The 60,948-nt window shown below is 45.3% G+C and overlaps 2 protein-coding genes across 5 annotated transcripts in view; one reads left to right on the plus strand and one right to left on the minus strand.

Moving 5' to 3' along the window:
- The window catches only part of Cd40 (CD40 molecule), a 10,908-nt gene extending 1,377 nt beyond the window's left edge, over positions 1-9,531 (minus strand). Inside the window, exons 1-8 of one of the 2 annotated variants that reach the window (XM_076849195.1) lie at positions 9,427-9,531; positions 6,134-6,212; positions 5,712-5,837; positions 5,341-5,487; positions 4,950-5,043; positions 2,192-2,253; positions 568-654; positions 440-468 (exon numbers count right to left, since the gene is read on the minus strand). In XM_076849195.1, the coding sequence (XP_076705310.1) occupies positions 440-468; positions 568-654; positions 2,192-2,253; positions 4,950-5,043; positions 5,341-5,487; positions 5,712-5,837; positions 6,134-6,212; positions 9,427-9,477 (675 nt within the window). In that variant the 5' untranslated portion in view covers positions 9,478-9,531. Of the gene's footprint in view, positions 1-439; positions 469-555; positions 655-2,191; positions 2,254-4,949; positions 5,044-5,340; positions 5,488-5,711; positions 5,838-6,133; positions 6,213-9,426 lie in introns of both variants that reach the window. The other variant, XM_076849194.1, reaches the window with a different exon arrangement.
- Positions 9,532-27,661: 18,130 nt separating this feature from the next.
- On the plus strand, positions 27,662-60,626 carry Ncoa5 (nuclear receptor coactivator 5). 3 transcript variants are annotated; one of them, XM_076849196.2, is made up of 8 exons: positions 27,662-27,805; positions 41,621-41,687; positions 51,527-51,853; positions 53,162-53,298; positions 54,532-54,658; positions 56,425-56,624; positions 57,971-58,291; positions 58,765-60,626. In XM_076849196.2, exons 2-8 carry the CDS (start codon positions 41,650-41,652, stop codon positions 59,352-59,354), a joined length of 1,740 nt encoding a protein of 579 aa, XP_076705311.1. In that variant the 5' UTR covers positions 27,662-27,805; positions 41,621-41,649; the 3' UTR covers positions 59,355-60,626. The 3 variants fall into 3 exon arrangements, with proteins under 3 accessions (XP_076705311.1, XP_076705313.1, XP_076705312.1); XM_076849198.1 differs by having other exon boundaries at positions 57,971-58,314; positions 58,765-58,905; XM_076849197.2 differs by lacking the exon at positions 27,662-27,805 and adding an exon at positions 39,013-39,077.
- The last annotated feature ends 322 nt before the right edge of the window (positions 60,627-60,948 follow it).

Below are 60,948 nucleotides of genomic sequence, written 5' to 3' on the forward strand. Positions count from 1 at the left end.
CAGCCTGTCCCCGGGAAGCAGAGGCTCTCCCCAAGCCCTTTCCCCTTTCCCAGGGGTCAGGGCTGATTCCTTGGGTGTCTCCTGCCCCCTGGTGGCCACACTGAGGGTACCAAGAAGCTTCCAGAGCAAGAGCCAGTGGATTCAAGGAGCTACCACATCAGGCCCAGCTCCAAGATCCCAAGGCGTGGTTCCCCTGGGGTGAGCGCCCGGCAAGGGGTGCAGGATTTGGCCAGTGGTGCCAGGTTCCATGAGGAGGTCAGCTCTGGAGGTGACAGGCTGGGACTGAGTAAGTGGACTGAGGAAGCAAGGCTGGAACATGGCGGGGGTCGGGGAGCCTGTTCTGCCCCCCACTGACCGCAATGACAGACCCTGAGCAGGTTTTCCTGCCCCACAGGCAACAAAATCTTTCTTGCCCAAATTCTGTCCCGGGGTGACCTACCTTGTCCTTGGGCTTCTTGAGCACTTTCCCTAGAGGAGAGAGAGAAGGGTGTGAGCCGGGAGGCCAGACCAAGCCACCAGGGACGCGACACCTCCTCCCTCGGCCCCTCCACCCACCTGGGGACTCACGGATGTAGAGTGACACCAGGAAGATGGCCAGCAGGAGGACCCCTACGATGGGGATCACCACCAGGGCTCTCGTCCGACTCTGGAAACCTAGAGCAACCAGACTTCAGCAGGCTCCCCGCACAGCTCCCCCGCCCCCAGGCCCAGGGCCGCACCCAAACCCTCCACTGTCTGAACTCGTGACATCAGAGGTCTCAAACACGGGTCCCTTGAGGAAACGTGGCTGGCAGGTGTCTTTAGGGTGATGAGCACATTGTTTTTATCTCATCACCCTAAATATGCTTTAAGATATTGGCCAACATTCTTTACTGAGGACATTCCATATTAAAAGCCTGGATATCTGGCCTCCTACAAAATGGGGAGATCAGGGCCCCGTGAGCCAGTGTCCCCATCTGACAGCATCAGTTGGAACTGTATAGCAGCGGGCTCTCCGGCTTCCTGGCACCCTACCCCCTGCCCATCGCGGAGATCCAGCGTCATTCATGTCTAGACCGTTGTTCTTCTTATAGAAAAGGCAAGAGGGAAATCAAGTGTTTCTTGTTCCTCAGCCTCTATTTTAAGTGGCAAATGAAAGACCAAGAGGCAGGAGCTCTGATACAGAGAAGGAATCAGACAAAATTTACAGGTACACCGGCCGACTCAGGGATCAAGATAAGTACTGGTTTGATGCCACAATTTTCAAGTCATCGGTGGACACCAAGAGAGCAAACAACGGCCCACAGTACAGCCACCTGTTTTTTAAATAAAGTTTTATTGGAACCAGGGCCAAGCGTAGGGTAATGTGAGGAAGGCGGGGTCTTGCAAATGCAGGGTCAGATCCTGCCTTTATTTAAAATTTTGTTATTTTATTTATCACAAATTTTTTGGATTCATTTTGGTTTTTATAATATTGTGACAAGGAGTTGGAGCTATAGCTCAGCAGAAGAGCACTTGCCTCACACATTAAGGCCCTGGGTTCGATTCTCAGCACCACATATAAATAAAAAAAATTAAATAAAGGTCCATCAACAACTAAAAAAAACTAATAAAAAAATTATTGCATCAAAACGCTTTATCTTGGTTACGGCATTGATGGCACTCTCTTGAACACTTGGCTCAGGCCAAGTGCCGCATCACCCCATTCTACTCCCAGCCCTGCCAAGAGGAAGTCGAGAAAAAGCAAAGACGGTGTGCTTTTCTCACCCCTGACCTCCGACCCTCACTAACATGACCTGCCCAGTCCCTGTAGTTATCTGAATTGGTGATCTGTGCTGTAAGCCAACCTTCTCATTCTTAAATCAAAACCGAGGCCAACAGGGGACAATGTCACTGTGTGCCAGGAGATGAAGTAAGGGGTGGCAGAATCACATTCACGGAGCACCTCCATAGTGCAAGAACCCAGGCCAGGCACCTACACCGACCTACTGAGAGAGGTGCACTTGTTGTCCCATTTTACAGATGAAGAAACTGAGGCTCAGAGAGGGGAAGCAACTTGCCCAGGCTCCCACAATAAAGGGCAGAGCTGGGATACCACACCCCCAAAGTGCCTCCTCCTCTCCCTTTGTCCCCCCCTTCCTCCCTGCTGGTGTCTCGGGCCTCAGCCGCCCCTTCAGTCCCCACAGCTGCCAGGGCCCACTCCAGGACTCACCACAGATAGCATCAGTCACGTTGGTCCCTGGCTGGCGCTCCACCAGGTCTTTGGTCTCACAGCTGTGCAGACACATGTGCACACACATATGGGCACGCAGACACACACAGAGAGAGAGAGAGAGAGAGAGAGAGAGAGAGAGAGAGAGATGGTAAGTCTCCCAGCCATCAGCATCCAACCCCAGCGGAGGGCAGTCAAGTGCAGGCTCACAGAGCTCACACTCCCCCAACAGCCCATCCGGCTTATCCTGGGAAGGACACAGACTGTTCTTATGCACCTCACAGGGGCAAAGGAAAGACGCCCGCATGTCTTGAAGGAGTGGTGAACAGTGGAGTCAATAATGAGCGCCAGCCCTGGAATACTGATAAAGTGGGCACCCAGAGGCGGCATCCACAATGGCTGCAGGGGAGAGATGCTGAGCTGAGTTTAAGGAAGGGTTTCTCAGCCTTGGCACCAGTGACCTCCTGGCTGGATAATCCCGGGTGCGTATGGGGGGGCGGTCCTGAGCATGGTAAGACGTTTAGCAGCATCCTTGGGCTCTACCCACTGGATACGAGTAGCTCCCCCTCCCCAGTGGTGACAGAAAGGTGTCCAGACACGGCCCAGGTCCCACAGGGAGCAAATCTGCGCCTGGCTGAGATGCTGTGGCTTAAGAAAGGTTTGCAGAAAGGCTTCCCTGTAGGAGGAGATCTGAGAGGACCTGAGGATGGGAAGTCTGGAGCCGCAGTGCATTCCAGCCAAGCAGACAGGGCCGAGGGGGGAGACCAGGCAGCTGGCACGTGGGGTGGCGCTGGGGAGCCACAGGAAGACAGAGCTGACAGCCAGGCATGAGGGTGTGACTGGATGCAGCATCCAACACATAACCCACTGAGTGAGCCGCAGCTGACCAGCAGCTCAGAGGAGGGATGGCAAAAGAGTGGCCAGCCAGGAGGCATGGCGAGAGCCTCGATATGAGATGAGACCTGGTCCCAGGGAGTCCCAGCAGGAGAGGGGACCGATGGACAGGAAAGGACATTGCAAAGGAAAATCCGCTGAAGGCAGGAGAAAGAGAGCAGCTCAGGACAGAGCGCGTCCTCTGGTCGTGCGGGAGGAGCGCTGCAGCGCCTACACACTCTCAGGCTTTGTCAGAGGAAGGTCATTCCATTTCTCAGGGGAGGACAAGGCTCGGAGGGGTGAGCTGCAGGTGCATCACTCGACCTGCGCAGGAGCTCCAGGACAGCAGCAGGACTTACCAGGAAAGACCAAGGGAGCCTGCCCCACAGCAGGCACACTCCAGGCACAGGGGCTGGGGGCTGGGGCTGGGAAAGGCCCCGTCTCTCCATTTAAGGAGTTGCAGTCCACCGGGAACGGCAGGCAGGAAGCAGGGCATACGTGGTGGGCCACAAAAAATAAAAGGGGGGCTGGGGTGTGGCTCAGCGGTAGGGCACCTGCCTAGCCTGTGTGAGGCCCTGGGTTCCATCCCCAGCCCCACAAACAAAAATAAAGAAAAGGAGAGACAGGGAGTGTGTGCTTATTTACTTGTTCATGCACAGGATCTCTGGAAGGACCCTCAAGACACAGAGGCTGCCTCCGGGGAGAACTGGGAGGCTGGGGGGAGGATTATCACCGTGGGCCCCTTGGTACTGTCTGTCCCATGAGCCCGTGTTACCCATTTTTTAAAATTAGTTGTAAAAAATTAATGCTGCGTGTGTTTAAGTGTATTCCAGGCAGAAGAGTCTAAGCCAACAGAATAAATCGTGTCCTCGGGGGGACTACAGACGGCACGATGCAGCCTGGCAGGGACAGGAGGTCAGGAAAGGCCACGTAAATGTGGTGCGGAAGAGTCTGTGTTTCCTGTCGCAGGCAGGAGAGCCACCAAGAACCCTGAAGTGGGGAACAGCATGACCCAGAGGAACTGGGAGTCCACTTTAGCAAGTGGGGGGAGCCAGGGGGGGACAGGGCTCAGTGGTGGAGCACTGCCCGGCCTGTGGGAGGCAAGTTCAGTCCCCAGCCCTGAAAAATAAGTAAATAAATAAAAAATGAATAAAAGAGAAAGAGAAGCAGCGGAAGAGGAGACACGAGCGGGGGACCAGTGGACGCGAAGGTATCAGCAGATGACAGTGACGAGGCTCAAACTAAAGTGATGGCTCGGGAGAGAGCAGGGAGAACCGGGCCAGAGGGACAGGACCTGGGGGCCAAATTTGGAGCTGGAGGTAAGGAGGGAGTCGCCAGGGGCAACTATCCAGAGCCACACGCAGCGGACCCTCTCCCCCAGGGGAGGGGAGCGGGCGGCGGGGCCATCTGGACAGAGTTGGAGAAGCCGGTGAGTCACTGCCGAGAAGCGAACACCCAGCCGTTGGACAGGACGGTCTGGGACCCAGGGGATAGATCCAAACAGGGGACGTTGCTTGGCGACCATCCGAGGGAGATGGGAGTTGAGGATCCCAAGAGATGGCCCAGGAAAGGTGGCCGAGTGGTCAGAGAGCCCAGAACACGGCAGGGAGAGCACTGAAGGAGCAGGAAAAGGAGGGGGCAGAAGGGGGCACCGAAGGAGGTGTCCCCACTCCCCAAGAAGGGCACTTCAAGGAGATGAAGAGGCCAAGAGCGCCTGTCACTCGAAGAGAGCAAGACAAGAAAACCCTGGAAGCCCCCGGGGCTGGCCGTGGGGCCGCACGGGGCGGTTTCATAACACCGAGGAGGTGGGGAGCCGGGACAGAAGGACGGCGGCTGGAGAGACGGAGGCAGGGCCTGGGCTCCCCTCGGGGTGAGTCCTTAATACCTTGTCCAGGGGTGACACTTTTCAAAAGCAGATGACACATTGGAGAAGAAGCCGACTGGGCAGGGTTCACAGATGGTATCAGAAGTCCCTGTACCTGAGAGCGGGTGGGGAGGGGACATGAAACATCACCGCGGACTACCTGTCTGGCTCTCAGGGGAGCCAGTAGAGAGCTGCCCCTGACAGTGCAGCCCAGATTGGCCCTGCTGCCTCCCGGGCACATACCCACGGCAGGAGGCAGCTGGCAGAAGTCCCTGCTCACTGCAGCGGAAACCCATCTAGTTGAAGTCTCCCTTTCCCCCGCCTCTGGAGCTGGGTCCACTGCCCACCTCCTGCCATCTGGCCCCCAGCTCCTCTCCCCTACCTCCAGAGCCGTCCCACACAGACCACTTACCAAGCTGCTTGACTCCAAACCCAGGGCCACACAAGGTGTGTAGGGCACAGCTCTCGCAGGCGCCACTGGTGCAGTGCCGGCCTTCCTCGCAGGCGCAGAGGGTGTCTGTTTCTGTGCTGCCCTCTCTCTCGACTCGGAGCCCGAGATCTGAGCACAGTGGGCAGGGAGGTGGGAACCTGCCCCGCCAGGTGGGAGTCCCACTCCTCACCTCAGTGTTCTTAACCCTCTTCCCAGCGCAGTCAGCAATGACCACCCGGGACCACCCTGACTCCAACCAATCAGAACAGGCCCTGGCTACTAGAACCAAAGTGGCTGCCTTGTCAGAAACACCCGCCGGGTTCCCACGTGTCCCCTCCCCCGAGCCCACGCACTGGGGTCGCAGTATCTGTGCTCGTGACAGCGTCTGTCTCTGTTCCAGGTGTCCGAAAACTCGCCCTTACTGCAAGGCAGGCACTGGGTGTCGGTGAGCTGGGCGCAGTCGTTCACCAGCTTCTCTCCTGGAAGACAGCAGGCAATGGGGCAGTGATGGCCCGCGGGACCCTGATCTCAACAGGATCGGGCCGGGCTTGCAGGTGGGGGCTTAAAGGTGACCCTTCTGGTGGAGAGATGGAAGAGAGAGGACCCCAGGTTGGAGTCGGCCGAGGTTTACCAGGCAACCAGGACATTCCGACGGCAGGGCCGGGGAGGGACACGGTTGCTTCAGAGGCCAGTTTAGCGTTAGTACATGGGCTCTGCATCTGCCACGAAACCAAGAGGCATCCCACAGTCGGACGGACTGAGGGTGGCGTCTCACCTGGTCGGCACTTATTACAGCACTGATTGTTTAGGAGATACTGGTTTTCTCTGCATTCAGTGGGTGGCTCTGGGTAGACCTAAAAACAAAATCATCTTCAAGTTTCTGCTGTCACCTCCTTGGCAGGAGGGTTAAAAATCAGCCCAGACAGAAGCTAACCCTGATATGTGAAAGGCCAAGGTTCGTCGTCGCAGATTAAAATGCACACAGAGATAGCAGTGACAAAGATGAAGCACTTTACTGCAAGCTGGCTCTAGCTTATATAGAAAGTGAGAGTCAGTTATCTTAAACCAGGAAGCTCCTGGGGCCAATCATAGTAAAGGTCAGGTCATCACCTAGGGTGCACGCACGTGCATAAAATTCATGGGGGGCACGAGCTGTCCACGATCACGGAAGATGGGAATTGGAAGACCAATTAGAAAATTTTCAAAATAACTTGTTATCTGCCCGCTGGCAACTTGCCTGCCGCCATGTTGCATTAGGGGCTCCTTATCTGAAAGGCCCGGGGAGTTCTAGCCACCCACTGGCAATTTGCCTGCCGCCATGTTTGAAAGGCCCAGGGAGTTCTCAGGGAGACTCCTGACAATATGGAAATCCAAAACAGAAAAGGAAGCCTGCATAGTACTGGGTGTTTGTCTTTAACTAAACGGTCAACTGATCTGAGTTTCAAAGTACCCAGAGAATCATTCTGGCCTTTTACAAAGCAACAGCTCTGGAAACAACTGAACAGACCTGCTTGACTCCTGAGTCTTTCCTCCTCCCAAAGACTCAACAGGTGGGAGGACTCCCATACCTCCCAGGGAGTCCTGAGGTTGGCGGGCTTCAGAGGACCCCAGTCCTGGGTGGGCTACAGAGTCCCTAGCCTCCTCGCATCCTTCCCACCTCCAAGACCTGCAGGGTTTCTCCCCCCAACTCTGCATTTCGCTCACCTCACCCCTCCCTCACAAGACGCTAGGATTGCAAAGCTGGAAGAACAGACTCCGATTCTTTCATTTTACAGATGGCGAAGTGGATCACCAGAGAGACCTGGGTCACTTGCGCCCAGGATCCCACAGGGGCAGAACCCACAGGTTGCAATATACCTTCTCTCCACCGGCTGTGTTTTACCTGCACCGTTTCTACCATGCACCACCCATGATACTCATTGCTTCTTACTAATTTAAATATAGTTCTTTTGAATGCAAACCTCATGTCATTGCCGTCAGAGAACCAGTATCACTTCTCATAAATAAAAGGAAACCCTAAAAATAAATTTGACAGAAATAAAACAATGCTATTAAACCCCAGGTGGTTGCTTTACTAGCTAAAGGCCCTCTGTCCTAGGATTGCTCTTGGTTTTAGTTAAGAAGGAGGATTAGCAAGCCTCCGAGAGGCATTACTATATTTCAGCTTCAGAGACTTCTTCCTGGTGGTGGTGGGGGGGGGATTTTTAAAAGAACTATAAAGAGTCTATATTTAGTTCTATATCCATGTGCTCCCTAAAACCATCCCACACTTTGGGAACAGGCAGGGAAAAGAGGATAGGTTTGAGAATCAGACAGCTTTAGGCTGTGGATTTTATAATACATACTAGTTATTTTGGTTCTCTTAGCCTCCCTTTCCTGGCTTTCAAGATGGGAGTAATGACACCTGCTGTGCAGGTTGGGCTGTGAAGATGAGAAAGAACACGTGTACATAGCGTCGTGCCTAGCCCATAGTAGGTGCTCCTTAAACGGCACTTTTACCCACCATCTGCTTGGATGCCCAGTACCCTGGCTCACTGTCTGTCCAGGATCTATCTGATCAGCAGCTGCACTCAACTTGGGTTGCTGAGAAAACTACTTTCAAAAATATGTGTCTTATCCAAAATTGGGAAGGAAATGGAAAAGGCTACCACTCCCAACCAGAAGCCCCCACCAGTGAACACAGACCTTCCTACCACGCTCCCTGAGCAATGAAACTCCTTGATGCCACCTTCAAACAAAAATTCATATGCAGGTTCTACCGGTATGTGCCTATGAGACTTTTGGCAAGACAATTCCCCTTTCCGAACTTCAATTTGCACAATTTGTATAATGGGGAGTTGAGAAAAGTCAGGTGGAGAATACACTTAGCATCTTTCTGGGAGCTCCATACACAGGAAGACCTTGATGAATAGCCCCTGCTATTGTCCAGCCCCTACCTGGAGGCCAAATGAAGGGTCAGGGAGCGTACTGCTCTTGAGAAGCCTTGACCACCCCTGCTCTTCCTGCGCCCTGCCCACCCTCTCCAGTTCCACCCTCCTGACCTCCCTGCTCCCTAAGAGCCATTGTTTAGATTGAAAATGAAACCTTGGGACCAAAGCAGCTTCCCCCTCACAACGTCTTCCCCTGCTGCTGGGTCATTCCTGTCCAGACCTCACTGCAGAATCTAAGAGTCCCTGAAAGTAGGGGGCAGCCAGAGGGGCTGGGATGAGAGGGCCAGGTACTCGGGGAATTCCCAGGCTCCAGAATGAGGAACTACAAAAATACATTTTAAACCAAAAGTGAACCAAGTGTGAGCTTCTGAAAACCCCGGAGATGGGCTTGGTTGGGTCTAGCCCTTCTGGTGCCTGGAGAATCCCCTGCTGGTCCTCTCACCCTCTTGGGTCCCAGGAACTGTTTATCTCCCCAGGGGTCCCCTAGGTCATCTCAGATTCAAGAGGTAGAGGCATACATAGACCCTTCTAGGTTGTCTCTCCGGGATAAGGGGGCGGCGTAAAAACACCTTGCCTCCTCCAAAGGTACCTGGTCCTCTGCACCAACCCTTGTTTCCGCCAGATGCCCTGGAAGAAAGCAGCCCCAACTGGCAAGGAAGTGATAACCACTAGGGCTGGCCTCTGTCCACAGTGGGAAAAGGCAGGGAAGGGACAGGAAACCCGCCCCTTCCCTTGGCCGGCCTCCTCTCCCGCCCTCTGGAACCCCTCCAGTTCCCGCGGCCGGCCCCGGAGGCAAGCCGGACCCAGCCCTTGGATCGGATGAAAGCCGGGGCTCCCTCCGCCCCAACCCTTCCACGCAGTCTAGGCGCGTTTGTGCGGGCAGTGCCCCCCTCGGCGCCTTCGGCGGGCCACCCCGGAGCCCCACCCCGGAGGCGAGGGGCTGCCCACCTCTCCTTCAGCCCCGATCGGGGTACCTGGCCCGCTCCCCCACTCCCTCCTGCTCCCTGGGGTCACACTCCCTCGGGTCGCACTCCCCGCCCCTAGATCAGGGGCCTCTTCCCCGAGGTCTTGCTTCTCCTTCCCTCCCATTCTGCACCCTAAAACCTGAAGCCCGTCGGGTGGGGCGCGGACTACTTACGGAGGTCCAGATGCAGCCCCACAGCACGCACTGCAGAGGTAGCCGGACCATGGCGAGGCCAGACGCCGACCGCGGGCACGGGTCCTCGTGCGCCGCGTCCAGTAACTCCCCGGCCCAGCCTGTGCCCCGCCCAGGAAAGGGGCGGGATCTTCGAGGACCAATCGCGGCCAGCCGGGGACGGTGCCCCTGGCTACTCACCATTCGGGGTTTCCCCCAGGGCATTCCCAGGAGTCTAATTCCCTCCGGGAGTTTAGGGGCGCTCCTCCCCCGGTAGAGGAGGTGTCCCCAAGGAGAGCCCTTCCTCTCGTCCCCAGGACCCCAAAAGCCACGGACAGGCGGGCTGGGAGCCAGCTGCGTCCAAGGGAAGAAGGGAGAGGAGGGGTCCCAGTGGGTGATGGGGGTCGCCACCAAGACCTCCCGGGTTCTCCCCGCGCTACCTGTGGGAATCCCGGCAGAACCGAAAGCATCCCCGCCCCCCGGGATAGAGAGACTTGCGGAAGTTCCCCCACCATCATCACCCCAGAAAACGGGAAGGCCACAGCTGGAGGACGGGAAACAGTTTCAGGGAAACGGGTTTCCCAATCCAGTTTCTCTCTCTTTCAAAGGAAATCCCCTTGCGTGGGCGCAGGCCCCAGCGTCCCCATCCACCCATCCATGCACCCCTGCCTCCAGCTCCTGGAGACAGGCACTTGTGAAACGTGGATCAGCCTTGAAAATGTTAAAAGACCCGAGGCCTCCGTGCGCCTTCACTTCCCGAGTCCCCGTCCCCTTTCCCCAAGCCATTCTGGAACCTATGGCACCAAGGATCACGGGGTTCTGGTCCAGGGAGCGTCACGGACGCACTGAGTTCCGAGAGCCTCTGTTTTCTCCCCAGGAAACCTGAGTAGCTTGAACCCGGAATGACGCCCTCTGAGCTCTGAAGTTCTTGGCTACACAGATTGCGAGACCGGGAGCGAGGGAGCCGCTGTCTCCACTCCCCTGGCTTTTGCCGTGAAGGGCACCTTTGCAGCCTTGTGAAACCTCTGTCGTCTATCACCTCCGCCACTGTCCTAATTCAGAAGCTCGTCACCTTTCATCTGGACTGTGCTAACAATCTCACTCATTTGGGGACTACTTGTTGAGCACCGACGACATCCCAGGAGACAATTCCCCCTTTCCTTCCCCACCCCACCCCGCCCCCACACTGTGGCCAATCCCTTGGTAAACTCCACATCTGATCGGTTGGGGCCCTTTCCTGTTTAAGTACCTCTTTGGGTTCCCCTGTTCCTTTCGGGGTGATCCGAATTGCTTAGCCTGTTGGATCAAACCCTTCCCTGCTCAGTCCCAACCTCTCCAACCATGATCAATTTCTGCTCTGTCCTTCCCGGAACACTGGCTTCAAGCCATGTCCCTCCTGTCCCCAGTTCCCAAATACACAGTTACTTTTCCTTACCGTTTTCTCACCCTGTCTTGCACCTTCCTTCTGTCCCTTCCCCTTTGTAGGAAACCCATTTATTGTGGTCTCCTCTTAGGTCTTCCCCCAAGTTCCTGAAACAGAGGTGTTACTCCACCCCATCCTGCCTGCCCGCATCCCACAGCAGTTAGTGGCCAAGTCATGGTCCCTCTGCCTGGTCTCACTTAGTTGTGAACTTCCAAGGGTGGGGCCAGATCTGTCCAGTTCTGGGCACCAAATAGGACTCCAGTTTGTCCAATGAATAAAGAAATGAGTCAGCAGGTTCAGAATTTCTGGTCCTCCACAAAAAGGCGCGGGGAGGGGGGGACACAAAGCTACTAACACGGATCTCAAGCTTCAGTGGCCCCTGGATAGAAAGGATGAAAACCAGAGAGGAAAAGGCCAGCAACACGAGTCGGGACCCTCAGGTCTTCATTAAAGGCACCAAACATGCAGGATAATCAGAAGATTAAAATATCTTTTCCTTTTTGACCCCCTTTGGAAAAAAAAAAAAAAAACCCACAGTGTTAATTCCTTTGGGAGGGGGGCATTACTATAATAACTTCAGCCATTACTTATTCCTTATTTGCTTGATTCTGAAATTGGGCCCTTCAGGAAACTGCCTGGGGAAGCAAGTATACAGAATTAAAACATTAATTATATTATATAAAACATATCATAGCAGCAATTAAAACAGCTTAAATTAATGTGTGAAAGAATAAATAGTAGCCTTTGGGTTGCCCCATGGGGCGCAGGCCAGACAAGATAAAGGAAGATATTTCGGTACATGCGCATCCTGAGGAGACTGCTGGCAGAGAGCCCCAGAGGAGTCTTGCCGGGCTGAGCCAGTGGCCTGGAAGTCAGCAAGGAGATGATTTAAGGGAGGTGGCAACAATCAGTGTCCCATCAAAGAGGGAAATGGTGAAGGGTTCATCAGGAGAAGTAGGGCGAAGGACATTCAAGAGCAGAGAGCCAGGATTTTGGACTCCCCAGGGGAAACGGCCTTTGTAGGGTGCCCAGGGTGAATGAGTGAGGGGCAGGCCTGGAGTCATCCTCATGCTGCAGAGTCTGGAGACCAGGGGGTCTTACCCAATAGGCAAATCCAATTGTTCCTGCTGAGTTTGAAGAAACCTCCCACTTCCTAAACTCCCAGGATTGCAAGGCCTCCCCTCTGCCTCTCTCACCAGCCTTCCAACCTCCTCCCACCTGATGCTCCAGCCTTGCTCCCCAACTGTACGGCAGGGTCATTCCTGCCTGGAACGTCCTTCCACTCTCCTTCCAGAGCTGGGCTCCAGTGCCCCTCCCTTCAGAAGTCCCCCAGGATGTGAACCCCAGCTCCCCAGGCTCTCTGGGAACCCTGTGGCTGCTTACCTGGGTGAGCCGCCAGCTGCTCCGCCACACTGTACTTCAATTATTCTGTTTATTTGTGGAACCAGTGTATTGAACCGACTCAGCTCCGTGGGGCCTAATAATGAAGCCTTCCCCCTAATCTCTGCCTTCAGCCATGCTGCGGTGAATTTCCCTTTCCCATCCCTTAATGACATTTTGGGCAGATTGCATTACTTTTGGATCACTTTCTGCTGTTAAACCTCCATCCTTTGAAGCTTTATTCTCAAACTCAATTTAAATCTCATTTTATCTCTTCTTCTGGCATCCAGGGATTGACCTGAGCCGGGACCCTATCTTCTGGAAGTAAAAAGCAGGGGAGGGGGGAGGCCTGTTGGGAGATCACCCCAGCGTCCTCCCCTTGTTGAGTGGGGAGGGCAGGAGGAAAGGGAAACACCTAGGCCCGTGTCCAGCCCCTGCAAGAACCTTCTCTGTTGGCTGAAACTCAGTTGCATCGAGTGGCGAGTGCCCATGTATGGCTTCTCAGGGGGCTACCCCACTGCATAGTTCTCTGGCCGCCCTAACACCTGAGTCCTGCCACTGCTGGGACCCTCTCGCCCAGCAGTCAGCTGGCGTGGGTGAGCCATCGGAAGGTGCTCCAGCCTGGCCCATCACTACAGTGTCCACCTGACCCACAGGAACACAGACGTCCTGGCCGCTGCTTTGCAATGCCCCCTTGTTCTACTTTTCTTCCCCCCTGCCAAGGTAGGCACAGCCCGCTGCCAAGTAGACTCCCATCAGGGAGCAGCATCCCACCGTCCCCTTCTGCGGTCACTCTGAATCTCCAGGAGAGACCTCCCTCCGGCCTCCTTACACACACCCCTTTAGTTGGGAGGGAAAGGAATTGCCCCCCAGCTTTCATTCTGTACTCCTCACTAAATCCATAAAATCCTCTCTAGGTAATATTATTATATGAGCAAGGAAGAGAAAATTGGGTTGCGGACTAGTGGATGTGGAGCCAGTTCTGTCTCTTTTAGTAAACGCTGGAGGGAAAGTATCTATCTAGGATCCAGGGCACCTAGGGACTGTTGGCTTTGAACATGGACCATATTGCCAGTTCCTAAATGACAGGGAACTCTCTCCCTTGATAACTGTGGACTGGGCCATTCCTCACATCTCCCTTGATTCCTGGAGATGAGGAACAATGTCACAGTCCTCTTCCTGATCTGATGCCCACCCAGAGCCTAGGCACATGCCAGATGCTGGTCAAGTATTTTTTTTTTTAAGTTAGATTTCTTTTTTTAGATGGACACAATACCTTTAATTATTTATCTTTATGTGGTGCTGAAGGATCGAACCCAGTGCCTCACACATACACAGTGCTCTACCACTGAGCCCTAGCCCAGCCCCCTGGTCAAGTACTTACTGAGCTAAGAAAGGACCGCAAAGTAGTAAGACTGGAGTGATGGGTCCATCAGGACCCCCCCCCCATCCGCCCACCACGGTCCTGGGCAGCTGTCTGTCTCCACCAGATGACCAAACGCCCCAGCTGGGATTCCCAGGCCTAACTATAGACAAAAATCTTTCCCTTTAGCTCAGCAGAGTTGAGTTGGAATTTATCAAAAGGAACTAAGAAACATAGGAAAGAACCCAACCAAAACTTTGGAAAACCCAAACACCTGCAAAATAGATAAGTGTGTTGGACCAAGTATAGCCTTTCTTTGTCATGTCTGGCTAAAGCTACTTACCGATGGGCTGATTCTGATTCCCAGACAAGGTCTGGTCCTCAGCCTTCTCAGGTTCTCGTGTCTGGCTCTGGTTGAAGGGGAAGGGATCTCAATTCCTCACCACAGCCTCAAGATCCTGAGTGACCCAGTTTCTGCTGAGCTCTCTGTCCACTGCCCACTTGCTGCTATCTCCAACCATCCAGCCATCTGGGCTCCCACCTCCGAGCTCTGTGCTCATCCTCCCACCCTTCATCTACTGGTCCTTCGTCCCCACTCAGGTCTGGGCACATGGCATCTCCTCAAGGAGGCCCCATCTGACCACTCATCTAAAGAGAGTTCCCTCCCTTCCAGCCCACGTCCCCACCGCTGCTCTCTCAGGTGAAGGCAGAGCTTATGACCCTAACAGAAGAGAACATATTGGAAGGGTGTCCGGCAGATCATGGGGTTGACAGGAAGACTGGGAGCCAGATTCAGGCCAGGACAGCAGGAGGCAGAGCATAGAGAAGACTCTGCTGCCACGGAAATGTTCTGACAACCCTCTCGGTTCTGGCCCAGCCCCTGAGATAGCCGCCAATGACCCCTGACTCCAGGTATTCACACCTGTGCCTGGTCCTCTCTCTCTCCTTATGTCAGGGTTGGCCTGTGTCACCCAACAAACCAGCAGGAGAATGGTAGGTCACGTCCTGCATTCAGGTTATAAAAACCCTGAGACTTCCATCTTATGTTCCTGTCTTACGCACGCACGTGCGCACACACACACACACACACACACTCACACTCTTTCCCTCACCAGGCCCGCTGGGGAAGTCGATTGCCTGCCGTGTCCCTCAAGCAGCCTACGCAGAAACCTATGTGACAGGAGCTGAAGCTTCTGGCCATCAGCCACATAGGAGACCTTGGAAGTGGACCCTCCAGCCCCAGCCAAGTCCCAGAGGACTTCAGCCACAGCGGGTGCCTGGCTTACAGCCTGTGTGAGACCCTGGCCAGAGTCAACCAACTAAGCTGCTTCTGGAATTCCTGACCCTGGAAACTGTGAGCAAATGGGTGTCTGTTTTCTCAGGCCATTGAATCCGGCTAAGTTTTTATACAGTGATAGATAACTAATAAAATCTCCAGCTGATCCTGAACTTGAACATCAGTCTTTCAAGCCTCAAAGTCTTGGGGTGCATCTCTTGGCTTGCATCCCACCCTCGGGCGGTCAGAAGGTGGGAAGAACAGTAGGTGACTTCCTGGCTTCCTTGATGGCTCCTCTGACCTTTCCCCTCAAATAGGGACAAACAGACACTGAGCGTCCCGTGGAGCCCCTTTGGCCGCAGACTTCTTCAGGACTCTCTCACTGCTGTCCTTCTCTCTGCAGAATGACATTCTTTTCTCCCTTCCTTCTCCTACGTCTGGGTGAACCAGGCCCCAAAACTAAAGGAGGAAGCTACTCTTTGGCCCCATAATGTAGGGAAAATATCCTCCCAAGTCGAAAGTCTGGTTACCTTAAAAATAGAAAGACCCAGGAGAAGGCAGTTCTTTCAGTGAATTAATGGCAGAAAAAGTTGGGGAATTGGGATCAAATGACATGACTCTGCGTCTTTTCACATAGTCACAGCCCAGTGAAAAATCAAGATAGATGATAGATGATAGATAGATAACAAATAGATACATAGATAGATAACAGATAGATAATAGATAGATAGATAGATAACAGATAGATAGATAGATAGATAGATAGATAGATAGATAATAGATAGATAGATAGATAACAGATAGATAGATAGATAGATAGATATCAAACAGAACTTCATTACAAGCCAAAAGATAGTCCACAGTTGTGTCTTGAAATGAAATCAATATTTTCATTTGTACAAGGACCTTTCAGTCCTTACCCATTTGTACCTTTAGATTTTTCTTTCCTAGGGAAAGAAAATCCATCATAGATAGATTTCCTGTTTTATATTTTTTCTATAACATTCTGCTACGTGTATTATTTCTGCCGCAGTCTGGCTGGGCACAAATCACGAGCCACAGAAGCAGGAACAAACTTTATTTCTGAACTCCACCAGCACAGTCCACACATGCTCCAAGGGAACTATCCCGAACCCCACGCGGCTCATCCAGGAACCAGCCACAGGAAATATCTCCTCCGGAAATCCCTCCTCCTGCACTTCCCCAACCAATGGGAACTCTCTGGGAATCCCCGGGAATCCCCACAAGAACTCCAAAGTAGCGTGAGAACTCCAAAGTAGCGGCCTGGGAGGATAGTAATGCCTCGCCTGTCAACCAATACTATTGGCAAAATGCCAGGAGCCATTCCGACTGGGCTGTGGCTCTCAGCAATTTCTGCTTTTGTAAACAGCTATCTTTTTTCTTTACCCATTTTTACACTCCACTCTTCTTAATGCCCTTATCGGTATCCGTCTACATATTTAAGAATGTGTTGGTTAATTTCATAAGAAAAGGAATTTTTATCATTTTTTGTGAAACCAGTTTTCTCATTTAACAATAAATTGTGGGCATAATTTCAAGTCAGCAGACACAGATCTCACACATTCTTTTTTAAATAACTGTGTGGTATTCCCTGGTGTGGCTTGTCCCAGTGGATTCTACTGTCCTATTTGTTCACTTAGGTCACATCTGGGATTTCACAGCTGCAAGGCATGTCACAACAACATATACCCTACACGTGTGCGGGGACTTGTGCTTTCATGTCCATAAAACAGAGTTCTTGAAGAAACGTGGGGATTGTGTACAGTGTGAATGCTAAGGAATACTTTCAAATTAAGAAAGAAAAAACAGCTCCCTTGGGAAGTTCCCATTTGGGGGGACCTCTACTTTGCATCCATTGCTAAATACTATCATTCATTTTAATATGTGACACTTGGGTATTATCTTAGGGTGAAAGATACCTCATTGCTGCTTTAATTTCCATTTTCCCAGTTACCAGGGAAGTTGAGCATCTTATCAAGTGTTTATCAACCATTTGGACCTCCTGTGAGCTAATCGTATGCATCCCTAGCCCAGTTGTCTGTAAAATTGTCCTTTTCATTATCAGCTTCATTCAATGTGTATTCGTTCAGCTAATTTTCACTGAGCACTTACTATGTGTCACATGTTAGGGTGATAGTATTGAACTAGAAAATGCCACAACCCTAAAGAGCTTTTTTTTTTTTTTTTTTTTTTTTTTTTGGTACTGGGGGGATTGAACTCAGGGGCACTCAACCACTGGGCCACATCCCTAGATCTTTTGTATTTTATTTAGGGACAGCTGCTTAGAGCCTTTGCTGTTGCTGAGGCTGGCTTTAAACTCGAGATCCTCCTGTCTCAGCCTCCCCAGCCACGGGGATTACAGATGTGTGCCACCAGGCCTGGCTGAAGAGCTCTTGCTATAATATTAACTGTTCTGTCTGTCATCCATGCTGAAAAATCAGATTTTTAATTGTAGCACAGACACACTCTGGCAGACTGTAATCACTTTGGTTTCAGGTTTTATGATACGAAAATCCTGAGTACTAGGCACCACTAGCCGTTAATTTGTTAAGGCAGAAACTAAACACACAGTATACTCCCCTTTGCAGTCCCTGTTGGTCCCCCCACACACACACACCAGGTCCTGAATGTGCTCTGTTTATTCCCTACTTGAACTATTTGTGACCTTCTGCCCTGTGACCTTTCATGGCTACAAGACTGGGTTTAGCTTCTGATAGAGGCCTGTGTTCAGGCCCCTGGGAGCAGGCTTCTAGCAACAACAGCAGGAGGAGCCCAGTAGGTGGGGTGGCTAGGATTCTGGGTTCTGCACTGATTGCCCAGGGTGTAACCTGCTGGCTCGCCCACCTTGGAAGAACTTTCTTCCTCTTTCTCTCACTTCTTCGTGCTATCTTTAGCACCTGTGGGGGTCACCTCCCAAAATTACTTGCACTCAAATTCTTGTCTCAGTTTCTGTTTCTGAGAGAATCTAACTGAGACGCTTGGTTTACGAATAAGGAAGTGGCAGCAGAAGGCAGCATAGTTTGGTGGGTAGAGTGTGACCTCTGATGTCAGAGATCTGGGTCCAAAACCTGGCTGCGCTACTAACTGTGGCCTTGAGCATGTGCTTAACCTCTGCTTTGTAACAGTGGTCCCTTCACCTTCTGAATATAGCCTTCATTGCTCTAAGGTTTTTTTTGTTTGTTTTGGTACCAGGGATTGAACTCAGGGGCACTCGACCACTGAGCCACATCCCCAGCCCCATTTTGTATTTTATTTAGAGACAGGGTCTCACTGAGTTGCTTAGCGCCTTGCCATTGCTGAGGCTGGCTTTGAACTCGTGATCCTCCTGCCTCAGCCTCCCGAGCTGCTGGGATTACAGGAGTGCAGCGCTGCACCCAGCCCCTCTAAGGTTCTTTTTTAAATTTTTTTTTCTCTCTTCTCCCCTCTCCCCTTCCCTAACAAGATTAAGGTAGCAGTGTTACCTTTTCTTCCCCTAGTTAATTGCTCTTAAACACACCCACTACATGAAGGAGATGCCTGCTGATGATCAGGAAAAGAATATTTCCTAAATTAACGAGTGAATCCTAACAAGCCGTCAGGGTGCCCCAGGACCCCGTACCAGAGCACACCTGGGATGTAACCCTTGAAGTACCTCTAGAAGCCCCCTGACCCTCTTGATCGAGAGAGTCACAGCCTTTGGGACAGGAGTCTCCTGTGTCTCTCCTTTATTAACAAAGCAATAAACCTTCTTTTTCCTTTTTCTCAAAACCGTGTCCTCATTATTAAATTGGAATTGATTGGCATTGAGGACAGGAACTGAGCTTTTGGTTACAGTTCTCCTCTGTGAAATAGGCATAAGAGCTCACATATGGTAATTAGAAAGCTAAATTAACCGTTATGTGCTTTTCTCACCATAATAGCTAGTAAAATTAAATCAATCATTATCATTAGAAAACTGAGTTCTAGAGAGTACAAGCAGCTCACCTAGGTCACATGGGCACCTGGGACTCCTATGTCCCATTTCAGAAAACTCTACTTCTCTGCCTCCCTGTGGCCAGAGATATTACAGTCATAGGGTTCCCCTTGCCCTGGACTTTGAATACCTGTGGTGTATTGGTGGATTGGGGTGTTTATCAGTGCTGTTCAGCAGAACTTTCTGCAATGATGGAAACATTTTCCATCCAACATGGTAGCCACTGGCTACATGGGCCTTGTGAACACTTGGACTGTGGCCAGTACAACCAGGAAGCAGATTCATTATCGTATTTACTTTTAACAAATGCAAATAGCCGGGCAAGGTGGCACAGCCTGTGATCCCAGTGGCTTAGGAGGCTGAGACAGGAGGATCGGGAGTTCGAAGCCAGCCTCAGCAAAAGCGAGGTGCTAAACAGCTCAGTGAGATCCGGTCAGTAAGTAAAATACTAAATAGGGCTGGGGGTGTGTCTCAGTGGTCAGTGACCCTGAGTTCAATCCCGGGGGTTGGGGTGTTGGGGACACAAATGTAAATAGCACCTATAGCTAGTTACTGCCACATGAGACAGCTCGGGTCAAAGGACAGGCTGCAGGGCAGTGGGGGGAAGAATCTCGGTTCTCTCCTTTCCCTCTTCTCTCTTGTCTCCTCTGTGAGCTGAGCTGTTGGTCCTCGTCACAGCTCTGTCCTCTTCCTCCTTTGTATGTGCTGAGTTCTATGGAAGGAAAGAGCCGGGAGTGTGACAGCGAGGTATTTTCACACACAGCAAGGTGAAACAAGCTCTTTGTGGTTCCTGAGCTGAAAGACAGCCGAATACCTGCTATAAATACAGCTGAATAGAGCTCCCTGCAGATGGCTTCCATTGTTCCCTCTTAGGGTTTTCACTCGGAGATAATCCCCAGCTTCTCCGAGCTTCCTTAGTTATAAAACATACCATTACCTCATTTTCATCTTCTTAGATTTACAGATCACAAGACTACTTTGACCCTTACCAAGTTCATCGTGAATGGTTTCAAAATAATGGTTCTTTCTGTTTCCGCAGGAGCCAGACGCAGAACTTCCTACTTGTGAATTCTTTTATCTCCTGCTTCCTACTTTTGACGCTCTAGTCTAGACATGGGGGCTAATGGAGCTTCCGAAATGCAGGTGTGCATTTCACCTTCATATGAGGATGCTCCCCACACAGCTCTGCAACTCCACGGCAAAAGCACCCAAAGCAGTGATTTCTTTCCAAATCATCTAATCCTGATGGACAGCTGGACAGGTTTGCCTGAGTCACCTATAGGATCAACCTCCAGCTCCCCTAGGCACTTTTAATCAGCTCTGCCAGTAACAGAACATGTGGGCTTTGCAGTCTCTGAGACATGAGTTTGAATCCTGACTGTGTCACTTTAAAAGGGGTAAAAAAAAAAAAGATGAGTCTCGGTTTCCTCATCTGTAAAATGGAAATAAGAGGTACTTGCCTTGCAGAGTCCTGGCAAGGGCTCAGAGGATTTATATGTGGCAGGCACTGTTCTAAGTGTTTGCTAAACATGTGATAGAGTGCTGTATGTGCTTCCTTATTAAGTTGCACTCAGTGGGGCCCAGGGGCACACGTTAGTAATCCCAGTGACTTGGGAGACTGAGGCAGGAGGATAGCAGTTCAAGGCCAGTCTCAGCAACTTAGCAAGGGCCTAAGCAGCTTAGTGAGACCTTGGCTCAAAAAAGGGGTGGGGGGCTAAGGATGTAGCTCAGTGGTAAAGTACTGGGTTCAACTCTCAGTTCCAAAAACAAAACAAAAACCAAGTACTTTGCCACTAGTAAACTGCTTTGTGACCTCAGGTAATTTACCTACTCCTCTGAACTTCAGTTTTATCATCTGTAAAATGGGGTAATACCTACTTCTTAGGTCATTGGGAGAATCAAATAAAGGGATATACAGATACGTAGTGTTAGATATAGATACATCCTCAGCACAGTGCCTGACTCAAAGGAAGTACTCACTGTTTCATACCCTCTGAGGAGAGCTTCTCACTCCAGCCGTCGACTACTTTCTTTAGATCAGAATTCTTAAGTGTTTGGTGTGTTGTGGACTCCTGTGACCATCTAGAGAATATCTTTTTCCCTTGACTCCCAGGGCACTCTACCACCTAGTTATGTCCCCACTCCTTTTTATTTTGAGACAGGGTCTCCCTAAGTTGCTTATTCTGGTCTCTAATTTGTGATCCTCCTGCCTCAGCCTCCCAAGTAGCTGGAATTACAGGTGTGCGACACTACATTTGGCCTGTCTAGAGGTTTCTATGGACACTTATCAGAAAAATATTTGTCATATCATAAAATATTACAAAGAAAACCAACTATATTGAAATGCATTCCTCAAACAATTAAGAAAATATGTAATGTAGCACTGTATGTGCTTCTTTATTAATGAACTAAATAATAGAATCTAGTGGTAAGTCTAAAGTTCCCCTATTGTCAAAGTAATGACGAATACAAATGGAAATTTGAGATACCTGCAGCAACTGTAATGTGATATGAAACAGAAACATCTGTGATTTCTTTGGGGGGCAAGGCAGCAGGCCCTGCTAATCTTGCTGTAGTTTGTTACCTACATTTATAATAGAAATGCTTAACCTCAATTAGTAAAAATAAGGACACAGGTTTTCCATCCAAGTTCATGAACCCCGGGTTATAGGCTTCTGCTTTATTTTAGCACCCCTCTATCCTCAGTGGTGTCCAAAGTCGCAGATTAGGAGGTAATGCGCGGAAAAGTACCTCGTGTACCATTACATGGCCTCTGGTTGGACAAGAGTCCAATTAAAGGGTACAAGAGGTTGACAAAATACTGCTGCTAGCCTTCTTAAGCACTCTGTGGCAGACACGGTTCTACTGTTTACTACCTTAACTCATCAACATTCAGCACAATCCTTTGAGGTGGGCACTACTACCATCCCTGTTTTACAAAGGAGGAAACTGAGACACAGAGAGGTTAGGCAAATGCCCAAGGTCACACAGTTAGTAAATGGAGCCGGATAACCTGGATCCACGGCTGGTCTCCTAGCTGCCATGCCTCCTGCCTCACTTCAGGAAGTGGGATCTGAACTAGTTTTCAGGATGAACAGAACTTAAAGAGTTGAAAGAAAAGGGAGGATAGAGGAAGGGGGGGAAAGAAGCTGGAAGATATTTCAGCAGAGGGAATGAGGGTATGAAGGCCTTGTGGTGGGAAAACCAGGTGAGCTGAGCGTGGGGCCTGAGAGAATCAAAGGGGCACCAGCCTGGAAAGGAGGGGAACAGTGGACTCCCGGGGTGCAGGGCATCACCTGTGATCCCACAACTCAGTGCAGAGGCAGGAGGATTGCAAGTTCCAGGCCAGCCTGGGCAACTTAGGGAGACCCTGAGTCAAAATTTAAAAAAAAAAAAAGTGGGGGTGGGGGTGGCTGGGGATGGGGCCCAGTGGTGGGGTGTTCCTGGGCTCAGCTCCCAGCACCCCTGCCCCCCCAAAACAAACAAGTGGAAGAGGCAGTAGCTACTCTAAGCTGGAAGGCAGACAGGGGACAGTGGGAGGGATGTCAGATTTGTTTTACAAAGACATCAGGGAGCCTAGGAGAGAGGTAGTCAGGAGGAAAGAAAAAGTAGGAAGAGGGAGCCCAGCTGGGAGGCAGTCCAGGTGCTCCGAACTGGAGGCGACAGTGGCTCAGGCAGTCGCCTGGGAGGAGGAATCTGGGGCACTGAAGGTGGGGGTGAGGGGTGACCCCACTGTGGAGAAAGTGTCTCACGACAGCCACAACTATACCACCGTCCCAGGTGCCCTTAGAGCATGACCTCACAGACAGAAGGTCCCTGTCCTTTTCCCTTGAATCTGGCCGGGCTTGTGTGACCCCCAGGCTCTGTCACAAGGCACTGCAGCTCCTGCCTGGTTCTTGCAGCCACTCTCAGAACCCTGAGTTCCACGTAGGCCGCATGGCCGACCGCACTGAGGCCACTGTGAAGCCCCGGTGGCCTTTGCAGAAAGACCACATGGAGACACGGGAAGAGAGACGTCCAGCCAGCCTCCCGTGGCTCTGACCCCTTGCTGTCCCATAAGCCAATCTGACTCCGAGTGACAACTGCCCAGACAAGCCCTTCCCAAAATACCACCGATTCCCAGACACTGTTCCCTCAAATGGCTGCTTTCCACCATTCAGTTTTTAATAGGGAACACCCAGCCTTGGGATTCAGCCTCCACTGACTCGGCCAGTTATCCACTTGTAACCTTCACAGGGGAGATTTCACATTCTTAGTTTGCCTTATTTGTAAGGAACCCTGAAAGTTGGTGACTCATGACAAATGGCTTACCGTTATCTCTGCAAATTTAATTACTCAGCCCAGTGGTTTGCAAACCTGGGAGACTTTTTTTTTTTTAAATATAGATTCTCAAGTTCTACTCTGGACTCACCAAATCAGAATCTCCTGGAAATGGTGAGCCAGTGGCCAGCTAACCTGTTTTACTTTCTGTATGATTATTATACTTATATTCTATTTATGAACCCATAACATAAAGACAACTTAGGAGACGGATCTTTGGAGAATTTCCAATGCAGGTGAGCACTAGGCAGATGGACCGGTTCATCTGAGTAGTGAGTGCTTATTAAGGATAACACACTTGAGATGTCCTCACAAGTATATTCCACATGGCTCTGGAAACAGAATGACTGAATCTGTAACAATAAGTGAAACAGTGTTTATTGCCTCAAAAGAGACAGATAAGTTATGGCAACAGAGGGTAGCCCTGAATTTGATCCTCCTATAGAAAATAATGTTATATGACAAAGAAGAGATGTAAAAATGATTTGGGAGTGTTATTTAGAGCTGATATCACGTAGGGAGAAAAGGAATCTAATTACACCTACTTGTGACGCTATATATTAAAATAAATTTAAATATTTATTAAAAGGGGAAAAGTAATCCATGTTAAAACTAGAAAAGGGAAAAATATATCAAGTTTTCTGCAGAGAAGAAAGTTAAAAGTCAAAATTGGGTCTTCTGGGAGTGGGGGAGTTAGGGAGAATCTGTTTTTTGCTTTTCCCAGCTTCTGGAGAATTCCTTGGCTCGTGGCTCATCTCCATGTTGAAAGCTACGCAGCATTGTGCAGCCTCCCGCTCCTCCTTTCTGCCCCTCCCTCCCCACTCCTTTCTCGCTCTCCTCCCTCTCTTCCTTCCTTCCCTGCTCTGCTTCTGTATCACCTCATTCCCTGTCTCTGAGCCCCCACCTCCCTTTTACAAGGACCCTTGCAACACATTGGGTCCACCTGGATAATGTAGGGACATCTCCCCTTGACAAGATCAAGGATCATATGCAAAGTTCTTGCTATCATTCAAGGTGACATATTTACAAGCATCAAAGGTTAGGACATAGACATTTTGGGGAGACCATCATTCTGACTACCATACTCTGTACCATAGTTGTACAGAGCTATCCTGACATGGGTGGTCGTGACCAAAAGCATTGCTCCTAACCAAGTGACCCTGCCCAAGGGGGCTATCTAACGGTAGCCATTCTACTGTTCCTTGAACCACCCTTTACAATGTGCAGCAGAGCTTGCCAAGTGGGAAGAGTCCCATCTGGATCCACTTTATTTATAGAATCTTGCTTCACAGAGCCATGAGCTCTGTTGGGGCTCACCATCGCAGAGTCCCCTCTACCTTTATGCCAGTATGCCAGGGGACCAGGACCAAATGATCAGCTTCCAGCGGCACTTATTCCACCTATATGACAGTGCAGACTATAAAAACTAAGGGCCTTTGCTTTCTGGGAATGGTCTATAAGAACAGTCCAAGCAAATCTACAGAAAGTCACAAACCATGATCTCATAAAATCAACCCAGAGAGGATGAAAACTGTGAGCTGAGGCGTCCACATCACAAACCAGGCATGATTCTAAGCTATTCCCCAGATGAAAAATGCTACTTCATGTTGACCTAATGAGGTATGTCTTATTTTTAGCCTCCACTTTACCTGGGAAGAAAGTGAGGTGCCAGGGGTTAAAGAACAACCCCAAGTTTGCCCAGCAAGAAGTGGTGGACAGAGGAACAAACCCAGACGACCCTGATTTCCAGCCTATGTTCTGCTCCACTGAGATTTCAGAAACAGTAAGTTCTCCTAAGAGACTTGATCCAGGAAATTTGGAGCAATGGAGATGTGTTTGCACGACTTGCTAGGGAAGGCCCCCAGGAAGCCCAGGCAAGTGCTGGGAGACTGTGCAGCCCTTCCCCAGCTCTCCACGCCTCTCCCCACCTCTCAGACAGCAAGAAGGAATGGAATGTCATGTGAGCCCTTTGAGAATAGGATATAAGAGATATAAATCCCTTTACCTAGAAATTTTTTAATTGATTTTATTTTTTTAAATACACAACAGCGGAATGCATTACAATTCTTATTACACATATGTACCACAATTTTTCATATCTCTGTTTGTATATATAGTATGTTGACACCCAATTCGTGTCTTCATACATGTATTTTGGATAATGATGTCCATCACATTCCACCATCCTTGCTAATCCCCTGCCCCCTCCTTTTCCCTTCCACCCCAAAATGTATTTATACACATAATGTTGTAGAGGGTCCCAGTCAAAAAAGTTTTTAGAAAAAATACTGGCCAAAAATCAAAACCACAACAAGATATCATTTCACCTTAGATGACTGATCCATCCTCTATCACAAAAAACTCATCATACATTAGGTTGTTATGGTTTGTTTATCACTTGTATTCCCTAAAGGGTTGTGAACTCCCGAAGGACAAGAACATCATCCATCTTATTCTCCATTCTCCAAAAAACCAAGCACCTTGTAAACACTCCTTTAGTGCTTGCTAAATTATCAGTGAGTATATACTTTGGCTTAAGTCCACACCCAACTCAAGTGCAGGATTTTAAAAATGCCATATAACCCCCCAAACCCACAACATACTCCCTTAACTTAATAATCTAATTAGCATTATCCTTTTTAAATTCTTCATATTTTAAGACCTACATTATATAGAATTAAGTATGAACATTTGGAGGGTATCTATTATTTGACATACTTTGTGTCTTTATCCCTAAAATCACAGAAAAAGGGGAACCCTCATACACTGTTGGTGGGAATACAACTTAGCACAACTATTATGGGAAACAGTGTAGATATTCCTAAAGAAGCTAATAGAAATGCCATATGATTCAGCAATCCCACTATTGGATATTTATCTTATAAATCAGGAATTTAATAATTACCTTGCTTGGAGTTCACTGTGTTTCCAGTTATACCCTCTGAGAAGCCCCATTTCTTTCCATCATAGTGAAAAATCAGCCTCTATCTCAGAGCAAAGCCTGTCCAAGGAAGGGACATGGCCTTTGTCCTTGAAAAAACCCACAGAGCACTCCTAGGCACATACCCACTCTGCTAAGTTGTTTATCTACAAATAACAGGAGAGATCTGCTGCACCAGGTGTCCCTGACTCAATCAGGCTAGGTGGGGATCCATAGCAGTCCCCTAGCAGCCACCAATCAGCATGAGACAGGGAAATACCTGGGATGCCAGATGACCCTCCCAGTAGTTTATGGTGGTTGATAACAAGTTGGGAAACCATGTAGTTCAGCACGTACACCCCTCTTGGCTTAAACCAATCAGTTCAAATGAATACCCCCTTTGTACTGACCAATCACCCCTACCCTACCTCTCAGCGTCACCAGTTGCTGTGTGTGCGTGCAGAGGACCTAGCTAGCTTGCAATAGACACCTCTTTGCTGCTTACATTGATCTTGGGTCTCTGGTGGTTTTGGGGGGTCCCGAATTCGAGCATAACAATAGCACATATCTCAGTTTGTTATTACACATTTTTTTCCCTAAATCCTACCTTTCCACTAGACTGTATTCTCTAAAAGGGCAGAAATGTGCCTGCATTTGCTTAGGACAGAGCCTAGCAAGTAAGTATACAACAGGTCTCAGGGCCACATATGCGCACACATTCAAGAGTGGGTGATTGTAGGAACAGGTGTCAAAGAAACTGGCTTCTCATAGTGTTTAAAATTCCACCCCACCATTTTTACTAAGATCAAGGAAGACTAGACACTATAGGGTTTTTCTGATTCGTATAACATGGCTGTGATTAATAGAGTGCGTTTAAAATTGTGTGAGCAAATTCCATTCCCTGTGACAAATACACTCCATACAATAAATGAAAAAATGCAACATTTTACATGCTTCACGGTCGACTGTTGATTTGTTTTTGACATTGAATGAATATTCCAGGAAGAAATAAATAACTCAAGAACCTGTGACTATATCTCCAGAAGCCTTTTGTCTCCTGCCAGTGAAACTAATAGTGCACACAACCTATTTAAATGTAAATTTAAATAAAACATTGAAATTTAAAACATTTAAATTAAATTTCCCCCGCCTCCCGCCTCCCTGCTCCTTTGTTCCTTGCCCTCGGGAGGGTGCAGGACTAAATGTACTTTCTCCAACACTGTCTATAGGTACTGGGGGGAGGGGGCTTGTTTTTGTTTTTAGCTTTAGGCAAAACTAAACCAAAGTATTTGAGGATTTTAATGTTCCATTTCTACAGTAAAGGAGGAAGGTGAGCACTCTGTAGACAGACAAAAAGGCTTGACTCAAGTCCTTGAAGGGATGAGCAGGCCTGGGGCCCATCCTCAACCTGGGACGCCGTTGCTAGGCAACCCCTCAGTCCTCAACCGCCGCCCAGGAGACCCTTCCCCGCCTTCGTTGCCAGGGAGATCGACGCTCCAACTCAGCCCTGCCGTAAACCCGCGCGCTCTTGCGACACCGCCGCACCCGCCGCTGCGTGCGCGCCCTCTGCCCCCATCTCCACTCTCCGCCCCGGCCGCCATTGCCTCGTGCCCGCGCCGGTCGGTTGGTGGCGCCTTTGTCCTACAGCGGGCAGGTGGGCTGAGGCGGAGGGGGCAGCGGCGGGCCTGAGGCGAAGGAACGGCCGGGAGCCCACCGCGCTGGTAGCGGTGAGTGCCGGGAAGCGGTAGCCATCCGCCTAGGCTTAGGGCTGAGGGACAGGCGGTTGAGGGGAGGCTGAGGCGGGAGGGCCCGCTTGACGCGCGGCCGCGGCCTCTCCTCTTCGGGAGCGCGCGGGGCTGCGCATGCCCGGTGTGGGGCGCGGCCGCCTCCGGCTCCCGTCAGGCCCAGGCCGGGCGGGCTGGCCGGCGGTGGGCTGTGGTCGGCGGCGAGGCGCCGCAGCCGCCTGTGTGTCGCGAACCGTCGCTTAGCGCCCCGGCTTCTCTCGGGGTGGGGCCGCATGCCCCGCGCCCCCTTGTCGAATCGGCGAAGGCGCGCACTCGCCTGCGGGCCCTCCGCGGTCGGCGGCGCAGCCGGGCTTCGACCCCGGGCCGAGGCAGCGCGGCCCGGCGGGCGTTCTCCCGGGCGTGCGGCGCTCACGGCGTTCGGAGCGCTGTCCCGCGTCGCCGCTGCCGGGCGGCCCCTGGCTGCATCCTCCAGGCGTCTCCCTGTCATGTGACAATCTGCCCCTTTGGTAGCCCTGGACCCTGGGCCCAGAGTCCCAGAGAAGAGCGACCGCGGCTGCTGGCTTTCCAGGGTCCTGACGCGGGCGCCTCCGCTCCCCAGGGCGGCAGGGGCCCCTCGTGGCGCGGAGCCCCCAGCTGGAGTCCGCCCTGCCCCTTTATGTCCGTGTGTGCCATCCGTACCGTGTACCGAATGTTATTTTTTTTCCCTTTAAACTGACTCCCCCCACCCCCAACCTTGAGTATATTTTGTTTAAGGCGGAAATTTCAATCCCAAACCGTATAATGGACAGCCAGTTATTTTTCTAATGCTCATAAAAAATAAATACCTGTCTATTAAAATAAACAGTGCGTCCTTGTTCCTCCGAAGTTATTCTGCGTTCCACGCTTTGGGAAACGCTGCCCTAGGAGCACGGGGTTCATTGTCGTCCTTCGGGCTTTCATTCTGTGCACATGACAGGTCCCATGAAATCCCTGGGACCTCTCGGTGTCAACTGTTCTCTGTTCTTACAAGGAACTGCAAGAACTGTCTGCTCGAATGCATTCGATGTGCCTCCTCGGTTTTCTTACAGCATTGTGATGTGGTAGTCACCTGACAATTCATAAAAAGATGTTTCTGCAAACGCTGATGGAGCTTTCTTGGGTTTTGACAACTCTGGATTTAATGTTTTCTGTATGAGTCAGAGTGTGAAAACTAACTTTATGTCAACTTTTTGGAATCAGTAAATGCAAGCTTTGCACTGTGGAGATTGGAGATCAGTTGGCTATTATTTGTTAATCTCAATTTCTTCCTTCATTCAGGTTTTTGTTTGCCTTTCCTTTTGTTCATCTGTCACCCTCCAGATATTTCTTAAAATATTTCTGGCGTATTCTCTTAATCGAAAACAAACACTGATTTTTTCCTTGTAAAATGTGCTAGAGGAACCATATTGCCAAGGCACAGTGGAAGGAATTTTTCTGGTTGCAGACTGCTCAGTGTTGCATGCCTGTGAACAACATGTATTTAAAAGAGGCATTGACAGATATTATAAGTTAATAGTCTGTACCTAAGCTCTGTATTTTTAAGTGAGAGCACATCTACTTAATTCATTCAAAGGAAAAGAAAAGTCAGCTTGGGCCATTCAAGTCCCCCCACCCACTCGTCTGTTTAAAAAATATCCATATTCTTTAGGAATTTCCTTGGTATGATCACAATAGAGAGTTGACATAAGGGCTAATCATCTTCAAATTTGTAGGCATCAGTTCTGTGTAGAAAAGAAAGGAGAATTTAATATTACCAGGGAGTCAGTTTCAGAACTTCAGCACTTTGTAACTTCAACTATGTACTCAAGCTAAAAATACACATCTTTTGGAGAGGTTTTGAAGTCTCATGAGAAAGGTTTGATGGTTTGAAACTTCATTTTAAATAACCATTGCAAGCATTCCATGTCTGTGGCCTGCAGATGGCAGTGCCTTTGTAACCTTGTTACTACTATGAGGATTATTGGAATTTAGTTGTGCTTTTAAGAATGGAAAACCTTATAAAAGAAAAAAAAATGGAAAACCTTTGGAGGAAATATATTTAACTTTTTATTCCCCTCTATGCTGTTCTTTTGTTTCTTTACTCCCCATCTGAAGCACATAACCTCTTTTTCTAAACTCACTGCTACTCTTAGTAGTAATGGTAACATATATCTAGCAGTGCATATGGCAAGTATCAGTTCATTTGTCCCTGCCATTCATTTTGTGAGATAGACTGGTGTTATTATTTATTTATTTTTGCGTGTAAGGAAAGAATAGCTCAAACATATTATTTTACCCAAGATCACATATTTAGCAGAACACATTCAAGATATTGGTGGGCTAGCTCATTCCTGTAATCCTAAATACTTGGGAGGCTAATGCAGGAGGATCAAAAGTTCGTGGCCAGCCTGATAACTCAGCAAGACCCCGTCTTAAAAAATAAAAGGGACTGGGGTATAACTCAGTGATAAAGCCCCCCGGGTGCAATCCCCCCCCACCAAAAACAAAAAACAAAAAAAACCCGAAAACGCTATTGTTGAAGATAAAAGGTTTCCTAGTCAAGCAACTTGGGAAATGTTAAGGTATTCCAGAACTTGTTAGAGGCTGTTGTGTGCTAAGCATGTGCAATGTAGATGTCCAAGAGGGGATGGTTTCCTCATGCCTTTCTCACAATCCTCCCACAGATATCTTGAGGTCATAGTGTTCCCCACAACTGACTACTTTATATTGTGCTTGTTTCCTCTTTGTAGCTTGAAGTTTACTAATGATTGCCATGTGTCTTCAAGATAAATACTTATAAAGTTAAGTGTCAAATTTTTTATGCCAAATGATTAGTCTGGTGAACACCATGCACATTTTTTTAGACTATTCTGTTTAAGCAGAGTTAACCGGTAAAGGGGTTAAAAGGGCAGTACCCTTTTAACATATGTTTATTAATGAATGGATCAGGATAAGGCTACTGTCTGAAGCAGAACACATTAAGGAAATATGGAGTATACTGACAACTTAATATATAATACAGCATGCCTGCTGCTTTTTAAATGGTAGTTTTATTACCACCAGATCTGAATATTTATAGGGATCGGATGGTCATTTTCATTCTTCATTCTATCACTAAAATTTAAGCACTAATATAGGTCATCTGAACCAGTTACTTTAATGTTGAAATAATTTCCCTTGTAAGAATCAGAACTTCTCCAAACCCATAGGACTGAACTCATTTCCCCTTATTTCATGTTAAGAACACTGTTGACTTATATAAAAGGACTAGGAAACTGCAAACAAGAATCAGCGCAGCTTATGTTGCAAGGTATTACATTTTTAGCTTTAGTGGATCTAGCTTTAGAGCCTGGTTTGGCTCTGTGGTGATTAAATTACTAAAGATTAGGCTGATCCTGCAGTTAGTGGACAAAATATTGAGAATTTTGAACTATAAGTATTTTGACTTTGAGTATACTTCATTATATAATTGGATAAGAAAGTAATAACATGTATTTCAGATGATATGTTTATTTTTAATCTTTCTTCTGAAATTAATTTTGGTATCTAAAAGAAAAAATTAGAAAAACAGTATTTTAATAAAAATTTAAAACTTAGAGAATTATTGGAACTATAAATGCAAGCTTTGGACTGGGGTTGTGACTCGGTGGTAGAGCGCTTAACTAGCATGTATAAGGCACTGGGTTCAGTTCTCAGCACCGCATAAAAATAAGTAAACAAAATAAAGGTTTATCAATGACTAAATAAAAAAATTAAAAGACAACATCAAAATCTAATCCCTGGGCTGAGGACATACTTTGATAGAGCTCTTGCTTAGCATGCGTGAGGGCCTGGGTTCAATCCCCAGCACCCCCATCCCCCACCCCAAGGAAAAAAATCTGATTCCAGAAACTGCCTCAGAGTCACCAGAACAGCATGTTGGAGACAGATTCTTGGATGTAGTTCCTTCTCCCCAACTCCTAACTGACTGGAGGTAGGGCCCCAGGAATCCATCTTCCAAAACCCACCCTGGAAGAGGATTTATGTATCTTGCAGTTGAAGAATCCCTGGTATAGTATTTTTTTAAAAAACCAAGTTTTCACTGGAAAAAGGAGGTTAAAACAGATTCTGGGACTAATCTAATAATATCCCAGATTACTAATTGGCATTGACAACTGTGGTTTATGGTTAGGTTTGCTTTAAGCAAGAGCTTGACCATAAAATGTTTTTGGCTTCATAGTTTGAACTAGATCACTTCTTGGCCTTTTGGATAAGATCAAGTATGTAGTTTAAACTACAGATAATAGAATATTTAGAATATCTGTGAAGCTTTAAATGTTTTAATTCCTTCTCTTCATAGTATTAGAGTGGTTTCACCTTTTTCAGAACAAAGAAAGTGTATCTACCAAAACCGTGTGGTATGCTTATTAACTTTAATTTTTTTTTAAACACTTTATGTTTAATGGTGCAGATGTGAAATTATACGTGTGGCCTTTTTTTTCCCTTTTTTGCCAAGAGTTACATTTAGGTATGAAAACAAAATGCCTCAAAGAAGAATCAAAGCTTCTGGTCCCCAGGAGGAAAACCATATTGACACTCTGGTTTGCAGAATTTTGAGAACTTTAGTTGGCAGTTTGCCCTTCATTAGCCAAAGAAGTAAATAACATGCTATTGAAAAGTGACAATGTCAGTAGCGAGTATATTTCCTGCCTTTTTAAACTAGGTAATTGGAAGAAGAAAAGCTTAACTGTTTGGGATACTTTATTTATTTATTTATTTATGTGGTGTTGAGGATTGAACCCAGTGCCTCACACGTGCTAGGCAAGTACTCTACCACTGAGCCACAACCCTAGCCCTGGGATACTTTTTTTAGATGGAATTAAAAGTGGTGGATTGCACACTTGCACACTCCTCCTGTGGAAGGGGCCAGTAGCCATATAATTGCATCTTATTAACTTCAGCACTTTGGAAACTTGGTGATGATTCAGTTTCCTTTGGAGGTAGCATTGTGATTATGCTTTTTATACTGTTTTCAGGGATTATATTTTTATAGATTTTAGCTATTGTCTTGACATTTTCTTTGTAAATAGGTTACATTTATGGTTTATTTCCCCTTGAATACAGGCTTAAGGATATTTCTGAATGGAGAGCCTAAGTATGTTATGCTGTGAAAGCTAAAGAAATAAATAAATTGGAGTAGTAGTCCCCAAATACTTGCCAAGAGTCACCTGAGAAAAATGTTAAAATACAGATTCCTGGGCTCAGTACTCAGATTCTATAAGTTTGAAACAGGGCCTAATTTTTACTTCTCTTTTCAGGTGGTGCTGACATATCTTCATTAAAGAAAGTGATGTATGGAAAAAAATAATTCTATATAAATAGAGAAATGGAAAGTTTAATATAGAGAGTTTCAGTTTTACACGATGAAAAAAATGTGACACTCTTCTGGCACAGTAATGTAAACACACATGAATATTAAACAGTACACTTAAAAACATTTAAGCTGGAGGGCTGGGGTTGTGGCTCACTGGTAGAGTGAGGCCCTGGGTTCAATTCTTAGCACCACATAAAAATAATAAATAAAAATATTGTGTCCATCTACAACTAAAAATATTAAAAACAAAAAGCAACAACAACAACAACAAAAACTCAGTTAAGCTGGTGCTATAGCTCTGTGGTAAAGAGCTTGCCTAGCATGTAGTCCTGAGCACTACACCAAAAAGGAAAAAACATAAAATTTTTTGTGTTTCTTACTGCAACTTTTTTTTTTTTTTTGAAGAAAAAGATGTTAAAAAAATGAAGAATAATGATTTATTGTCTGTTCCTGAGCAGTGAATTGAATTAGTAGATTGGTGCTTATTAATTACTGACTCCTGTCCATCAATCCATTTTACACCCCTTTATTAAAGGGAATCATGATCTTTTAAATTTTTCTCCCACCTGTTTCTTTCAGTGTTGACATCAGTGTTCTTTTAAGAACATTACTGTAGGACTGAGGTTGTGACTCAGTGGTGTAGATCACTTGCCTAGTATGTGTGAGGCACTGGGTTCAATCCTCAGTACCATGTAAAAATAAATAAGTGGTGCTGGGATTGTGGCGCAGTGGCAGAGCGCTTGCCTGGGATGTGTGAAGCACTGGGTTCTATTCTCAGCACCGCATATAAATAAATAAATAAAACAAAAGTCCATCAACAACACACACGGTGTGTGTGTGTGTGTGTGTGTGTGTATCCATCTACAATGAAAGCTATTTAATTAAAAAAAAAAGAACATTACTATAATGGGGAATATGTTGAATATCTTAGGTTCAACCCCCCCCTCCTTTTTAGAATGATATGCATATAGTAAAGCTTCATTAATTTGACTTCACTGAGACTCTCATTTATTCATGGCTTCCTAACAGGTCCTCTCACCACCAATTTCTTCCTTTTCCATAGCAAAGTGCTTTGCAGTCTAGAGTAGTCTAACTGTAGCTTCCTTTGTCATTCGTCTTTTTCTTCCTCCTATCCCCATATTCCCAAAACTGAATTTCCTGTAGTTTTCAACCTACTATGTTTCTCTTACCTTTGCATGTTCTGAAACAAATTTCTTCTTTCTGGTAAACTACTCATGTCCCAATTTAAATGTTTCTTTTAGCTCTTCACGTCTCCATCACCCCACTGCGCGCGTGTACACACACACACACACACACACACACACACATACATACACATACTTCTCAGTCTAATTTTTGTCCTGCACCTAGTACCTAGTTCTTCTAATCTCTACAATAATCATACTTTATATTGTAATTATATATATGTGTGTGTGTGTGTGTGTCTGTACCTCTCCCCTTTATTAAAGTGAGCTCTTTATTAATTAGGATCTCAAGCCTCATCATTTCCATATATCTAAGACCTAGTACAGGTGTAACACGTAGTAGGCATTTGGCAATGGGTGAGTTAATGAAGTATTTAGTGTACTAAATATAAGCTGACCTTTTCAAAAGCTTAATTTATTAGGAATACTAAGTTCTCTACTTGTACAATTCAGTTTAAATTTTGCCTGTTTTAATTAAACCCACACTTTATAATTTTTGTAATTCAGAATTTTTTTACTGGTAAATGTTAGCTTAACCTTTGTGAATCCAAACTAGTAAGTTTTTCTTGTGGTTGATTTTCTCCTTGAATCAGTATAGTCAACACAAGCAGAATATCTGTTTTATCAAGAAGGACATGTAGATTCAGAGAAAATAAGCATCTTGATTAAATTCTCCAGAGTAGGGCTGGGTTGTGGCTCAGTGGTACAGCGCTTACCTAACATGTTCGAGCACCTGAGTTCGATTCTCAGCACCACTTAAAAATAAATAAAGGTATCGTGTCCAACTGCAACTAAAAAATAATATTAAAAAAAAATTCTCCAGAGTAGGGCTGTAGCTCAGATTTGCTGATCCCTAGCAAAATGTTCTTTTCTTAGAAGGAAGGACATTATGTTCAGTGAAATAGGCCAGACACAGTGGACATGGTAGTGTACACCTATAATCCCAACTACTCAGGACACTAAGGCAAGAGGATCAAAAGTTCAAGGCCAGCTCAGGCAATTTGGCAAGACCCTGTCTCAAAAAACATAAAAGTAATAAAAAGAGCTGGGCATGCTGGGCACGATGGCGCACACCTGTAATCCCAGTGGCTCGAGAATCTGAGTCAGGAGGATTGTGAGTTCAAAGCCAGGCTCAGCATCTGCAAAGTACTAAGCAACTCAGTGAGACCCTATCTGTAAATAAAATACAACATAATAGGGCCTGGGGCTCAGCAGTAGCGTACTTGCCTGGCATGTGTGAGGCACTAGGTTCGATTCTCAGCACGACATATAAATAAATAAAATAAAAGTCTAAACTAAAAAGATACATTTTTAAAAAAACTAGGTGTGATGGCACCAGCCTCAGCAATTTAGTGTGACCCTGTCTCAAAATAAAAAATTTTATAAAGGGCTGGGAATGGGGCCCAATTGCCAGTACCAAAAATAAATAAGGTCTAGGAAGGGGTGAGAATGTAGCTCAGTGATAGGGTGTTCCCCTAAGACCCTGGAGTTAAATCTCCAATATGGGGGGGGGCACACAAAAATGCTAGGGATGTATGTAATTCAGTGGTACAGGACCCCTGGGAACCAGATACAGAAAGACAAAAACTGCATTTCCTCATTTATATATGGAATCCAAAACAAACTCAGAGAATAGAACAGGCTGGGATTGGGGAGATAATGATCAATGGGTAGAAAGTTGCAATTAGGAAGAATAAATGATAAGAATTTATAATGATGGATGATAATCTGATTTAGTTATTCCACACTGTGTATATACACAATATAATGTGTATACAAATGTATAGCATCACATGTACCCCATAATTATATATGATGATAATATATCAAAAAATGAAATAAATAATTCAACTCAAAAGAGAAGGGCTGGGGGTGTGTCTCAATGGTAGAGTGCTTGCCCAGCATCACCCCTTTTCTATACAAAGGAGGCATTCCACCTCTTGTTAAAAAGACTCCGAAGTTGCTACTTGTTACCTCTTGTTTTGTTTCATTTGTAGGTAGTTCCTGAAATTGTGTAGGCTTCTGGGTTCTTTCAGTGGCCCCTAGTGGTGCTGTCACTAAGCATCGTAGTTCACGCTACCCTTATTTCTTGTCCTTGTTTTCTAGTACTAAAGCAGTATGGAGCCAGTAGGAGGCCCTGGGTTCAATCCCTAGCAACACACACACACACACACACACACACACAAACAAACAATAGTAAAAGGGGGAGTAAATTAATGTTGATAAAGAATTTTTGTCTGAAGAGTTTAAGTGCAAAGAAACCAAAAACATTGTAGTTTGAGGTGACAGAAATTGGAGTGGTAATTGAATAAGTAGGCCCTACCCTGTTGAGTGTCTATGAGACATTTAAACATTGGCAAGTGTAGATTGGGCCTTTTCTGGGTTCCACCAGCATTTGATCCAGGAGTCCTAGCAAGACCAGTGTAAATGGAACCACATCTTTCCACTCCCTGTTGGAAGCGGTGTAGCATAATGTTTAAGCACTTTGTATGAGAGGGACTTGGGTGTGCACCCCATCTTTGCCTTCTGATAGTAGTGTTCCCTCGGATAAGTCATCTAATTTACCTAACCCTTAAATTTCCTCATTTGCTGAAAAGAAATCATGTTGTACTAAACTCCTAGAGTTAGAAAAGGTTTAAATGAAATAAATGTACATCATGTTCTTAGTACAGGCCCAGGAACAGAGCAAACATTTTGTAAATATACAAATTCATTTCCTTCATCCGTATTCTCAGGAATATTATACAAATACAGTTAAAGGTATAAGAATTAACTGAGAATGAAAGAGAAAGTCAGATATGAGTTGAGCTAGTTTAAAGGGTTGATGTAGAACAAAGCAAGCATTTTCTTATCCCTAACTTGTTACATGTAACTCATTACAATATCCCTGATGTCACAATATATCATCAAAGTAATCTTCATGAATTGAAAAGTACTCTCATTTCTCCTCCTAATTTAGGGAATTTAATAAGTGATATTTGCTGTCATTGTCAGTGTGGTTTTCCAAGTGGCATTATCTTTATCTTCATATAATTCCAATTTAGTCATTCCTGGCTGTTCGTTGGTTTTCAGCTCAGCCTTCTGGGAAGTTTTGTTTCATTTGTAGGTAGTTACTGAAATTGTGTAGGCTTCTGGGTTCTTTCAGTGGCCCCTAGTGGTGCTGTCACTAAGCATCGTAATTCATGCTACTCTTATTTCTTGTCCTTGTTTTCTATTATTAAACCAGTGAAGTATAAATTTTGGTTTTAAGACTAAAAGAGTTGTTTTATGACGGTACCGTTAAAAAAAAATAGGTAGAGCAAAGCAGTTCTTGGTACTGTGAATGACACTTGCATTTCTTTTTATTTATAACATTATTCAAGGATTATTTTTTGTGAACCCTGTCTGGCATACTAAAATAAAATTATACATTAGATATTGTGTCTTTCTTTAGGAGCCCTTTACCCCATTCTTTTGGTTTTTCCTTATAACACCCTGTTTTCTAGATTATTTTCCCAGTTTTTTTTTTTTTCTCTCATGTAAATCCCTTGAGCTGGTGCTATTTTTCTTGACTTAAAAATCTTTAACTGAAAAGTGCTTTAAACTTGAAAAGTTTTCAGAAGACTACTTACTTGGAAATTAGAGCTATTCAGGCCAAGGTTAAGCATCTCAGTGATTATAATGATTTTGAATATCATTTATATTGCTAATATAATTTATAAAGTTGTAAAAGTACCTCTCAAGCTACAGTGGAGAATATACGAGATGTGTCCTAGAGGCAATTGGCCAGGATAAAGTAGAGCAGAAAGGATGAGAAGTACTGTCTCCCCTTTTCTATACAAAGGAGGCATTCCACCTCTTGTTTAGAAAGACTCCTAAGTTACTACTTGTTACTTCTTATTGATTAATTTCTTCCCAATCATAGTTCCCCATCTAATATCCAGAAAGATCTTCAAACTGGCTACCCTTTTCCCCTTCTTTACATTAACTTCACTTCTATTTCCTTGCTTTCAATTATATAGTGCTCTAAGAATTTAATAATCCGATTAGTGAATACAAAGGTCCCTTTACCAGTCACAGTAGTTGCAAAGAAAATTTTAAGTGAATGTCCCACCTCTAATGTACAGAAGCCCAGAGGTTTTCCAAAAGTTGTATGTGCACATCTATTAGGAATTTTTGTATATGAGGGTTGGTTGTGTTTTCATAACTCACTGAAACCTCCCAGCCCTACTCTAACCTGGGCAATCCTCTGAATAGAGATGAGGCTTAACAAAAAATTTCCAGATCTTGGGCTAGGGATGCACCTCAGTGGTAGAGCACTACCTAACATGCACAGTACCCTGGGTTCAGTCCCTGTTTTCACAAAATAATAAATTCCACTTCTCATTTTCTCCATATTCAGCTAAAATGGGAGTTTAAGGAGTTCTTAAGGTGAATAGACAAACACTTGACATACTACACTAAAAGTGTGCTAGCCTCTAAAAATGTTCTAAAAGTGTTTTTTTTTTTGTAGATGAAACATAAACCACACCATCCAAACATACTTGCTTTGGACTACTCAAAGAAAGTGGATATTAGGAGACAAATTACAATTCAAAAATGGTTTAAAGATATAATCTTGAGGAGCTGCGGTTGTGGCTTAGCGGTAGAGCACTCACCTAGTGCATGCGAGGTGCTGGGTTCAATCCTCAGCACCACAAAATGGATAAATAAAATAAAGGTATTGTATCCAACTACAACTAAAAAAAAAACTATAAAAAGGTTTAATCTTGAATATTCTTTCAATAATCTTTCAAGTAACTGCAAAAAGCAAAAAATTATTGCTGAGCACAGTGGTGTACACCTGTAATCCCAGCAGCTTGAAAGGCTGAAGCAGAAGGATTACAAGTTTGAGGCCAACTTGGGCATCTTAGAGAGACCCTATCTCAAAATAAAGAGGCCTGGGATGTAGCTCAGTAATAGAGTAGCCCTGGGTTCAATCCCTATCACTGAAAAAAAAATACATATATGTATATATATATATATATGGAGGATGTTGACATAAAAGTAAAATGTTTACCTCCTTCCTTCTATCTGGAACCAGTTTGCCTCAAATAACATGATTACTTTGGTCTCCTCAGTTCTGTATATAGGCCCTAGCAGAACTGGATACAATATAATACTAGCCTTTTCATATGTGGAGGAGAAATTATAGCATGAATATAAATTTACCAATTAAAGGAGTACCATATATTCTGTACTCTTACCTAAATGCTTATCAGCTCTAGTCAATGTTTAGTTGAACTTGTTTTGTTCATAAGACCATTTAAAAATATATGCTGAAGATGTGACTAACTTAAAAGAAATATTTATACACATACTGTATTCCAGTGATACTTTGAAAACTACTTAAATAATAAGAGACTTTACATTTCCGTCTGAATTGTATCTGGCCTATATTAGAAAGTGATATAAAGTAAATGAGCAGCCTAGGTCAGTAAGCCCTTCCAAACCTGAACTGCTGTTCTTCACAGTTACATAAGAAAGAATTAGATATTCCCTGTAAGGCCTGTCATTATATAATATATAATTCAGAAGTTGGTGAACTTTAAGGGTTTGAAATTATTAGCCATAGTGGTGGTGCACATGTATAATCCCACCTACTCGGGAAGCTGAGCCAGGAGGATCCCAAGCATGATATCCTTAGGCAAGTTAGTGAGACCTTGTCTCAAAATGAAATAAAAAAGGGATGGGGATGTAGCTCAGTGAAAGAGCACTTACTTAGTATGTGGAAGGCCCTGTGTTTAATCCCCAGTGCTGTCTGTACCCCCTGCCCCCCAAAAAAGGTTGTAAATTGTACATACCAAAGCTATGGTCAGAAATTATTGGCTAAGTTTTATATAGAGATTTTTTTTTTTAAAGAGGAATTATATCCTTTGATCAGTTGAAAAGATAGAAGTATTTTAGGCGAACTCTGCTTCTCTATTTAGACAAGTTTTCTTCAGTTTTGTCAAAGCTATCCCTCTCCTAGGTATCATGGAGACTTGTAATTTAAAATGGAATTGAGGATCATTCTCACTTAAACAGGAATTCAAAATCTGGCAGTGTAGCAGGATAAAGTATATTATAACAGATCCGTAAGTTTCTTGTTTTTGCTGTAAGTCTCACATGATAGGAAACTGCTCCAAGATTTTTAAAATACATAATTACTATTTTAAAGCACTCTAATTATGTGAGTGCTTAATACCATTTGAGTCATTAGATATGCTATTAATTGCTTAATGTGGAACAAGAGGAACAAAACTACACTGCAGCAAGAAGCAGTTTATTTCTCCGTTCATCTGAAGTACAAATGTTTTAATTAAAATGTATAAGTCATAAAAATTGTCAGGTATTATTTGTGGGTATAGATTGGTTTGTTTCTTTAGAAGATCTCATCAGTTCTTACAGCATGATGTTTTTATTATTCACTTCAGTTTTTATAAAGCATATGCTTTATTTTTGGTAAATCAGGCTTTTACTGCATAAATGGGTTATAAGATTTCCTATAAGCTTATAAGATTACCTTATCTAGTTGTATACGCTGGTCTTCTCTTAATTAAAACTTCCTATTAGGAGTCTTTTATTGCCTAACTCCACTGTACCAAATGCCAATTCTTATTCTTAAAGTACTTATCTGTGAAATTTATATATATTAACAGGTAATATTCTTTGATTACCCCCCCCCCCCAAATTTCTGTCCTACATGTCATTCTGGAAGATTTTGTTTGATGGGAGTGCAATACAAGGCACACTAAAAGGAGGCCCTGCTTCATGAAATATTGAAAGTCTTGAGACCTCAGTTTCCTCCTGTTACTCCTTTGTAACATAAAATAGAATTATTTGCCTTTACTCTTTTTTGTTTTTGTTTTTACCAAACTCCTTTTCTCCACTTTCTTCCCTACAAAAAAATCTTACAAGTGATTCTCCAGTAATTAAGAAAACAACCTTTTTCTTCCTTTGGAGGGGGCAACGATACATTTTGGGCTTTGCAGGGTGTTAAAGCAATGATATAATCAGTTTTATACAAATTATTAAAAGGGACATTCTTTACCAAGCTGTGACAATGTACTCCTTAACTTAATAATAAAAATTGCCCAAGTGACAGTGTCTCTCTGCTGAATGGATTTTCTCATACCATCTGGTTGTCATTGTAGTTTTTTGTTGTTGCTTTCATTTAAAATGTGCTGATGATCTTGTTTTTATTCCATAGCATTGAACAGATGGGTTGATTATTCTTTTCAGATATTAATAAGGCAGCGGAAAGAAGAAATATGAATACGGCTCCATCAAGACCCAGCCCCACACGAAGGTAAAGTACCCTGAAGCAGTGAGTTACCTTGGGAGAGTTGGGCTCTGGGGAGTTAAGCCCAACTGCATACATCAAGGGTCTTTTCTTCCCCCCCAGCAAATCAGAAACGCTCAAGCAAACAATAAGAATATGAACCTTGTGTGAAGGGCCTTGCTGCTTTTTTTAAACAATACATCAGGAGATGCAGAGGAAGCTTTGTGTTTTCCGTGGCAAACCCAGCAAGTTCAGCTTGCAACATGAGTTGCAGGCCATTGGAAGAGGATAAACCTCTGTTTTTCCCCAGCACACGTGTCAATGGGAGCCTCCAGAGCAGAAGGAGTGCCCCAGGGTCGGTGGTGTGTGCCATGCTGCATTGCAGCAGGCAGCAGAGATTCGACTCTTCATTCCAAATGGCTGCCGGTCCAGATGTTAACCCAGGTTTACGGGAAGAGCTGCTTGAGAGATTGCTGCTATGCTGTGCTGCAGATCCCCTGTTTGCTCGCATGCTTGGGTTACCTGTTTGAGGGCAAATAAAAAGGGCAAAACACTTCACCTCTCAAAAGTCTCCCTTTTTCTTAGCTTTCCTGGAAATAGAAGACATTTTCCCACTGTATTCTTCTTTCTAGTATATACAAAAGAGAGAATCCTGATGTATTCCCTCAAGATATGAATTAAATCGGTCCCTTCTCAGTGAAGAGTTTTAAAATGTTACCATTTGCACCAAAGATGCGCATATTACATTCAAGCTTTCTGGTTCCATAACAACACACAAGTGGATGCAGTGTGTGCAGTTTTGTGTGGAATGCAGATAGATATATTTCATATCTCATGTCTCTTCAAGGCTCAACTGGATACACAATATGGATTTTGCCTTTGCCCCTAGGTAATGCCAATTTTCCACAGAAAGTACATAACTAAACTACATCCCACAGTAAACTGCATTTCCTACAGTGAACTGAACACTGCTGAATACAGTGAGTTGTAGTCTATCCTGGTAATTCCACAGGACCCAGGAATATATCCAGCTAATTGAGTTCTCAAACATAGCTACCCTGCTTGGGGCAAAAACACGTATTTTATTATAAGAAAAAATGGTTGCTGTATGTTTCATGTACGTTCTCCTACTTGAATATTTAGGGAGAGTATTTTCTAGCTACCAGGAATAGAGTATATGTATCTACTCTTCTACTCTGCAGCGTTCAAGCAGACCCTCAGGGCAAGGTGGAGCTGCTGATTTTGGTGGTGTTTTTTTGTTTGTTTGTTTGTTTGTTTTGTCCATTCTACCTGGACAGAGGATTTGAGTCTAACACAACAGTCATACCACAGCTGTCATGCAAATGCCCTGGCCATCCATTGGTTTCACTGCAGAAGTGGGCATATACATTAGCAATTCTGTCTGTCCTCTCAACACTATAAAGAATGCCTTCAGCTTGCAGGTAGATGCCCCGTGTTGGTTGCTTTGTGAGTATGTGAGTAGCCTGAAGAACATAAATAAATTCTTAGAGCTTCAGCAGTTCCATATGATGACTGCTTCCATTAGGATGTATCCAACTATGCTGCAGATATTGGGCAGTCCCATCTGTATCATTTTCCACATTGCCCCAGTAATTATGGAATAGGGGTGGCTAAGTGTTTGCCTCTAATGATCAGAAACATAGGGCTCCCATTAGAAACTGTAGTTGCCAGGTGGCTTGAAAAGAAACATGATGTATGTGTTTAATTTTCAAAAGAGCTCCGATATGTGTTTCTCAACTAAGTGGCTTATCAGGAGGAGTAGGAATTTGTAACTAAAAAGTAAAATCATCCTTCCTCCCTCTTTCCTCATAATGCTTGTGATCTCTGGGTAGTGGTATCTGTGTTTTTAAAGATTAAAAGAAAGCATATACACATATACATTGCAGAGTAGAGACTAGTTTTTATTTCTTTTATGCATAGAAATATTTATTTATTTATTTAGGGTACTTGGATTGAACTCGGGGGCATTTGACCACTGAGCCACATCCCCAGCCCTATGTTGTATTTTATTTAGAGACAGGGTCTCACTGAGTTGCTTATTAGCACCTCGCCTTTTGCTGAGGCTGACTTTGAACTCACAATCATCCTACCTCAGTTTCCTAAGCCGCTGGGATTACAGGTGTGCACCACCACGCCCGGCTCTTTTATGGATTGAAAGGGTATTTTATATCATCCTTATAATACTTAGCCAAATGCTTTTAACATTTCAAGTTAAATGTAGATAAGATAATCACACATTTACAGTGTTGGGGAAATCATCAGCTCCCCTGGTTGGAATCCAGCATAGCTATTGCTGAATTAATTTCATCCCAGCCTAAAATGCAACTCCATAATTTAAGGGAGGAAATAGTTTTATGCTCCTTTTCTTTTTTAGTAATAGTCCTTCCACAAACAAACAGCATTGGAGAGGGCCTTTTAAAATGAGCTCCTAGCCAGGTATAGTGTCACACACTTGCAATTCCAGTGATTCAGGCTTGGGCAGGAGGATCACAATGTCAGAGCCAGTCTCAGCAACTTAGCAAGGCCCTGTCTCAAAATAAAAAAATAGAAAGGGCTGGGAATGTGACTCAGTGGTTAAGCATCTCTGGATTCAAACCCTTGTACCAAAAATTTAAAAATAAATGAGTCCCTTACCAACAATATAAATACAAAACTCATCTTTATATACCTCTTACAAACATCACATTCCACTCGGTGTGGTGGTGCATACCTGTAATCTGAGCAGCTCAGGAGGCTGAGACAGGAGGATTGTGAGTTCAAAACCAGCCTCAGCAAGAAGCAAGGCACTAAACAACTTAGTGAGACCCTGTCTTTAAATAAAATTCAAAATAGGGCTGGGGATGTGGCTCAGTGATTGAGTTCCCCTGAGTTCAATCCCTGGTACACCCCCCAAAATAAAAATATCATTCCTCAGAACTAATTCTAAAATGAAGTTCTTTGATTATGGGTGGGGTAATGGCTTCCTGCTTGACTTAAACTCAGTAGGGCTAACAGCTAGGCTAATTCAGATTCGATTAACAGTCAGTTTTCCCCTTGATGATAGGTTCCTAACTGGATTCCTCAGCATATCGTTTAACATGATGAAATTCCATACAGTCATGCCTATTTGCTTCAGAGAATAAGAATGACTGCCTTTCATAAAATTTGTTTTGAGCCCCATTTAAATCCTGAGCAAAGTGTCCTAGATTTTTTATTAAAATAAATAAGCCAAACAAGTTGAACATCATATTCAAAAAAAAAGCATCAACATTTTGACCATTGCCCTGATCATGCTTTCTCTCTTAACCAGTAGACCAGAAGTAAAATGTGAAAAATAGGCTAGATGGGTAAGTGATCAACCTGGAAGGGGCTGATGGTTTCTCTGAGGGTGAATACTGCGAATCTCTCTCTTTGGGTACATGCTTCCAGTCAGATCCTTGAGGTAGTCCTAAATGTCCCAGTATGTTGACAACACCAAACTTCACTTAATAGCCCTTTGTGCACCCAGTCATAGTGAACACATGGTCCCAGGAAAGGCGGGGGGACAGCCTCCTTTAACATCTTCAGAGCTGTCTACTTTTAATAAGAAAATTGTTTTTAAACATGCTGGCATGACCTTTATAGCACCTTGTTTTGCTGGACTTTAATCTTGAGTGTCAAAACAGCAAGGTATCTTTGGGAATTTTCACAGGATTATCACCTCTTCAGATGTCTCTGTAAAACGTACTGTTGGCTTTGCTTTGTGTTTCAGTATCAAACCTCCCTAATGACTCCAGCTGTCAATGTATAATTCTGGCAGTATTGACCCAGCTAGGCACAGAACTCTGCATGAAGGATCCCTACTCCAGATCACATTTCAGCCTGAATTCTTATCATTTAATCCCTGGGCCACTTCACTGGACTCCTTGGAGTACATTGCAGAGTTACCATACAAGTTGTCTAGCATTGATATTGGGCATTAGTTCTTCTTCGAAAACTGCATTGTGATTCTGGTTGTGTTTTAGTTGTTTTCAGAATCATTTTCAGTATAACACTTGTCAAACAAGGCATTGGAGTATCCCCCTATGCAATTGTGGCTCCCAAGTGTTAGAAGTTAAGACTATATGGTATTTTCTAAACCTTAACTTAGTCTACACCAAATGCTCTGCAGAGAATTTCCCCCATATATTTGTGAGTTACGTTGAGCCTGGTACCTCTTTGGTGAAGAGATTGGGGATTGGCTCATCAGAAATAACTTGGCTATGGGTAGGTTTCCTGTATAACCTGAGGTGCTCTCTACTTGTCCATGGGGCTTTAATCCCTTTGATAAAGTGCTCGCTCCTTGGGTGAGACAGCTGTAGCTCTAGATGCCTCACAAAGATTCCAGGCTGTGATTACTTCCGTACTAACGCTTGAAGAAGAGTCATCGGTTCTCAGCAAGTGCCGCCTCCACTAGTAGAAAAGTCATACCTGTGCTCGAGAAAATCTTCAGTCTGTTCCTAGGGAGAAGCATGGACACAAACATTTGGATCTGCGAGGTGTGAATCTCATTGCACTCCATATCCTACCTGCATCTAATGGCAAAATTCTGCACAAGTCTTTTCTAACAGCATGGAGCCATCGTGATGAGGGAACAGCATTACTTAGCAACAAGTCACTTAAAAATACTTGTGGACAGTATCTATGTCAGAGTTCGAAGAGCTGATGAAGGATTTTGTCAGGGTCAAAAGGCTGGCCCTTCTGAAGAAAATATTCCAGCGAACAGAAAGGAAGAAAGGAGATGACACCCTCTGCCAAAAAAAAGGGAGTGAAAGACCGGCCTTCCTCCCCGACATGTACAGAGAGGCCGAGAGCGCCGTGCTGGGCCTGCGTTCAGTCTCTTGCTGAAGAGCAGCTGAAGGTTCATCACAGTCTTCTAAGATGATCATCGTCTTTCAGTTCATGCTATGTAGGCTCTTAGATGCCTAGTGCTCTGCAAGCTCCTTTGGTCCCCAGCAAAAGAAGCACTCCTGCCAGAAGCACAGTGCTAGTCATCTGAACCTTGGTCCTTCCCTTCACCCATCCCTCCCTTTCCTCTACAATGTTTCCCAGTGATATGATTATTTCTCTCAAGGCAAAGAGCATCCTCCCCACCCCCATTTAGATAAAACAGCAGGATTTTAGTTGTTGGTCACCTTCAGTTTGTGGATTCTGTTGCTGAAATTTATTTAACCACTGTTCAATTTCTTTTTAGCCACTAGCGACATGGGACCTGAGGGTATGCTGCATTGGTTTCCCTTAGTAAAATACCTCTGGTGCCATGCAACGATATTGTGAACCTTATTTTGCTCAGAAACCTCTTTGAAACTTATCATCAGAGGTCAAGCTTCTCATGCAGAAGGCTTTGTCTCCTCTGCACTCTGAATCCTACTTTTGTGAGCCTTGTTTTTGTTTTGAGAAAGATGGTGGGGCCAGCAACAGGAGCACTTTTGTTCTAAGGAGTTCTTTGTTTGGATCCTAAAGTGACCCTAAAGGGTTTTTGTTTCCAGAAGAACAGCAGTCTGCTGTGGTGTTCATCTTTTGGATGCAGGGGAGAAGCTCCCCCTTTTCATTTCAGAGAATTATTATCTTCTCTGTTCCTACTTTCTCTACTACCTTACCCTTGGTTCTTTTCCCCCATGTGAATATCACCTCTCCTACATTTTCCAACAACAGGCAGTTGAGAGGGAATTAGTGGTTGTGTTGTGGAAGACCTGTAGATTCTTTGAGGGAAGGAGAGGGACTTGCTGTCTCAAAACTGGAAGCATGGACCCCGATTTTGCAAAAACAGGGTTGTAGTCAAACTGCAGGGGTGGGTTCTGGCAGGTAAGTAAGGGTTTTCAATGGATTCAAAAGAATGAGAACCATGGTATTGGTGATGTAGCTCAGTGGTAGAGTGCTTGCCTAGCTTATGTGAGACCCTAGGTTCCAACCCAGCACCTTAAAGAAAAAGAAAAAAGGAAACCAAATAATAGCATTTACTGTCCTAAATCAGTGAATAACATGCTGTGACATGGTGTTCTTATCTGCCTCCCCACCGCCATTTCCACCAGCTTCAGGCTTTGTGTGTGCTGGTCTGTGGTCTGTCAGGTTCATGGTAGTTCAGTCCTGATTGCCAAGAATACTTGAAATCTGATTCCACCTCTAATGACTACTTCTAACTGCTCCCTAAGGCAGGTTTATCCGCTGATCATTAATAGTACAAAAATACTCCACCGTTGTCACTTCCTATTGGATCTACAGTGTTGGCCCACATTGTACACTACATTAGGTGTTATACATGTTAGGAGGATTATGTGACATAATAGGGGAAATTGAAAACTGTGGTTAGTCTGTACTTCATTCTGATAAAAACTGTTTAGCTCTCCTCATTTAAATCCCCTAATCTACTATATGGTTGCCCCCACAAATCAAGCATAGCAGTAAACCTAAAGACACATGACAAGACTACTTGCCTGTAGTCCCAGCTACTTGGGGCTGAGGCAGGAAGGTCACTTGAGTCCAGGAGTTCAAGACAAACCTGAGCAACATAATGAAACTTTCATCTCAGAAAGGAAAAACATACATACATATATTTCTTTTTGAGATAAGAACTTCTCATAGAAGCAGAATAGATATTTATTTATTTATTTATTTATTTATTTAGAGAGAATTTTTAATATTTATTTCTTAGTTATTGGTGGACACAGCATCTTTTGTTTGTATGTGGTGCTGAGGATCGAACCTGGGGTGCACACATGCCAGGTGAGCGCGCTACTGCTTGAGCCACATCCAGAATAGATATTTAATTGTGTGTGCTGTGTTCAGGAGGATGAAGTGAAGTTGAGATTTTCTGTGAAGCTAATGGCACTGTGATTAATGCCTCGTGTAATCATGGTAAATAATAGAAGTTAAACAAAATACAGTGCCTGCTTTTGAGAGGCTTTAGTTTAGTAGAATAATTCAAAACATTAAACATTTACTGAGCTCCATGCTGTGTCCTAAGGATACAAAGCCTTCCCTGTTTGGGAGGGAAGCTGTGTGGATAAGCAATGTGGTGTTAGGTGATTTTGATGCTTTGTTAATATTGTAGTAGACTTACACAAACTAAAATGGCTACAGTGCCACTAGGCCATCAATGGGACCACCATTATATGCACAGCCCTTCGCTGACTGAAACCCATGTGGTGCATGACTAAATAAGAACAGATTGAAGTAGGTACTGGAGCAAGATGCAACATAATTATAGAGTATCTGCTGTGGGCCGGACATTGTTCTACATAAAGAAGAATCAAACATAGTCCTTGTCCTTATGGAGCTTGCGATCTAGTAGGGCAGAGAGACATTAAACAAATAATAGATAATGTCAATTTGTGGTAAATGAATAAAAATGTGCTTGCGGGGTTGTAGATGTAGCTCACTGGTAGGATGCCTGCTTAGCATGCAGGAGGCACTAGGTTCAATCCTAGCACCACAGAAATAAACACCAAGTGCTTGAAAATTTTCAGGGCACAGGAAGAAGGGATATTTCCATGCCAAGACCTGAAAAGTAAACCTGGGTTCATTCCTGTTGTTAAGTAATAGAATCAGGAAAGATCTGGGCTAGTTGTAGATGGAAATTTAGTATTGCCCAAAAGTGGTGAACTAGGGAGAGGGTGTGATAGGGTTGGAACAGTTCGGAGCCAAGACTGAGCAGGACCTTTCTCGCCTTGGTAGAGATTTGAGGTTGCATTCTAAATACTGTGAGAAATCAGTGGCTTTTGCCTATTTGAATGATCACTCTAGAGTGATCTTTCTGGAGGAAAATCAGAAAAAAGGCAGACTTAGCAAGGCCCTAAAAGACACTCTCCAAAATATGTCTGGGGATGTAGCTCAGTGGTAACGCGCCTGGATTCAATCACCAGAATCAAAAACAGAACAAAGAAGAAAGGAAAGAGCAGGAATGGGAAGGGTCCTTTCAAATGTTCTTCCTGTGGTTTGGGGAATGAGATGATTATGAGTTGGCTTTCAGTAGAACCATTGAGTTAAAAGTGGGCAGAACTGATGCCAACCGCAGAGAACAAATGAACAGAATTTGGAAATGTGGATGAAGAGTGCACACAGTTTTAGGCAAAGAATAGCATCTATTTTCCTGGCTTGAGCAATAAAGTAGTTAAAATGTGCCATTTACTGAAGTGGGCATTCCCTGGAGGAATAACCTAGGTTTTTTTCGAAGGGGGGGTGAGGAGGGATCAGAATTCAGGGCAGGTTTTATGGAGGAGGTAATCTTTAAAGTGGGTCAAACATTAGACTTGTTAAAAGTGGGGAAAAAAGATCAAAATAGATAAAAAGTGCTCCGAGAGTTAAGAAGGAAGAGACCTCAGCAGTTATTAGGAAGTTTCTTGGGAGACCCAGGACATGAATTTACCTGTGGGGATTGGATGGCACCTGGACTGGTCTAGAAAAAAAACCTGCAAGTAGGGAAACCATATGAACAAAAAATAAGACACGTTATGTGAATGAAGTCATGAGAACAATTTAAGTAGAACAGGAAGATTGAGCCACGAGAGAAAAAAGAGGTAATAGAAAGAAGCACAGTTTATTTATTTGCGATAGGGGTGTCCAAGGGCTTGGAATTTAAGCTGAGATTGTAAAAGGTGAATATTGGCATTTTAGGATGATTAGTATGATGTTTATATGTCAAACGAATTAAAATAAAATTGGGTTTTGTTTCAGTTTTGTTTTTTGGAAATTTTTATTAGAGCCAGCATAAAAGTAAGGGCTTCAGTTGGATTTACAAATCTAGAGGGAATGAAAAGAAAAAGTGAGGGGCTGGGGTTGTGGCTCAGTGGTAGAGCATTTGCCTAGCATGTGCAGGACCCTGGGTTCGATCCTCAACACCACATAAAAATAAATAATCAAAATAAAGGTATTTGTCCATCTACAACTAAAAAAAAAAAAGAGAGAGAAAGAAAGAGTGAATAGGACTCAGGTGACTTAATGGGAATAGGGGAGGGGAGAAACAAAGTTAACTTTCAAGAACTTAAGCCTTAGTAACTGGGTAGTTGCTTTTTGGCCAAAGTGAATAAAGTTGGGAATGGGACTTAATTAAAGTAGAAAACTTTTGGTTTTAATTATGTTAGGGATGGGTTTACAGTGGAGTAAAATGTCTCATGAAGAACACTGAGTCAGAGCAGGTCAAATATATTTGTGATTTCAAACATTGTTTAAAAGCAAAACCTTGGGCAAAAAGAAATCAGATTCTATATAAACACTTAGATTAAGACCACTATTATGTAGTTCGGCAAAGAAGAGAAACTGATTGTTCTTGATTCTTTGTGAATAGTGTTGTGCTTGCTTTTTTTCCCCTCAGTTTGATTTTCTTGCTATATATTTTAAGTGAGGTTTTCTGTACTTAAACAACAACTTCTTTTTTCACTTTGTATGAGATTTTGCTGTTTGTTATACAGTATAGTAAGTGTTGGCCCTTACTCTATCCCTTCTACTTTTTCCCCCTGTAAAGTCTCTTTTGAACAAATCCAATGGGAGAAAATAGATTTTGGGGGAAAGCACTTTCACTTTGAAAACCCATTGAAATTGAAATAACAGTTGGCATATGCAAGGAATATCAAATTACTCCCTAAAGCCTGGTGAATACTATTACCTCAGTCAAAAGTTTTGGCTTTCGATTATTTATTCTTCCTTTGATGTCATAATCTTTTGAGATTCTCGAACTTTCTAAACTAGTTGCTGACCAGAAGGGTCAATATCCTTAAAATTTAGTCATATTCTGTTTCTCATCCGTGTTTTAGGGAAAGGCACTAGAGGGTGGGGGCTTCCTTCTGTAAAGAGCTGAAGGGTTGACTCTCTGCAGTCTCTTTTTCTTAGCATCTTCTTACTACCTCCCACAGGGATCCCTATGGCTTTGGAGATAGTCGAGATACAAGGCGTGATCGATCTCCAATCCGAGGAAGTCCAAGGAGAGAACCCAGGGATGGCAGAAATGGCCGGGATGCCCGTGATAGCAGAGATATTCGAGACCCCCGAGACTTGCGGGACCACAGAGACAGCAGAGACATTCGGGATCACAGAGACAGCAGAAGTATGCGCGATGCTCGGGACATGAGGGATCTTAGAGACTTTCGTGACCTAAGAGACTCTAGGGATTTTCGAGATCACCGGGACCCCATGTATGACAGATACAGAGACATGAGAGACTCCCGAGAGCCTATGTACAGGTACTTACATGGCTGCCATGCTTCCTTTTTGTTAACAGCCTTTGTGTGTTTTGCTGAATTAAGTGACAGCTCTATAAAGGCAGTGACTTTATCAGCCTTGCGTTTTCTATGTATATCAAGTAGTAGACATGGTGCTGGTGTTCAATAAATTTTGCTGAAATGTATGAATGATTGATTAGTTATGCTTAGTGAATGAATCTGGATTTTTCTAGGTCCTGGAAAAGACCACACTGTACAAATGAAAACAGAAAAAAGTACAAAGTTGTTGGCAAGGCAAAAACCCAGGGAGGAGATACACAAATAGCCAATAAATATATGAAAATATGTTCCATGTCATTAGTCATCAGGGGAATGAAAATGAAAGCCACAGTGAGATACCACTTTATATTTACTAGAATGGTTATAATAATTTTTTTTTTTTTTTATGTGTGTGTGGTACTGGGGATTGAACCCAGGGCCTCCTGCATGTGAGGCAAGCACTCCACCAACCAAGCACTCTATCCCCAGCCCCACATAATAATTTTTTTATACAGAAAATTACTAGTATCTTCAAGGTATGGAGAAATTGGAACCTTCTTACATTGCTGGTAGATGTGTAAAATGGTATATAGCCCCTGTGGGGAAAAATTTGGTAGTTCCTCAAAAAGTTAAGTATAAAATTATCATGATTCGTTAGTTCTATTCCTGAGTATATACCCAAAAGAATTGAAAAGAGAGCCTCAATTATACATGAATGTGCATAGCAGCACTATTCATACAAGACAAAAACTAGAATCAATCTAAATGACTATCAAAAGATGAATGGATTTTTTAAATGTTATAGATACATACAATGGAATATTATCTGGCTGTAAAAACTCATGGAATTCTGATATATGTTAAAACACGGATGGCCCTTGAAAACATGCTAAGTGAAACAAGTCAGACATACACACACACACACACACACACACACACACACACAAAATTCCCAGTTATTGTATGCTTCTACCTATATGAAATATCTGGAATAGGCAAATTCATAAAGACTGAAAATAGATACTACCAGGGGCTAGAGAGAGGGAGGAATAGGGAGTTACTGCTTCATGAGCAGAATTTCTGTTTGAGGTGATGGAAGTTTTGGAAATAGATAATGGTAACATTTGTACAACATTGTAATTACACTGGATTCTACACTCAGAAATGGTTAAAATGGCAAATTATTATTATATATTTACTACAACTTCTAGGTCTTAAAAATTTTTCTAAATCTGGTTTTTGCATATAGGACAGAATTTTAACTTGGTGAAAACTTCCCTAACTTTTCAGGAGAGAAGGCTCTTATGATCGATACCTGCGGATGGATGACTATTGCAGGAGAAAGGATGACTCTTACTTTGACCGTTACAGAGACAGCTTTGATGGACGAGGCCCTCCTGGCCCAGAAAGTCAGTCTCGTGCAAAAGGTAAAGTAGCAGAAACAGTCTATTCCTAGTACTATGGTAAAACACTACAAAAGACACTAATAACCAATACCCCAGTTGAAAGGGGGCTAATACATAGTTGGGCAGGCAGGTCATTAAAAGAAATAAAAATAGCTTGTTAATGTTTAGAGAACATTCAGTTTGAAAGTAACTTTTAAGTTCAAATTAACACCATCATCTGGTCTAGTCATACATCAAGAAATACAAAATTCCAGAAATGAGAAATGAACAGAAGATTGGAGCAGAAAACATTAAATGCTTGCTTTTGTGCTCACTGACTAGCTATGACTGTCTGGAATATTTATACAAAATGGGTTTTTGTTTGTTTCTTTATTATTTTTACCTGGTCTCATCTCTCTTTTTTAGGTAAAGACAAACTTGGGTCTATTTATTTATTTATTTTTAGAAAAAGCATAAAGTTTATTTAATGAAAGGAAATATGCCCCAGGGGAATGTGAAGTAAGCTGTCTCAAGACAGGAAGTGGATTTTTCTCAATACACCTTTTTTTTTTCAGTGAGCTGGATGTAGTGGCAGCGCATGCTTGTAATCCCAGAGATTCAGGAGACTGAGGCAGGAGGATCAAAAGTTGGAGGCCAGCCTCAGCAGTTTAGAGAGACCCTTAACAGCTTAACAAGACCCTCTCTCGGGCTGGGGGTGTGGCTCCAGCGGTAGCGCGCTCGCCTGGCATGCGTGTGGCCCGGGTTCGATCCTCAGTACCATATACAAACAAAGATGTTGTGTCCACCAATAACTAAAAAATAAATATTTGGAAAAAAAAAAAGACCCTCTCTCAAAATAAATACTAAAAATTTAGGGCTGGGGTTGTAGCTCAGTGGTGAAGTGTACCTGTGTTTAATCACCACTACCAAAAAAAAGTCTGTGCCTTTTAATCCATTTCATTTTTATGAACTTAATAGTTAAAGAAAGGGCTGGGGATGTGCTCAAGCGGTAGCGCATTCGCCTGGCATGCGTGCGGCCTGGATTCGGTCCTCAGCACCACATACAAACAAAGATGTTGTGTCCACTGAAGACTAAAAAGTAAATATTAAAAATTCTCTCTCTCAAAAAAAAAAAAGCCTAGGGGAAAAAATAGTAAAAAAAAAATATATTATTATTTTTAGGAGGTAGATGTAAGAATTAATTTAGAGAGTCCTCTGGCTTATTTTTATAGAAGGACAGTCCTTATTTTAGATTTCCCTGGTGGTATCTTGCAGAGCGTTTGAAACGTGAGGAACGGCGTAGAGAAGAGCTTTACCGTCAATATTTTGAGGAAATCCAGAGACGCTTTGATGCCGAGAGACCTGTGGATTGTTCTGTGATTGTGGTCAACAAGCAGACTAAGTAAGACCCCTTGGATACCTCTCCCTAATGAGGAGATGGGTCAGGCTCCTGCTTAGCTGCTTACCCACTGAACTTGGGCTTATCCACTGAATTCTGGTATTGTTATGAGCATTAGCCAGAGTGAGTTGTAGGTGACAGAAAACCCAATTCAATCTGCCTTAAATCCAAAAGGGAAATTTTTTAATTGCTCAGCTGGGAAGTTCAGACATGGCCTCATCCATGGTCATACTGTGTCATCAGGACTTGGTCTCTGGTTGGTATCTTGGCACAGCTTCCCTCGGTGTTTCCATTATTCTCATGCAGGTTTTCTACTAGAAAAGGCAGACTAGCTAGATAAGTGTTTTCTGAGCTTAACAAACCCTTTGAAAGAGAGCTTCATTTTCCTGTGCTACTACCTAAAGTCCTGGATTATTCTCATTAGATTGGCCTGGCTCACTTTCCCCATCACTGATCTTGTCACTTTGGCCAGGGGTATTAGAATGCTATATGTCTGTACCCACCCTAAATCTGGAGGTGGGGTTAGACCCATGTGAACTGAGAGTGGGAGAGGGAGTAGATATTAATCAAGCAAAGCAATAGTTCCCCTTCTGTGGGACAGTCCCAAATCCCTAATACTTTGGGAAGCACATGTCTGGGTTTTCCAACCAAAACTGTGCCTGCTTTGTGAAGGGCCCTGGCCTTGCAGAACTGTTAGATGACCATGTTAGCCAACCCAGAATTGATAGCACAGCTCTGTTTCACCTCTACATTCTCACCTGGGAAGAGGCAGAGCCGAGAAAGAGAAAGAGAGATGGCAGCTTGCAGTCTCGACAGTAGCTGTGTTCCCTTTCCCCAGTTGGTTAGTAAATAACGTCATGTATTTTCTAGTAGTTTGGGGTTAAAGAGCTAATTTCAAGTCAGTGACTAGGGAAATAGGTGTTGAGACACCAAGCAGCAGGCAGAGTTCACAGGCTCTGGGCAACCTTGTTCAGAGATAAATGCTGCTTTTACTGTAGCTTTTTCTGGATAATACATGATAATAATAGCTGTCCTTCTCTGAGCACCTACTTTGTACTACCCCATGCTAGGTGCTTTACGTAAATTATTTTTAATCATGTTACATGTGTATTCCTTCAGCAAGTGTAGATACCAGGTTCAAGGTCTGTAATAGAAACAATAAGCAAACACACAGCCCTTTCCTCTTGTGGATCTCACAACCTGTTTGGAAAATGAAGAAAAAAAATATGTGGGTGATGAGAAAAGAAGAGAATATCAGAGATCTAATTAAATTGGAAGGAAAGTAAAGGAAATGACATAGGAGCTGAGCCATATTATTACTGTTTCATTGGTTAAAAAAAAATCTGAAATTGGTTTTTCATTGGGTTTACTTAAACATTCACCATTTTGCAAACAAATGTTGGGGCTGGGATTCAACTTTTTACAATGAACGCCTGTGTTTTCCCCACTGCTATGCAGACTGCCCAAAGGCAGATAAGTGCTGCAGGTCTTAGGCAGCAGGATGAGCTAAGGAAGAACCACTGGACTAGAGAATCAACAGAAGTGTATCAAATACTGGACTACTGTCAGATTCCTCTGTGACCTCAAGTAGGTCACAGCCATTCTGGAAAAGCCAGTGGAAGGAGGGTGGTCTAGATCCTTGGAACCTCAGGGGGGAATTGGGGGTAGAATTTGAATTCTCTGCAGGCACATGTGCAGCTAAAGTGCAACAGTGTGCAGATTGAGAGTTGGTTGAGAAGCACTGACCTGGATCCGGTTTACTCTTGCAGAGATTATGCTGAGTCTGTGGGGCGGAAGGTGAGAGACCTAGGCATGGTGGTGGACTTGATCTTCCTCAACACAGAGGTGTCACTCTCTCAAGCCTTGGAGGATGTTAGCAGGGGAGGGTCTCCTTTTGCTATTGTCATCACTCAGCAACACCAGATTCATCGTTCCTGTACAGTCAACATCATGTTTGGAACCCCACAAGGTATGGAGACCCAAATAGGTCAGAATCTCAGAGGGCAGTTGTTAGCACTTTAATTTTTCTATGCCTAAGAAATAGATTTTGGGCAAGTGACTCACGTATCAGCTCAAACACAGTAGGCCCCCTCCCTAAGTTTAATGCCCTAGAGGAGACTTGCATATCATTTATTAGTCTTATTTTCTCAGCGATACAGTTCAGAGTCTTCTTTCTACTTAACCATTAGGTGTATGCAGTAAATATGCTGGCAAACATTTAATCAGCTCTGAGGTAAGAGGGGATAGTCTGTAGCATTCATTGATTTCTATGGTGTAAATACCCCCGGTATGTCCCATTTCAAGTCATGAAGGTGAAGCACTGAAAGGAGAGTTGGAAAAAAATGCACCCATTGAGCTCTGGCCAGTGAGATCTGGCTCCCGCAGACCTCTGGTGCACACTGTGCTGAAATGCAGTAGAACCCTTGCCTTCACCCGGCGCTCTAATGGGAACAGAGACTGTCAGACAGGATCTTGGTACTGTGCTGGAGAAGTGAGTAGGTGGGCTGCGAGGACAGGGAAGAGGTTCTGACCCCTAGATGCCCTTCAGTTTCTTCTCCAAAGTAGCTTTTAGTGCTTTGATACCCAAGTGTGGAGACTTAGCTAGCTGTGCCCTACTCGGGGCTCTTACAACCTGGACTTTCCCTTTCCCACCACACCCAGGATCTCTCTTGGCCAGACTAGTTGTGCTCATAGCCTCAGAATATGTTGGGATCTCTGGTGAGTCAGTTGTCTCCACGGAACAGTCCTCAAGATGTGTGAGGACAGTTAAGAAGTTCTGAGATGTCTTCTCTCCATCCTGCAAAGTTGTTGCCCACTGGTAGAGTGAGAGGTTATTTGGGGTCACAATTTGATCTTAATCCTTGACTTTTGAACTGATGAATTAAGAAACAGTAGGCCAGCTCTGTCCTGAGGTGCACAGTGGAAAGCCAGACTTTACAGAGGGCTTTTTGGCCTCCTGCTGCTGGTCTCGAGGCTGCCGGCCTGCCTCCCATGGTTACTCACCACATGGTCTATTTGAATCTGTGGGAGGCTGTCTTGTTTCTTTGGGTTTTACTACCAGTCTGTGATCTAGGAATTTCCCCAAAGAAAGAGCTCTATACAAAGGTGGGCATTCCCCCCCAAGGATAGCCATTCCCCTCCCCTCCCCTCCCCTCCCCTCCTTTCCCCATCCCACCCCTCTCCCAGTCTCAAAGCTTTTTGTCATCAAAATGGTTTTCTTGCTAGTTTGAGGCTAGGAAAGGCTTGGTAGAGTACAGCAGGTGGGCACTCAGATCTGTCATAGGAGAAAATAACTCATGTCGTTCCCTCCTACAGAGCATCGCAACATGCCCCAGGCAGATGCCATGGTACTGGTGGCCAGAAATTATGAGCGCTACAAAAATGAGTGCCGCGAGAAGGAACGTGAGGAGATTGCCAGACAGGCAGCCAAGATGGCTGATGAAGCCATACTCCAGGAAAGAGAGCGAGGAGGCCCAGAGGAGGGAGTGCGTGGGGGGCACCCTCCCGCCATCCAGAGCCTCATCAACCTGCTGGCAGACAATAGGTACCTCACTGCCGAAGAAACGGACAAGATCATCAACTACCTGCGAGAGCGGAAGGAGCGGCTTATGAGGAGCAGCACCGACTCTCTGCCTGGTGAGCTACGTGGCAGGGCCGAGGTGAAGTTCTGACTCTGCATTTCTCTAATCCCCAGGCTCTGTTGGGAGGGTGTCAGCCCAGGGCTCCCTGGGTGGGTGAGGGAGACGAACCCATCCCTTGGGTTCTCTCATGGGCCATCCATGCTAATTTGATTAACGATAACTTTAAGATTCAAGTACTGAATTCTGACCCCCGTGATACACTGAGGTGGGCTAGTATTGCCGGCTCCCTGGTAGTCAAGGTGGATGCCACTCTGACCTTTGCTTTTTTCCAGTTTTCTTTGGAAATGGGGCTGTTGTCTGTAAATAGCACATATGTACCATGAAGTGGCCCCTTTGGGAAATTGATGTCATTGTCTGTGTACCATGTGATTGATGTGATTCAGTGATTGTTTTTCTTCCCTGGGCTGCTCGGCCTCCTGCCCTTGGGGGGTACTTTCAACCAGATGCCTCCCTCTTTTTGTCTTCCAGGCCCGATTTCCCGCCAACCACTCGGGCCGACCTCGGGTGCCTCGCTGAAGACACAGCCAAGCTCCCAACCGCTCCAGAGCGGCCAAGTGCTCCCCTCTGCTACACCCACTCCAGCTGCACCCCCCACCTCCCAGCAAGAGCTTCAGGCCAAAATCCTCAGCCTCTTCAATAGTGGCACTGTTGCGGCCAATAGCAGCTCCGCATCCCCCTCAGTTGCTGCCGGAAGCACCCAGAATCAGAATTTTTCCACAGCAGTGAACAACCAGCCTCAGCAAAGATCACAGGCCTCTGGCAATCAACCTCCAAACATTTTGGGACAGGCAGGATCTGCTCGGAACATGGGCCCCAGGCCTGGGGCTCCTTCCCAAGGGCTGTTTGGCCAGCCCTCCAGTCGCCTGGCACCTGCTAGCAACATGGCTAGCCAGAGGCCCATGTCATCCACAGGCATCAACTTTGACAATCCAAGTGTACAGAAGGCTCTGGACACTCTGATCCAGAGTGGCCCTGCTCTCTCTCACCTGGTTAGCCAAACCACAGCACAGGTGGGGCGGCCCCAGGGCCCCATGGGATCTTACCAGAGGCATTACTGAGGCTAAATTGTTCAACCATCCCTAGTCCCCTCCTCCCCTGGCCTCCTTCCACTTCATTCTAAATAGAGTTGTTTGGAGGATGTTGTCTGCGGCTCCAGGTCTGCACCGAGTGTCATGAGTTCCTATACCTGCGCTCTCTTCTGCCCAAGGCTGTGGCTTACTCCTCACAGAGTCAGAGCTTACACTGCATTTGGGGGTGTATCTTTTTTTGGTTTTTGGTAGGGGTCACCGAGGTAGTCCAGGCGTCTGGGCTGTTTATATTGATGGGGCTTCCCTGGTTCCTCTGTCTGCCGGATTTGTGGGGGAAAGGAAGAAGCCACGTCTGAGCTGGCATTTGTCATGACAGTAGCCACCACCTTTGCTTATTTTGATCCTGCCTAGTCATGTCCTCCTTGCACGTGTTGACCAGAGCTGCAGCTCCTGCCAGAGTTCACAGAGAAGCCGCCTGGACTTGGCAGGCACAGTGTCGTCACCATGAGCCATCCCATGTGTATGGGATCCTGCTCGAGGCTCAGATCAGCACCCGGCCACGAGGAGGAGCCACAGGAGGAGGGTCTCCTGCCTGCAGCAGGGTGATGACCAATTGGAAGTTTTGGGGGCGATACTTGTTTATTGTTTTGTTTTCGTTTTGGAGGATCCCTAGGGGAGGACTGAACAGCTCCAGTCACCAGCAGTTTGGCACTAACTCTTCCCCAAAACATCTCTGTCAGCACCTCCCTCTCCAGTGGCACTCCAGGGAGTGGATCTGAGAAGGCAGCTTGGACTCTGGCAGTGGATCCCATCGTTCCAGTGATTTGTTTTGAGAGTTTAGCTCAAAAACCCAGGCTATTATTTTCATCTGCCTCTTGTTCTGTTTCCTGAGCAGCAGGAGTAGGGACCATTTCGATGTCATACTGTTGGTAGCTGGACATGTTCTCGATGCAGACGGTGTTCGTAACCTTTGAGCCAGAGTGAGATGTTGGAGGGCCTCTGGCTGCTGCTCTGAATGGAGCCGAAAGAAACCACCCTCTCCCTGGGGCTGTGCCCACTCGAGCCCCGTGGATCCTCTCCACGGACCTCTGGCAGGACTGAGGGCAGAGACTTCAGCTGAGTCCCTGCCAGTGGCTGAGCAAACAGTGGTTTCAAAACTCAAGGTCCCCAAATGACAGCATTTTATGTTCTGACCCGTTTGTGTTATATAGTGTTTTTTTTTTTTTTTTTTTTTTCCTTTTTGGAACTCTTGTGTTGTTAATAAAATGAATGATTACTTTTTAATTAAAATGAAAAAGTCAACACTGTGTTCATCTTTCTTGGGTGTCGATGGTATCTGCAGCACCTCTTTCCAGGGCACTTTTTACGGGGTTAGAAGGTGAGGAGCCCCTTCCTTGAGGACTCTGGTCTGCCACTGCTTGTCCTCAACTTAGGGTCAGGCCTCTAAACCTCTTCACCCTGCCGGAGCCTCATGAGTTTCTACACCTGCTCCCTCTCCTGCCAAGTCCTGCAGCCTCTCTGTGCAGCTCCCCTAGTGAGAAGCTGTCCCGATAGTTCAGGGCAGAAGCCCACTGGCTAGTTATGCCGCTCAGCATCCTGCTTCTGGCAGACATGCAGTGTCAAC

Source organism: Callospermophilus lateralis, chromosome 3 (assembly GCF_048772815.1).
Source record: "Callospermophilus lateralis isolate mCalLat2 chromosome 3, mCalLat2.hap1, whole genome shotgun sequence".
NCBI lineage: Eukaryota > Metazoa > Chordata > Mammalia > Rodentia > Sciuridae > Callospermophilus > Callospermophilus lateralis.

Coding starts and splice junctions, on each gene's coding strand:
- Ncoa5 (XM_076849196.2), top strand. CDS start 41,650: ATGAATACGGCTCCATCAAGACCCAGCCCCACACGAAG. Junction 53,299..54,531: donor AAGTCAGTCTCGTGCAAAAG/GTAAAGTAGCAG, acceptor GGTATCTTGCAG/AGCGTTTGAAACGTGAGGAA. Junction 58,292..58,764: donor CAGCACCGACTCTCTGCCTG/GTGAGCTACGTG, acceptor TTTGTCTTCCAG/GCCCGATTTCCCGCCAACCA.